The sequence below is a fragment of the Sminthopsis crassicaudata genome, chromosome 6 (genome assembly GCF_048593235.1).
Source record: "Sminthopsis crassicaudata isolate SCR6 chromosome 6, ASM4859323v1, whole genome shotgun sequence".
Lineage (NCBI taxonomy): Eukaryota > Metazoa > Chordata > Mammalia > Dasyuromorphia > Dasyuridae > Sminthopsis > Sminthopsis crassicaudata.
In genome coordinates, this window is record NC_133622.1 from 239,424,655 (window position 1) to 239,496,743 (window position 72,089).

Consider the following 72,089-nt stretch of genomic DNA (forward strand, 5'->3'; position numbering starts at 1 on the left):
TCAAGAATCAAATAATGGATTAGTTGATTTCAAAGTGAGAAAACAGGCTTGCAAACCAAAGTCCCTCTGAAAAGAAGGGCTTGTAGCCTATAGAAGTGGAGGATTTTTATACATGAAAATCACAAAAGTATGAGATCCAGCATTATCATTCCTAAGTCTTAGGTTGATTTTTTGAGAGACGATGCAGATATTCTTGGGTTTTATGGGAATAATTGCTAAGTTATTGGATTCATTGAGTCTTTGAATTTTCTCAAGTCATTAGGGTCCTTGAGTTTAGTAAGACAGCATTATATCATCATCTCATTAGCACTTAGTAAGAACCTAACACTTGAGTCTTTTTCAGTAGGATACAGAAACAGATTTAGCACAGCAGAAATCAGAGTGTAGCCACTACTTCTGTTCACTTAGCAGTTACAAAGGAATTGTTCAGAGTGTCAGAAAAGATGATTTATAACTTTCTGTTGCAGCATTCTGACTGCTTCTGTCTCTAAGATCCCTGGGAGAAAGAGGAGTCCCAACAAATCTAAATGATTTTTTATCATTTAATCAAAATGATAATAATTGATAGTAATCAATAGTAATACTAATTACTATCACAGTACCAGACAACACCTGGTACTGGTCAAAAAATACATTTTGCTCAAGGATAAGCACAGAAGATTGCTTTTGTGCCAATCTCAGGGCATAGCCTATTTGCTGCATCTTGGCTATGGGGTAAAGAAAGCATCTCCAAATATCTTATCAGAAGTAAAACTTAGAAAACAGAGCACACACTAGGTATAAGAGTGAAAGGTGGACTTGATTAATTTAAATTCATTTATCTGGCTACATGATGTTCTTTCTGGAAAAAAAAAAAAAAAAAAAAAAAAAAAAAACAACTAACACAAATTGACTTGTTATTAATTTGACCTTCCTCTTTGAAAGTAAGGAAATTAAATAAAATATTTTGCATGCAATTTGGTAAATAAAATGTGAAATTAATAAAATAAAATAAAACTAAAAATGGTAGGGGAAACCACAAAATGAATGACTATTTTGTTTTTACATTTGCTTTCCCCCCCCCTTTTTTTTCCCCAATTATTTATTTTTATTTTTATAATTATTATGGTTGTTTGGAGGTGAATATGAGAATATGACAATTTTATGTTTACTCCACCATTTTGACCCCCAAGAGCCCCCAAATCAGTTTTTCTAAAATATAGTATATATCTACTCTCACCAGCCTCAGAACACACCATATATGGCCACTAGGACTCCCACTCTGTACCAGGTAAGCTGCCAACTCCCTATATCCTCTGGCAGCACTAGTCAGCACCTTGCCCTAATGATCCTCCTCATTTCAGGAATAGATATCAGGTTCTAAACAGGCCTTCGAACATTAACATCATGTAAATAGCCAGAGTCTGAAGACTCTGCCATAAGAAGTCCCAAACAGTGTTCCTTCCACTCCAGGAGCAGAATTGATATTTTTATCAAAGGAAATGGGCCAAAAAAAAATTAGTCAAAAAAAAAATCAAAACAACCAAATAAACAAACAAACAAAAAAATCTGACCATGGAAAGTTATTATGGTGACATGGAAGATCGAGATACAAATTCAGGAGACACCAATGTCAAAACAATCATATGAGACAGAGACAAATATATAGAAAGATATAGACTCAGAGAGACAAACAGAGAGAGATGAAAATGGAAGATAGAGAATAAAGAAAAGGAACATTTTTTTATTTCTAATATATGTTATTTCAAGAGGACACACTATTTCAAAGTGAGGAAGAAAATTGCCAAAAAGAAACCACAAGCAGGATAACACAAAACTTAGCAGCTTTTACATAAAAAGGATTGGAGAGCTTGGGACATGTATTGCAGAGGACAAAAGAGCTGAAATAACAGAGAATCACCTATCCAGCAAAGCTGACTATAATTCTTCCTGGGAAAAATAAACATTCAGTGAAATAGAAAAATGAATATTATTCCTGAAGAGAAGACCAGAGAAAATTTGACTTTCAAAAGAAAATGCAAAAAAAAAAAAAAAAAAAAAAGCAAAGGTGAACAGAAATAAGAAAAAAGGTATTTGATACAGTTATGCTTTATATTTCTACATCAGAAAATGAATTTGATAACTCCTAAAAACTTCCTCATTACTAGGGAAGTTAGAAGAAATATACAAATAAAAAAAAAAAAAAACAAAGATGAGTGTTGAATATGATAGTATATTATTTTTTTAAAAATAAAATAAAATCAAGGATGAGAAAGTAGAATTAACTGAGAAGATGAAAGGGAAAAGTAGAGCTACACTAACATAAAAGAAGCCTGAAAGATTTTATACTTGAGTGGGAAATGGAGAAAGTGGTGAGAGGAGAGAATTGGCTTAAAGATTGAATGATATATATACTCTCTCACAGGAAAGTAGGACAGTAGGAGAATAAGGTAAGGGAGGGAAGATGTCTTTGGGGCAGGTAAAATTCACAAACAATCCTTTTGATGATGGACAGGCTAAAAGAGAAAGATTTAAAAAATGGGAGAAATCGGATGGAGGAAAATACATAGTTCATTCCTGAAAAAAAAAAAAATACAATGAGTTTCTCTCATAAAGACTTTATTTCTCAAACATATAGAAAATGAAAAAATAAATATCACTAAGGACCATTCCTCATTTGATAAATGATCAAAGGCTATGATCAGTTTCACACAAAACAATCAAAACTAATTATAATCATATACAAATTCTCTAAATCACTATTAAAGAAATGCAAATTAAAACAGGTAGAACTATTACTTCACACTTGTCAGATTGACTAGTAACACAAAAGGAAAATGACAAATGTTGGAGGTCATATGGGAAAATTAAAACACTAATGTTGTTGGTGATATTATATATTATTCATCCATTCTGAAGAACACTTTAGAACTATGCCCAAAGGACTACAAAATCAGGCATAATCTTTGACCAAGGAATATGACTATTAGGTCTATATCCTACATAGATTTTTTTTTAATGTAAAGGAAAAAGACCTATGTGTACAAAAGTCTTTATTAATAGCTCTTTTAATGGTGTGAAGAATTAGAAATTAAAGGGGGGTGGGATGTTCATCAATTGAGGAATGGCTAAACGAGTATGTGATTATGATGGAATACTACGTGTGTTAAGAAATGATGAGCAGGATACTCTTCAAATTCTAAACTATCTTAAAAGGCAAAGTGAAATGAGAAGAACCAATAGAATATTTTGCTCAGCAGCAGTAATAGTGTGTTATAATCTACTATGTATAATGTAACTATGTTAACAATGCAAATGATCCAAGACAATGTCGGACTTAGGTGCTGTCCATTTTCAGAGAAAAAAAAAACAAAACAAAACGTCAGTAACTGAATATAGGTTAAAGATACTTTTTCATTACTTTATTTTTCATCGAGGTTTATTTTTTATTTATATTTTGTTTGTTATTTTTTATATAGAAATGTGTTTTTAATAGCTATGCAAGTATAATCTATATTAAACTATTAACCTAATCAATGAGAGTAGAAGGGAAGAAGGAGAGTATTTCAAACATAAAATTTGAAGGGAAAAATGTTAAAAATGATTTTACATGTAATTGGGAAAATAAAGAAAAATTGAAAAATAACTGACTTTAAAGATGGTATCCCATTAATTTAAGAGTCAATATAAATGGTATCTTTGACATTGAAAATCTTTTAAAGCTTACATTTTCAGGTTTAGTACACATTCTTTTTCACTTACTTTTTCTATGCTTTTTAAAAACAAATTGAAACTGCCCAGAACTGTCTCTCTTCTTAGTTTTAATTCTTAGAACCTTATCTTCTCTCAGAGCTCAGAATAATTATCATTTCTGTTACAGACTTCCTTTTGTAATGCCAGAGAAAGTGAGGCAAGATAGAGATTAGAGAGGTTTTAATATTTTATTTGAGTTTCTGAAAAGGAAAAATAGTCTGGGATCAAAGGATCCATTGTGGTCCCAGGGCTGATGTCTTAAAGCATTCAGCAGCAGACTCCAATGTGAGATTCCAATGATTTTTATATGGTTCTAAGTGATCAGGGAGAACAAAGGAGAAGGGTAGAGTCCAAACACTGTTAAGCATAGGAATGTCCAAGAAGGTACCATCCATTTTGTTTTGACAGGCTGGGGGTAGGACCATAAATTCTCGATAACTTGGGAGCAAAGGAGGTAGACAGCTAGAGACAGGAAGTCTGGAGAGATAGAGGTAGAAGATGCCAATTAGGTATCTGAGATAGGACATCTGGAATTTTATGATTCCTTTGCAATTCCAGAGTGGCCAGATCTCCACAGCCCTAATTATCTCAGTCCTAATGAACAGGAAAGGGGAGTTGAAACCAGGGGGATTGAGGCAGAACAATCAAGGAAATTTAGGCAGAACAATTCAGGGAAATTAAGGCATGACACTTTATTCTCCCCAGTTGCTAATAACTTTCTCTGATTAAAAAAAAAAAGTGCTGAGATGAAAAAGATAATGTTATTTGTAATAAAATTTGTTAAGATTTAAATGTGCTCATATAAATAGAATATAAGTATTTAAAGCTCTTTGGGTATATTTTCTACATGTTCTATTTTATTTTTAATATTTTAATATCTCAACTCCTTATCACAATACCTGGCATATAGGAGTTGCTTAACAAATACTTGTTGATTGATTGATTGTTTATACTAAGTTTTGCCTGCAAAGCTCTGATCACAAAGTAGCTATACTTTTATCTTATGAAATATTCGTTCTTTTTTTCTCCATAAACATTTATATGTGATCCATTTAGTGTGACTGAGTTGGGAGAAAGAGGCTTCTCTTTGCATTGCATCTAAAATTCACATTGCATATGTGTATTACATTTAAAAAAAATAAATACATGCACTGTTCACTTCTTCTCTCTTGTTCTAGCTCTTTTCTCTAACTAACTATCCATTACACAAACAATTGCATTCTTCTGTTTTCAAATGGTTAATTCTGGAGATGCATTTCAACTATTTTTAACCTATATGTTTTATAACAATGCTCATGGACTCTCTTTTCCCTAAGAGTGACTTGTGCTGCTGATCCACAATTCAATATTAAAATGTCACCGAAATAGTAATTACTACCCAACCTTGCATTTAATAATTTGATACTTAAGTGCCTGGATATGGTACTCTGAAGTTTTTGAACATTAGAGTGAAAAACTAAATGTATTACATAATGAGCAGCATTAGCTCCTGGCAAAACATACTCAAAAAGTATTTTAACTTTGGGAAGTGACAATCAAAAAGAAGATGGTCTGAGAGCCACTATGAGAATCTGATAAAAGCCAAAAAATCAAACAGAAGCAGTCTCTTTTCTCCCAGAGGAAACAAGGTGGATTGAAATTCAGGTCTGGTGTAAGAAAGACACAAGTTCAAATATGACACAAATGCTTACTAGAAGGGTGACAATGTGTGACCCTTTCTTCTTCAGTTGTTAAATGGAGATTATAATAGCACAATAGAAAGAGGCTGCAGGAGATCCTGGGGCAGGAGACCAGGGGAGGATGCCAGGGAGGAGGGATAGGATATGTGCAAGCACAGCAAAGGGAGCCAGAGGTCCGGCGCCACAGAAGGCTCGGAGAGCCTTTACATAGAGATTCTTTGCATAGAGATTCATATAATTTCATTAAGAATTTCCAGCACATTTAAGGAAGTAGCTATACAAATTAGGCAGCTGAATTTTTTACTTATATATCAACGATAAATTAAACAAATTAAAGGTTAACAGAAATGTGTGGAGTAAGATATGGTGAAGAACTTATAGATTAAGCACATATAGATCAGAGACTACTAGCGAAAGTAAACCAGACCTATAGGCCCCAGTCACTTGAAGGCCTAGGCTGCATTCCATTGCCCAAAGAAGAAGAGGCGGTAAATCACTTTGTTTGTTCCATTCCACTGACCAAATATGACTAATCACAACCTATGGAGGGAAGGATTTTGGAGATTCTTTGTCTGAAGTGTATAAAAGCTGTGAACATTTTCAAGACGGAGTGGCTCTTCATTCCTGCTGTGAATCTAGCTCACAGACCAGGATGGGGTCTGCTTCTCGAGATTCTAATAAATAATTCTGCTTTTCTATGAGTGATCTCTGAGTGGTCATTTTTGGATAGGATTTCCTATCACTCACAGGAAACATGAAGTAATAGTGAAAAAGCTGGCTGTCTTATCAGTCAGGAAAATGCCTTCCTTAATGACTGCAAGTCATTCAACAGGTTTTAACCTGGAAATGGACATAAGGGACAGACTTTATTCAAAGCCCATTTGTGTTGATGTGTCTATAGAAATTCTTGACCCTTCAAAAGTCAAGGAGTAAAGTGTATATTCTGCATTCATTCTGGAATGTTCTGCAGGCTGCCTTCTTCAATCATAAAGATTTCTGATAAAAGGCACTAAGACCTTAATTTCTTCCTAGTTGGTTTTCAGCATCCTTGTGAAAAAAAGTCCACATCACTATTTCAACCTGCTGTGGCCACAAAAAGTGGGAATAAATCAGCAGATTCTCACTCAAATTTTACATAGAGAGGAGGAAAGAAAATTGAAAGAAAAATAAAACCTTATGCATAGGCTTTCTTATGGATTTAAATATCTGCCTAAGGGTCTACTTTGTATTGTTTTTAAAGCTATGCTAAACATTTCAAGTTTTGAAAAATTACTGAAGGAAATATTGGACTGGAATTTATGGGTAAGGTCTCTGCCTATCAAATTAGTAAAAAAAAAGTAAACAAACAAACTTCAGTAGTTATGGACATTTTAATATAATTGTTTTTTTTATTCAAAGTTGAAAATTCTTCTATGACTTTAGAGTCATAATGATGAGAAATATTTGACTATATAGAAGACTTACGAAATCCCTGCTTAGTTGAAGAGGAAAGGAAATCTATGAGAACAGTCAGGAATAGAATCTAGAGTCTTTATTGTCTCTATCACATCTCCTTTACAATCTGTGTCTGTCACAGTCTCCTTTACATTGTCTGTCAATCCGATCCAGCCTCAGTCTTCATCTCTCCAAGTCACAGCTGCAGTCTGTGACAGTCTGCTCATCTGACCCAGTCTTGATCTTAGTGGAGGAATGCAGGAAGAGGGAGAGCCAGCAGGAGAATAGTCAAGGATTTAATGTTTCATTTCCAGTCCTTCTCAACCCTTCTGAGCCTGACTCTGTCTGAGATGGACCTTGGTCTCAGTGGAGAAATGAAGGAGGACAGGCCTTCCTAGAAGCAAAAATTCTCCAGTTTGTCCGTGGCCACTCACAACAATCATTAAACCTCTTACTGTCATCCCTTTGCAAAAACAGGCCACTACTCTTTTTTTTTTTTTTTTTTTTTAAGAACTTTTTATTTACAAGTGGTATTTTTCAATATACCTTCAAGGTAATTTTTCAGCATTGACCTTAAAAATCCTTTTATTCCAATTTTTCCCCTACTTCCCCCCACCCCCTCCCCTAGATGGAAGATAGAACAATATATGTTAAATAAGTTAAAGTAAGTAGTGAGAGTAGTCCTGTGTCATCCTGACTGGGGTTCCTTTATCCTTAAACTGTTTTTGGCTGTTTACAATACTTTTTTTTTCTTTGAATTCTCTGAATTTTGTTTGAGTCTTTCTGATTTGGGGTTTCTTTCAGAAGGTGAAAGTGATTGAGTGGGGGTTTCTACTTTTACATTGTCTTATAGTTCTAACAGATCTGGGAAGTTTTTTTTTTTTGTTTGTTTGTTTTTGTTTTTGTTTTTGTTTTTTGTTTGTTTGTTTGTTTTATGCTATGCAGATTTTAATATGCTATCCAGATTTTTAGGTAAAAGTTTATTCCCATAATTATAGAAGTGCACTCTGCTCAGGTTCAGTGAGACTCAGGGTTCACTAAGGGCCAAATGCTCTCCTTGGGGGTGGGTTTCTGCTTGTGTCCTTCATCTATCCAGATGTTCTAACAAAGACAGATGCAGGAAGTTCCAAGGCTAGACATTGCTGTCACTGTCAGAGTCACTGAGTTGTAAATCTTGTTGCAACATGCTCATCAGCAGGTTATTCTCAGGGAGCTGGGTACTGCTGTTTCGCACAGGGATTCTGTGAGGAAGAGGAGGACTCTGGGAGGCTGAGGCTCTGGAGGCGGGCTTCTCCTCTTCACTGCTGGAGCTCTCAGAGTCAGAGTCAGAGGAGCTGCTGTTGCTGAGGGAGTCACTCAGTTGTAAATCTTCTTGCAATATGCTCATCAGCCGGTTATTCTCGGGGAGTTGGCTGGTGCTGCTGTTCCCCAGAGGGATTCTGTGAGGGAACAGCAGAGGAGGATGCTGGGAGGACGAGCCTCCTGGGGCGGGCTCCTCTTCTTCACTGCTGGAGCTGTCAGAGTCTGAGGAGCTGCTATCTCTGAACATCTCCATCTGCTCCATCCAGGCTCTCAGCTCTCTCTTAATGTCCTCCAACTGCAGTTCCCCCAGAGGATCTTCTTTCACAGGACAAGGTTTTGGTCCAACAGGTGTCTTCCCTGCGGCTCTGAATGCTATGGGAGTGGGCAGTGCCTGTGCAGGGGGCGGTTCCACTCTTGCCTGGGTTTTGCTCCCTCCCTCAGTTCTCATCTTCTTGACCTGAAGGCTGCTGCTGAGTTTTTCCAACACACATACACTGGTATCATGATTAATGAGGAGAATACAGTCTGTCTCATAGGGTCTTTTTTTTTCCTTTGAAGATGGTCTTTGGGGCTGCAGCTCCAGGGAAACGAGGCAGGGAGACCCTGACCTCATCTCCCTTGCCCACCTGGAGCTCCCCTTCCCCTGATGGGTCTACAGAGGCCAGCTTCAAATCATAGCGGATCATGTGGAAGGAGGACTTGGGCCTCTTCTCGAAGCTGTCCCTGAGAGTCAGGCAGTGCTCCTTGCCGTCCAACAGCGGGTTCCTGGAGCTCTTCATGGCTCTCTCCCTGTCTTGAAGCTGACTGTAGTCACTGCCTGGTGTGGCTCCTGGGGCGGCCTCCTCAGTGCCTCTCAGTATACTTGTGCTCTGTAAAGTTGGGATTGGTCTCTCAGTTGGAATCCTTCTGTGGGAGCAGGTTTCTTTTCTGTAGGATCTTTTCCTCTGGGAGCAGGTTTCCTGGTTTTCTTCTCCAGCAGCCTCTTCTTCTTCCTGAATCCTGGCTCTGAATCTTCTCCAGCTCTAGTCCTTCCCAAATCCAGACTGCTTCCCAGGTCCCATATTGTCTTTTTTTATCCTCCCAGAGAATGGGCATGTGAGATCTCAGGGGCTTGTGGGAAATACTTCAACCAATGAACTTGCTCCTTTTAAAGGTGAAAACTCCTTTAAATGTGTAAACTCCTTTTGAGAAGACTAAAGGTGTCAACTCTTAAAGGTGTCAACTCTGAGCTAGAGAATCATTTAGACAACCTGAGTTATCTCCTTGCAATCATCTACCCTTTTCTTTTGATTTAGAACATAGGGTGGTCTTGGCCTTGAAACATAAATCCATCCATATGGGAGGTATTACACATAATTATATAAACACATAGTAACATAGTAACATAATACATGCTAGAAGTATGTAACAAATAACATAATCAAATAATTATAAATTGAGAATTCATAAACGTCCATAAGTTCATTGTGCATTAGTCTCATCTTGTGTTAGGAAATCCAATGATTCCTGCTGGTTTTAAAGTTTTTTAATAGCCTTATCTTGTGTTAGGGAATCTTTAACAGTCTCCTTATCAGCCATGCTCTTTCAGTGTCAGGTGTTTCTTAGATCTTCTCCTTTGTTTTTCTCTTTTTCTGTCTCTCCCTGATGAACAAGGAGAATAAGACTCATTGGCACCCATCTGATTCCTTCTCCATTAGAAGAAATACAAGCAAACCCTCTCCCCCAAGCAGTTAACCTCTGTGGTCCTTCCATTCACCATTTTCTGGGTCTCTCCACATCACCTGGAGATTATCTAAGGACAGTGGAGCTTCTCACACTGGATACTGCCCTTTTGCTGGGTTATAAAACCTGTCTGCCAGAACCAATGCATCTTTGTCAAAAATTAGAAAATTAATGATATGGAGAACTAAATTTAGAAGTTCTTTAAGGTTACCTGTGGCTCCCCCTTTCTTTTCTTTTTTTAGGATTGTCTTAGTATCTCTGTTTCTTCACTCTACCATTACCTGACCTTGAGGATTTTTTTTTATTAATTTTCCAAATTATCCCCTCCCTCTCTCCACTCCCTTCCCCCGATGACAAGTAATCCCATACATTTTACATGTGTTACAATATAACCTAGATACAATATATGTGTGTAAATACCATTTTCTTGCTGCACATTAATTATTAGCTTCCGAAGGTATAAGTAACCCGGGTAGATAGACAGTAGTGATAACAATTTACATTCACTTCCCAGTGTTCCTTCTCTGGGTGTAGTTCTTTCTGTCCATCATTGATCAACTGGAAGTGAGTTGGATCTTCTTTATGTTGAAGATATCCACTTCCATCAGAATACCTCTTAATACAGCATTGAAGTGTAAAAGTGTATAGTGATCTTCTGGTTCTGCTCATTTCACTTAGCAACAGTTGATTTAAGTCTCTCCTAGCCTCTTTGTATTCCTCCTGCTGTTCATTTCTTACAGAGCAATAATATTCCATAACCTTCATATACCACAATTTACCCAACCATTCTCCAATTGATGGACACCCATTCAACTTCCAGTTTCTAGCTACAACAAAAAGAGCTGCCACAAACATTTGGCACATACAGGTCCCTTTCCACTCTTTAGTATTTCTTTGGGATATAATCCCAATAACAGCAATGAGGGGTCAAAGGGTTTGCACAATTTAATGACTTTTTGGGCATAGTTCCAAATTGCTCTCCAGAATGGCTGGATTCTTTCACAACTCAACCAACAATGTATCAGTGTCCGAGTTTTCCCACATCCCCTCCAACATTCATCATTATTTGTTCCTGTCATCTTAGCCAATCTGACAGGTGTGTAGTGGAATCTCAGAGTTGTCTTAATTTGCATTTCTCTGATCAGTAGTGATTTGGAACACTCTTTCATATGAGTGGAAATAGTTTCAATTTCATCATCTGAGAATTGTCTGTTCATATCCCTTGACCATTTATCAATTGGAGAATGGTTTGGTTTCCTATAAATCAGGGTCTGTTCTCTATATATTTTGGATATGAGATCTTTGTCTTTTAAAAATATTTTCCCAATTTGTTACTTCCCTTCTAATCTTGTTTGCATTAGTATTGTTTGTACAGAAACTTTTTATTTTGATGTAATCAAAATCTTCTATTTTGTGATCAATAATGATCTCTAGTTCTCCTCTGGTCATAAATTCCTTCCTCCTCCACATGTCTGAGAGGTAGACTATTCTCTGTTCCTCTAATCTATTTATGATCTCATTCTTTATGCCTAAATCATGGACCCATTTTGATCTTATTTTGGTATATGTTGTTAAGTGTGGATCCATATCTAATTTCTGCCATACTAATCTCCAGTTTTCCAACAGTTTTTTTCAGAATAATGAATTTTTGTCCCTAATGTTGATATTTTTGGGTTTGTCAAAGATTAGATTGCTATAGATGTACCCTTTTTTGTCCTTTGTATCTAATCTGTTCCACTGATCTACCGGTCTATTTCTTAGCCAGTACCAAATGGTTTTGGTGACTGCTGCTATATAATATAGCTTTAGATCAGGTACACTTAGACCACCTTCCTCTGACTTTTTTTTCATTAGTTTCCTTGCAATTCTCGACCTTTTATTCTTCCATATGATTTTTGTTGTTATTTTTTCTAGGTCACTAAAATAGTTTCTTGAGAGTCTATTTGGTATAGCACTCAATAAATAGATTAGTTTGGGGAGTATTGTCATCTTTATTATATTCGCTTGGCCTATCCAAGAGCACTGAATGTCTTTTTGTGGCAAGTGTTTTGTAATTTTTCTCATATAATTCCTGACTATTTTTTGGTAGATGGATTCCCAAATACTTTATACTCTCAACATTTGTTTGGAATGGAATTTCTCTTTGTATCTCTTGCTGTTGCATTTTGTTGGTGATATATAAGAATGCTGAGGATTTATATTGTATCCTGCCACTTTGCTAAAATTCTGAATTATTTCTAATAACTTTTTAGCAGAGTCTTTGGGGTTCTCTAAATATATCATCATGTCATCTGCAAAGAGTGACAGTTTGATTTCCTCATTTTCTACTCTAATTCCTTGAATCTCTTTCTCGGCTCTTATTGCCAAGGCTAGCGTTTCTAGTACTATATTGAGTAGTAATGGTGATAGTGGGCAACCTTGTTTCACTCCTGATTTTACTGGGAAAGGTTGCAGTTTATTTCTATTGCATATTATGCTTACTGAAGGTCTTAAATATATGCTCCTGATTATTCTAAGGAATAATCCATTTATTCCTATACTCTCAAGAGTTTTTAGTAGGAATGGATGTTGGATTTTATCAAATGCTTTTTCTGCATCTATTGAGATGATCATATGGTTTTTATTAATTTGATTATTAATATGGTCAATTATACTAATAGTTTTCCTAATATTAAACCAGCCCTGCATTCCTGGTATGAATCCTCCTTCATCATAGTGTATTATCCTGGGGATGATTTTCTGAAGTCTATTTGCTAATATCTTAGTTAAGATTATAGCATCAATATTCATTAAGGAAATTGGTCTATAATTTTCTTTCTCAGTTTTCGATCGACCTGGTTTAGGTATCAGTATCATGTCTGTGTCATAAAAGAGTTTGGTAGGACTCCTTCATCCCCTATTTTTTCAAATAGTTTATATAGCATTGGGCCTAATTGTTCTTTAAATGTTTGGTAGAATTCACATGTAAATCCATCTGGTCCTGGGGAATATTTCCTGGAGAGTTGATTAGTAGCTTGTTCTATTTCTTTTTCTGAAATGGGACTCTTTAAGCAATTTATTTTCTCCTCTGTTAATCTAGGAAGCCTATATTTTTGGAGGAAGTCATCCATTTCACTTAAGTTATCAAATTTATTGGCATAAAGTTGGGCAAAGTAACTCCTTATTATTTCTCTAATTTCCTCTTCATTGGTGGAAAGATCCCCCTTTTAATTTGTAAGACTAATAATTTGATTTTCCTCTTTCTTTTTTCTGATCAGATTTATCAATGGTTTATCTATTTTATTGGCTTTTTCATAAAACCAACACTTGGTTTTATTTATTAATTCAATAGTTTTTTTTTTACTCTCAATGTTATTGATTTCTCCTTTTAATTTTTGTATTTCAAGTTTAATTTTTGGTTGGGGCTTTATAATTTCATCTTTTACTAGCCTTTTAAGTTGTAAGCCCAATTCGTTAAACTTCTCTTTCTCTATTTTCTTCAAATAAGCCTCTAAAGATATAAAATTTTCCCTTTAGCTGCATTCAACAGATTTTGGTATGATGTCTCATCATTGTCATTATGTTGGGTGAAATTATTAATTGTTTCTATAATTTGCTGTTTCACCCAGTCATTCTTTAAGATGAGATTATTCAGTTTCCAATTACTTTTTGGTGTATTTATGTCCTAATATATGTCCTAATATATGGTCAATTTTTGTATAGGATACATGAACTGCTGAGAAGAAAGTATATTCCTTTCTATTGCCATTCAGTTTTCTCCAAAGGTCTATCATACCTAGGTTTTCTAATATTCTATTTACTTTTTTAATTTCTTTCTCATTTGTTTTGTGGTTTGATTTGTCTAAATCTGAGAGTGCAAGGTTGAGATCTCCCACTATTATAGTTTTACTGTCTATTGCTTCTTGCAACTCTCTTAACTTTTCCTTCAGAAAGTTAGATGCTATACCACTTGGTGTATATATGTTTAGTATCGATATGGCTTCATTATTTATGCTACCTTTATGCAGGATTTGTTTCCTTCCTTATCTCTTTTAATTAGATCATCTTCTGCTTTTGCTTGATCTGAGATAAGGATAGCTACCCCTGCTTTTTTGGCTTTACCTGAAGCATAATAGATTCTGCTCCAACCTTTTACCTTTACTCTACATGTATCTCCCTGCTTTAAGTGTGTTTCCTATAAACAACATATTGTAGGGTTCTGATTTTTGATCCAGTCTGCTATCCGTCTCCATTTGATGGGAGCGTTCATCCCATTCACATTTAAAGTTAAAATTACTAATTCTGTATTTTCTGCCATCATATTATCCCCAGATTATGCTTTTTCCCTTGACACCCCTGAACCCCTTCCCCAATATTTAATTTATAGACCCCCGTTGTGATGCGCAGCCCTCCTTTTTTTTTTTTCATCTCCCTCCCGCCTCCCTCCCCGTCCCTTCCCTTATTCTCCTTTTCCTTTTCCCTTTTCCTCTCCCCCCTTTTAATGACGTGATAGAGAATTCTCTGAAAAACAAATATGACAATTATTTCCTCTTTGAGCCTCTTCTGATGAGAGTAAGATTTACACAATGATTCTCCCCCTCTCTAAATTCCCTCAGATATGATGTATTTTCTATGCCTCTTCCTGGGATGTAGTTTCCCTCTTTTTATCACTCCCTCCCCCTTTTCTGATACTACCCCCCTTTCCTTTACTACACCCCCTCCTTTTTTTTTCTTTTATATCAGTAAAATCAAATTATCCATGCGTACTTTCTATATACCCACAAGAGAGATGTAGTTCTCAAGGGTTCTGTGTACCTTTTTCTGTTTCTATTCATTCTTGTGGGTGTAGATCAAATTTTTTGTTTAATTCTGGCTTTTTCTTAGAAACATATGGAATTCCTATATTTCATTGAATGACCATCTTCTTCCATGGAAAAAGATGCTAAACTTAGATGGGTACTTTATTTTTGGTTGCAATTCTTGATCTTTTGCCTTTCGGAATATCAAGTTCCAGGCCCTTCTATCTTTTAATGTGGAGGCAGCCAGATCTTGTGTGACCCTTATTGTGGCACCTTGGTATTTAAACTGTTTTTTTCTAGCTGCTTGCAGGATTTTCTCCTTTGTGTGGTAATTCTGCAGCTTAGCCACAAAATTCCATGGTGTTCTTTTTTTAGGGTCTATTTCAGAAGGAGTTGGATGAATTCTTTCAACATCTACTTTCCCCTCTTTTTCTATTATCTCTGGACAGTTCTCTTTGATAATTTCCTGTAAAATAGAATCTAGGCTCTTTTTTTGGTCATAGTTTTCGGGAAGTCAAATGATCCGCAGATTATCTCTCCTAGATCTATTTTCCAGGTCTATAGATTTTCCCAGTAAGTATTTGACGTTATTCTCCAGCTTTTCATTTTTTTTTTTTTGTTTTGTTTTGTTTTGTTTGACTGATTCTTGGGTTCTCAATGAATCATTCATTTCTATTTGTTCCATCCTGAATTTTAAGGTGTTATTTTCTTCATTCACAGTTTTTAGTTCTTTTTGTAAATGCCCAATTTCATTTTTAAATGAGTTATTTTGCTCTATTGAATTTTTTTCCATTTCCCTAATTTTTTTTGAGAATTATTTTCTTTTTCAAATTCAGAAATCCTATTTTCTTGAGCCTTTTTTATCTTCTCCAATTCAGAAATCCTATTTTCTTGAGACTTTTTTATCTTCTCCAATTCAGAAATCCTACTTTCCTGTGATTTTTTTTACCTTTTCTAATTCACTAATATTGTTTCCCTGCATCTCCTGTGAATTTTTTATTTTTTCCAACTCCAATTTCATAGCTTCTCTTTCCTTTCCCCATTTTTCTTCAAACTCTCTTAAGTTTTTAATAGTCTCTTCAAGGAGAGAGTTATGTGATGGGGGGCAGGAATCATTCCCCTTTAGGTTGTTATCTGCTGAGTCTCTGCTGTTAACTTCCTCAGGGTTGGTTACCCGCTCTTTCTCTGTGTAGAATGAGTCATTTTTTTTTTTTTTGCTTTTTGTTTATACTTAAAAAATCTTTTGGGGTCTGTCCCTGGGGTAGGAAATTATTCATTTATTTCTTTACCAGCTTCCTCCCAGACTGGGTGGATGCAGCGGCCCCTGCGCCTGAGCTAACAGAGAGCTCTGGGAGAGAGTTCCTCACCCCCTCCCTGGAAGTGCCTCAGAGGTGATCAGCACTGCTGTGCCTTGAGGGCGATGTGTTTTAGCGGCTTCCCTGAGGTTGAGACTGAACAGTAAAGGCAGATCAAAGCCTAGCCTATGCATCCTGGTGGGGCGTGGATGTCTGCAGCAGGTGATGTGAAAAGCCCCTGTGCTCAAACTGGAAGTGTCTGGCAGAAACCGTGGTCCCTAGTTCAAAGGTTCTGCTTCTCTGGGACTTCCGTTCCACAACCTCCAGCCAGCTGAGCCAGGCTCTATGAGTTACTGCCCTGCCCACTTTTCAATCTCTTAACTACTCCGAGGTGAAAGCCTGGATTGCCTATGTTGGCCACACCCACAGTGCCAAGATCTGCTGAGTCACCCCCATGATCACAGAAGATCCAATCTGGTTTTAAATTAAGTTGGCTTGATTTCTCTTCTGAACTGCTACATTATAAGCAGAGAAGAGCTAACAGCCTGTGCCAGATTCTTCTATCTCAGTAGCTTCTCTGATCCCAGAGCCCTCCCAAGCACAATCGGCGCAGTGTGCCACTACCCCACTGTCTGAGCCGGCCTCTCTTCTTCCTCCCCTGGGAGCTGACCTTTCCTGTTGAATCTCCAGATTCTCTTCAGCTGGTAAGTCCTGCTTCCAGTCCTTGTGGATTCTATCACTCCAACCCTATTTCTGAGGCAGATTATATCTAGTTGGTTGTGAGGGAAGAAAGTAGCTTACACAGTGGCGTGTATCTTCCCCCTCCATCTTGGCTCCGCCCCCGTCTGTTGTCTTTCTAATAAGGTATTTGGCATTTTTTCAATTATTTCATTTCTCTGGTTTTGCTTGACTGCCTCTTGGTTTCTCCTTGAGTCATTCATTTCTACTTGTTCGAGTCTAATTTTCAATGATGTATTTTCTTCAGTTACTTTTTTTATATCTTTTTGTAATAGTCCAATTGTGTTTTTAAGTGAGTTTTTTTCTTCTATGGAATTTTTTTCCATTTTGTTTTTTAGAGAGCTGATTTCTTTATCCAGCTCATTAATCCTGTTTTCCTTGGAGTTGTTTACCTTTTCCAGCTCATAAATCCTGTTTTCCTTGGAGTTGTTTATCTTTTCCAATTCACTAATCCTGTTTCCCTTGGAGTTGTTTGCCTTTTCTAATTCACTAATTTTATTTCTCAATGATTTATTCTCTTTATCCACTTCGGATAACTTCTCCAGGCTCTCTTTCCAAGCTTCCCTTTCCTTTTCCAATTTCTCTTCTAGCTCTCTTGTGAGAGGCTTTTTGATTTCCTCTATGAAGTTCTTTTGTATTGAGGAGCAGCTCATATCCCCCTTAGGGGATTCCTCTGGGGACAGTCTGTTTTTAGTCTCCTCAGTATTTGGAGTCTGCTCTCTCTCCATACAGAAGCTGTCAATGGTTAGAGCCCTTTTGAATTTTGTGTTCATCTTGTCAAGAGCAGAATCGAAGAAAACAAATTGACAAGAGAAAAAATTAGTCTGTTTTGGGGGGGATGGGACTGGATGGTAAATTCGCACTTCCTCTACAGACTGGTGGTAGGGCAGCAGAGAGCCACTAACAGGAAAGTGATTGCTGCACTGTGTCTGGGCACTGAGGCTCTGAGAATGCTCCAAGACAGTCCAGGTGGGGGTTGGGGGTGGCTGGTTCCAAGAGACTCTAGCTTTCAGGGGTTTTAATCTTCACCTCCGGTGTTTACACCCTCTCTGCTGCTCCTGGCTTGCTGCCAAATATCCACCCTGGGGTAAAAGCCTTTTCACAGAAATGGCAGAGATCTACCCCTCCCCTCAGGTCTGAGCTGTGTGAGCTGCCTGTCTTGCTCTGGCTTGCCTGCCCTCAGTCTGTGCCCAGTCTGTTAGACCCTCCCCTGAGCAAACACAGACCCTTCTCTGGGAATTTCAAGGATGTCTTCTCTTGGTGATTATTTGTGGGTTTCTTTTCTGGTCAAGCATTAACTCTGAGGCTTATCATGAAGTAAGTCCTGAGAGAAAGCATGGAGCTCAAGCAGCTGTTTGCCTCTATGCCGCCAGGATGTCCAATGGTAGATTTTCAAGTAATGACTAATAAAATAGACATTTTGATAGAAAACATATCCTTGTGTTTAAAAAATGCTATTGAATGAAATTAATTTTTTAAATTAGTATAAATACTGATTTGTATGGAACATTGATGGGAAGAGTATTTAAAAGAAAGATATATATACATATATATACATATATACATATATATACACATACATATATACATATATATACATATATACATATATATACATATATACATATATACACATATATATATATGTATATATATATATATATATATATATACATATATATATATATATTTATATATATTTATATAGATGTAGATGTAAAGGGCTAGAACTGAGCAATGCACTTGGATAATGAAGCATGTGAGACTAATTGCCAATTGGAAGGTTCCCTATTAACTTCTTTGAAGGTTGACCCTCCCCAGCTGTTCTGTGCTGACTTGATTGGTGGGACAAAGAGGGGGAAGTGACTTGTGTGGGAGGAGTAAGAAAAACTTGGGTGGTGGAACTCATGCTCACTTGAACTTGTGACCTGGCTTTGGAGGCCACTGTAAAGATCTAGAATAAAGACATTGAGTGATCCTGACTCCTGCTGATTTCTGGGAAGATAGAGTTCCAGCATATATATATCACAAAATATTTTCCCCCCCACAAAAGTGGATAACTTTTAGTCAGACGTGGTTGATGACAATGATTGTATTTTCTTGTCTTTCTCTTCAATAAGTAGTTAAGAATATGTGATCTATAAACTCAAAAGCTGTAATTCTGTTGGAATGAATCTTAAGGAGTGTTTTAGTTCAGAAGATTAAGGTTCATTTAATATCATTCAGTCTGAGCTTAACTCTTTCCCTAAAGGGCTTTTCCTATTTGAATACCCATGATAATTTGATATCAGAAAGAAAAATTGTGTCATGTGATAATATTTTTTTTCTTTTCATAGTTGGTCTTGATTTTAAACTGGAACAAAAGTCCTAGCTCCACAATTCAATATAAATATTGAAAAATCATGTATTTATACATTGAGATCAAATGAATGACAGAATATAAATCTCCTAAAATCAGAATTGGCAGTCATTTTTGATTTGTCATTGGAATTTGACATTTTTGTGTAGAATTGAAAAACAAGCATTTAAAAAAAAACATTTATTAAACTCTGAATAAAGAACTTTAAATTGCATAGTGACAAGTAAAAATAAAAATAATTTATTCTGAATCTTATATTTTACAGGAAAGAAAATGAATACCAAAGAGGAGACCATCCTTAGTTCATAATTTCCACAATACTCAGACAAAATTGCAGGAGAAAATTTCACTGTTGTGGTAGAATTCATTCTTCTTGGATTTTCTGATTAGCCTAAAATCCAAGGGTTTCTGTGTGGACTATTTTTGGTGATCTACTTGAGTATTCTGATGGGAAATGGTCTTATCATTGTAATGACCAAAGTGGATCCAAATCTCCAAACTCCCCTGAATTTTTTTTTGGAAACTTTTCTTTCTTGGAAGTATGTTACACATCAGTCACCTTACCCAGAATGCTGATAAATATTTGGACTGAGAATAGAACTGTATCTTTTTTGGCTTTTGCTATATAACTTGGATTTCTCCTTATTCTGGGAGCACCTGAATGCTTACTTCTTGGTGTGATGGCATATGACCGCTATGTGGACATTTGTAAACCTCTATATTATCCTTTAATCATGAACCATCAAGTATGTGTCAAGCTAGCACTTGGCTCCTGGACCATTTGGATCCCAAACCAGATAGTACAGTCATACCAGGTTTTCTCTTTACCATTCTATGGTTCTAACAAACTCAATCCTATTTTTTCTGATCTTCGTCCATTACTGAGGGAATCCTGTGGGGTACATTCCCCAATGAGCTCTCTATCCATGCTGCTGCTATGGTGTTTGGTATGCTTCCATTTCTGATGATACTCTGGTCGCACATAAAAATCATTTCCACCATCCTAAAGCTCCCATCAACTGAAGGAAGGTACAAAGCCTTCTCTACTTGCTCTTCTCATGTTATGATCATTGGCTTATTCTTTGGGTCTATAATTATTACATATTTACAACCTAACTCTAGGCATTCAGCAAACAAGATTAAAATCTTCTCTCTCTTTTATACTATTTTGACTCCTATCTTTAACTCTATCATATACACTCTTAGGAACAACGATGTCATTGTTGCACTGAAAAAATTATTACCTCAATGTAGAAGAACAAAGAGGAGTTAAGGTTATAGTCTCTTATTGACTTTTAGTGTTTCAACATTCCTAGTAAAAGGTAGCTAGGTGACAATGTGAATAGAGTGCCAGGCACGGAATCATGAAGACCTGAGTGTAAGCCTGGCCCCAGACCCTTACTAGAATGTAGCTACAATTGAAGAACTTGAATCTGTAAACAAAGAGAGATTTAAATTGTTATTGTGTGCCATTTAAAAATATGCCTTTAATTTGAGATAGTAGCATCAGTTGATTATGAAGGAGAAATTAATTGGTGGAGAATCATAAACTTCTCCAAGTGCATCATTTTTGGTTCCACTTTTCTCAGTTTTTTTTTTCCCTAATCATATGAATGCTTAACCCATCTCTAAGAACTAGAATATAGACCACAAGTCTCCACCCTACTCCCACTCCCCTTCCCTACTTCCCACACCACTATTTCAACCTGCTTTGGCCACAAAAAGTAGAAATAAATCACCAGATCCTCACTCAAATTTTACATAGAGAGGAGGAAATAAAATCCAAATAAATATGAAACCCTATTCATAGTCTTTCTTATGGATTTAAATATCAGCCTAAGGGTCTACTTTGTATTATTTTTAAAGCTATGCTCAAAATTTCAAGTTTTGAAAAATTACTGAAGAAAATATTGGACTGGAATTTATGGGTAAGGTCTCTGCCTATCAAATTAGTAAAAAAAAGTAAAGAAACAGACTTCTTCCAGTAGTTATGGACTTTTTAATATAATTGTTTTTTTTTTTTATTCAAAGTTGACAACTCCTTGTATGACTTTAAAGTCATCATGATGAGAAATACTTGAATATATTGAAGACTTACTAAATCCCTGCTTAGTTGAAGAGGAAAGGAGCCCATTGAAAATAGTCTGGACTAGAATCTAGAATCACATCTCCTTTACAATCTGTGTCTGTCACAGTCTCCTTTACATTGTCTGTAAGTCTGATCCTGTCTCAGTCTGCATCTCTCCCAATCTCCTCCTGCTCTCTGTGACAGTCTGCTCATCTGACCCAGTCTTGATCTTAGTGGAGGAGAGCAGGAGGAGGGAGAGCCAGCAGGAGAGAACAGTCAAAGATGGAACATCTCATTTCCAGTCCTTCTCAACCCTTCTGAGTCTGTCTCTGGCTCAGATGGACCTTGGTCTCCTTAGAGAAATGAAGGAGGACAGGCCTTCCTAGAAGCAAAAAATTCTCCAGTTAGTCCTTGGCCTCTCACAACCATCAACAAACCTGTAACTTTCATCCCTTTGCAAAAGCAGGCCACTACTCTTTTTTTTTTTTTTTTTTTTTTTTTTTTTTTTTTTTTTTTACATAACCTTATTTACAAGATGTATTTTTCAATCTATCTTCAAGGTAATTTTTCAGCATTGACCTTGAAAATCCTTTTATTCCAATTTCTCCCCTCCTTCCCCCCACCCCCTCCCCTAGATGGAACAACATATGTTAAATAAGTTAAAGTCAGTTTTCAGAGTAGTCCTGTGTCATCCTGACTGTGGTTCCTTTATTCTTAAATTGTTTTTGGCTGTTCACAACACTTTTTTTTTTCTTTGAATCCTCTGAATTTTGATTGAGTATTTCTGATTTGGGGTTTCTTTCTGAAGGTGAAAGTGATTGAGTGGGGGTTTCTATTTTTACTTTGTCTTATACTTCTAATAGATCTGGGAAGTTGTTTTTTTTTTGTTTGTTTGTTTTTGTTTTTGTTTTTTGTTTGTTTGTTTGTTTTATACTACCCAGATTTTAACATGCTACCCAGATTCTGAGGTAAAAATGTAAGCCTATAATATATAAAAGTGTACGCTGCTCAGGTTCAGTGAGACTCAGGGCTCACTAAGGGCCAAAGGCTCTCCTTGGGGGTGGGTTTCTGCTTGTGTCCTTCATCTATCCAGATGTTCTAACAAATTCAGATGCAGGAAGTTCCAAGGCTAGTCATTGCTGTCACTGTCAGAGTCACTGAGTTTTAAATCTTGTAGCAATATGCTCATCAGCTGGTCATTCCCGGGGAGCTGGCTGCTTCTGGTCTCCATAGGGCTTCTGTGAGGTAACTGCAGAGGAGGACGCTGGGAGGAAGAGGCTCTGGTTGTGACAGGCTCCTGGTCTTCAGTGCTGGAACTCTCAGAGTCACTGAGTTGTACATCTTTTCTCAATATGCTCATCAGCTGGTGATTCCCTGGGGAGCTGTCTGCTGCTGTTTGCCTCAGGGATTCTGTGAGGGAGAGGGGGATGCTGGGAGGCCAAGTCTCTGGAGGCAGGCTCCTCCTCTTCACTGCTGGAGTCACTCACTTGTAAATCTTCTTGCAATATGCTCATTGTCCTGCTATTCCCGAGGAGCTGGCTGCTGCTGTTCCCCACAGAGATTCTGTGAGGGAGAGGAGGATGCAGGGAGGACGCGGCTCTGGCTGTGGCGGGCTCCTCCTCTTCACTACTGGAGCTCTCAGAGTCAGAGTCAGAGGAGCTGCTGTTGCTGCTGGAGTCACTCCGTTGTAAATCTTCTTGCAATATGCTCATCAGCCGGTTATTGTCGGGGAGTTGGCTGGTGCTGCTGTTTCCCAGAGGGATTCTGTGAGGGAACTGCAGAGGAGGATGCTGGGAGGAAGAGCCTCCGGGGGCGGGCTCCTCTTCTTCACTGCTGGAGCTGTCAGAGTCTGAGGAGCTGCTGTCTCTGAACATCTCCATCTGCTCCATCCAGGCTCTCAGCTGTCTCTTAATGTCCAACAACTGGAGTTCCCCGAGAAGATCTTCTTCCACAGGACAGGCTTTTGGTCCAACAGGTGTCTTCCCTGCGGCTCGGAATGCTATGGGAGTGGGCGGTGCCGGTGCAGGGGGCGGTTCCACTCTTGCCTGGGTTTTGCTCCCTCCCTCAGTTCTCATCTTCTTGACCTGAGGGCTGCTGCTGACTTTTTCCAACACACATTCTCCAGTATCCTGATTAATGAGGAGAATACAGTCTCTCTCATAGGGTCTTTTGTTTCCTTTGAAGACAGTCTTTGGGGCTGCAGCTCCAGGGAAGTGAGGCAGGGATCCCGATGCTATGGGAGTGGGCGGTGCCGGTGCAGGGGGCGCTTCCACTCTTACCTGGGTTTTGCTCCCTCCCTCAGTTCTCATCTTCTTGACCTGAGGGCTGCTGCTGACTTTCTCCAACACACGTTCGCCGGTATCCTGATTAATGAGGAGAATACAGTCTGCCTCATAGGGTCTTTTGTTTCCTTTGAAGACAGTCTTTGGGGCTGCAGCTCCAGGGAAGTGAGGCAGGGAGACCCTGACCTCGTCTCCCCTGCTCACCTGGAGCTCACCTTCCCCCGATGGGCCTACAGAGACCGGCTTCAAATCATAGCCGATCCTGTGGAAGTAGGACTTGGGCCTCTTCTGGAAACTGTCCCCGAACGTCAAGCAGTTCTCCTTGCCGTCCCCCAGCAGGTTCCTGGTGCTCTTCATGGCTCTCTCCCTGTCCGGAATCTGGCTGTAGTCACTGCCCGGTGTGGCTCCTAGGGCGGCCTCCTCAGTGCCTCTCAGTATAGGCGTGCTGTGTAAAGTTAGGATGCTCCCTCAGTTGGAATCCTTCTCTGGGAGCAGGTTTCCTGGTTTTCTTCTCCAGCAGCCTCTTCTTCTTCTTCCTGAATGCTGGCTCTGAATCTCCTCCAGCTCTAGTCCTTCCCAAATCCAGACTGCTTCCCAGGCCCCATGTTGTCTCTTTTATCCTCCCAGAGAATGGGCAGGTGAGAATTCAGGGGCTTGTGGGAAATCCTTCAACCAATCAACTTGCTCCTTTTAAAAGTGAGAACTCCTTTAAATGTGTAAACTCCTTTTGAGAAAACTAAAGGTGTCAACTGCTAAAGGTGTCAACTCTGAGCTAGAGAATTGTTTAGACAACCTGAGTTATCACCTTGTAATCCCAACATCTTTCCCTTTCTTTTGATTTAGAACATAGGGTGGTCATGGCCTTGAAACATAACTCCATCAATATGGGAGGTATTACACATATTTATATAAACATATATATATATTGTAACATAGTAACATTATACATGCTAGAAGTATGTAACAAATAACATAATCAAATAATTATAAATTGAGAATTTATAAACATCCATAAGTCCATTGTGCATTAGTCTCATCTTGTGCTAGGAAATCCAATGATTCCTGCTGGTTTTAAAGTTCTTTAACAGCCTTATCTTGTGTTAGGGAATCTTTAACAGTCTCCTTATCAGCCATGCTCTTTCAGTGTCAGATGTTTCTTAGATCTTCTCCTTTGTTTTTCTCTTTTTCTGTCTCTCCCTGATGAACAAGGAGAATAAGACTCATTGGCACCCATCTGTTTCCTTCTCCATCTGAAGAAGTACAAGCAAAGCCTCTCCACCAAGCAGCTAACCTCTCTGGTCCCTTCCATTCACCACTTTCTGGGTCTCTCCACATCACCTGGTGATTATCTAAGGACAGTGGAGCTTCTCACACTGGATACTGCCACAGGTTAGAAAACCTGTCTGCAGGAACCAATGCATCTTTGTCAAAAATTAGAAAATTAATGATATGGAGAACTAAATTTAGAAGTTCTCTAAGGTTACCTGTGGCTCCTGCTTTCCTTTTTTTTTGAGGATTGCCTTAGTGTCTCTGTTTCTTCTCTCTACCATTGCCTGACCTTGAGGATTAAAAGGAATGCCAATGGTGTATAAAATCGTACACTGTGCACAAAAGTGCACAAAATATTTAGAAGTATATGCAGGCCCATTGTCTGTTTTTATTTCTTGTGGCACACCCATAATTCAAAATGCTTGGACATGAATTCAGTGACCACTCAGGTTGTCTCTTTTGCTGTTGGCACTGCCAAAGTGAATCCTGAAAAGGTATCTACCACCACAAGGATAAAAGACAGATGACCAACAGATTGATAATGGGCCACATCCATGTGCCAGATTTCATTGGGTCTGAAACCACCAGGATTCTTCCCTGGAGGGAGTGTAGGATTGTGGAAAGGAAGGCAAGCTATACAGCTTTTTACAATGCTCCTAGCTTGCTCTCTTGTTATTCCAATTTGTAAATGTAAAGCTTGAGCAGCTTGATGATATTTAGAATGAGATTCTTGTGCTTTCTAAAATAAAGGAGTACTGGATAACATAGTGAAAAGGCTATCTGCCTTTGAATTTCCATCAAAAATAGTACCTGGAAGTCCACTATGTGAGTAGACATGCAACATATAACTTTTGCTTGGATGCTTTCTCACTTGCTCTTGAACTTCCTTAAAGAGCTGTTAAATATTAGAGGCTGAAAATTTTATTTGGGCTGTGGCAATTCTTTTTACCATACCTACTGAATAGGATGAATCAGTAATTATACTTATGTCTCCTGGGTAATAAGTGAGAGCAAATGACAGGACAGCAAATAATTTGTTGTGCTCAGTGGACTGAAAAGGAGTTTTCTGACTATTCTCTTTATGGTTAACTCATGAAGTGTATAGCAAAAATATTTTCTTTGGTGTCATCTGCAAAGATGATTGGTCATGTAAGAGGAACCTTAGAAACCTTTTCTTCAAAAATGCATTGCCTTTTATGTAGTAGCCGGGTTATCTTTAATGCAGACCCATGTGCAAAATTTGGAGCTGTGGTCAATCAAATTTGCCATTATGAAATGCTCTCACGGCATATATTAATTTGTGCATTAGTATAGAATGTGTTTCTTTTTGGAGGACTCATCCCAGATAATTGTACTCCTCTTTTAATAGCCTGTAATAAAATTCTAGCCACAAGCACTGGGTAAGGAGTAAGGCTTTGTTCTGGTTGCACTGGGTGGCTTATCCACTCAATCATACTGTCTCTTTGATGAAGGACTACTATGGGTGCCTCTTTTGTAGCAAAAAGTGATATTTCCAAGGGTTTTTGAGTGACTCTTTCAACCACATTGGATAAAGCTAGTTCAACTTCTCTCAAAGCCTCTTGCACTTCTTTTGTAAGCTGGTGTGGTGAATTCAAAGCACTGTCTCCCCTTAAAATTTCATATAGAGGTTGCAGTTGATTGGTAGTTAAGCCTAACCCTGGTCACATCTATTGGATATCTCCTATTAATTTTTGGAACGCATTTAAGGTGTCCAACTTCTCTGTTCTTAAAGAAAGCTTCTGTATTGTGAGTGTCTTAGGATATACTTCATATACTAAATATTGAAAAGGATCATGTCTTTGAATTTTTTTTTTCTGTAGCTATATGCATTTTGTAGTACTTCAGTGTTTCTATGGACTTTTGTAGACATGCTTTTAACATTTGTTCCTCAGGTACACATCCCAAAATATCATCCATACAATGTAACAACATTACTTTAGGAAATGCTTTTCTTACTGGAGCAAGAGCAGCAGCAACATATATTTGGCACATAGTAGGGCTGTTTTTTCATTCCTTGTGGCAAAAATGTTCATTCATATCTTTTATAAGGCTTAGCCAAATTAACACTAGGCACTGAAAAAGCAAATCTTTTGATATCTTCCTTTCTTAGAGAGATGGAATAGAAACCATCCTTAATGTCTATAACCCAAAGAGGCCAATCTCTTGGCAACTGAGTAGGAGATGGAAGTCCAGGCTGAAGAATTCCCATACTTTCCATCTGGTCCTTTCCTCTTCTTAGATCACTGAACATCCTCCATTTTCCAGATTTCTTTTTCACCACAAATACTGGGGAATTTCAAGGACTTAGAGAAGGCCAAAAGTGTCCTTGGTCAACTTGTTCTTGTACTATGTCTAATAAGACCTGAATTTTATCACTTCTTAAGGGCCACTGTTCTACCCAAGCTGGTGATTCAGTCTTCTACTGAATTGAAACCGGTAAGAGTCCAGTTAGGCCTTCAACAGCAGCCTGGCCTACAAAGCCAAAGTGCTTACTTGTAATCCTATATGTTACAAAATGTCTCTTCCCCACAGATTGATGGGGAATTTTTCAACCACAAAAGCAGTAAAAACTCCTGTTTCATTTTCAAATGTCTATCTCAAAGAGATAGCACTAACTTCTGCTGCTATTGATCCTCCTATACCACACATGTAGGTGTGTGCCTTAACCTTTTTTTTTTTTTTTTTTTTTTTTCCTGAGCCTGGGTTTAAGTGACTTGCCCAGGGTCACATATCTAGGAAGTGTTAAGTGTCTCAGACCATATTTGAACTCGGGTCCTCCTGAATTCAGGGCTGGTGCTCTATCTACTGTGCCCCCTCTGCCTTAACCTTTGGCCAGTGACTGGGCCAATTGGCACCTCTAATAACTGTAGCATCTGCACCCCTGTCTACCAATCCTTCAAATGGTATTCCATTTATATAAATAGTAAGCATAGGTCAGTCAGCTGTCACAGCTGCTGTCCAATATATTCCTGGATTTTGTTCATTGGCGTCAGAATCTGGGCAATTGTCATCAGATTGCTTATTAGGGGTATATAACAATAAGCCTGATACTTGTACTTCTCCTGCTTGATAAATCACACTTTGTCTACCTGTGTTAGTGACTAGGACATTAGCTACACATTCTCCAGTTTCCCACATCAGTGTATGGATGAACACTGTTTTGTAAGCACTCTCAGAAAGTGAAATGGTCAAGGCTACTGTGCCTGGAGGCAAAGGATCCATAGGCTGAACAGGAATAGGTTTCATTTCTCCAGGGAATATCTCAGTATACTCTACTGCATACAACTCTATTTTTCCTAAACTCAATCCCTTACTTCCATCTGATTGCCTTTTGGCTTGTTTAGGGACATGCTCTGCTTATACACTATTTATCCCCAACCTGGGGTGGAGCAATCTGATTTCATTCTGATCTGATCAGCTGTAGCTGGACACACTGTAATTTGATCCTAACATAGTGATGTCCTTTAGGAGAAGAGAAAATAACCAATCAAGTATTAAAAGCAGCAGCAGCTGTATAATTTCTATTCTTAAAGCCTATTAACCAGTGTAAAGACATTCACATATTTGATTCTTATTCTAATCTAATGAGGTACATGCTGCTATCATTATAGGTTTCTTTTGTTTCTTTTTTTTTATTTTTACAGCTGAAGGAACTCAATTTGATATAAGCAAAATGCCTAAACTTAAATATTTAGACAGTAAATGTATGAGAAATGAATCAAACTCAGGTCTTCCTTAATTTTACTTTTTTGGCCACCTTTCTTAGCAATGAATGGAACTGATTGGATGAAGTATTTCTCAGTATTGAATCATATGATCCCTTTTCCCAGAACTTTGGACCTTGGGGGAGGTCATTTACTCCATGGAGGAATGAACTTTGAACTTGAGATACAAGAAGTTGTAGGGAGTGATGTCACCTGTGGGAGGCAGCCAGCATTGGTGATTATTGGTCAAGGATAATGATGTCCTTTTAGTCTATCCAATGAGAAGGGTCAAGTCTTTTGTTTTTAGTGCCTGGACAAACCTGGAAGCAGGTTGGGTTGCAGGAGCAGATGGAAGGGTTTGGGATGGCTCCCAGGTGTGTGTCTGGGCTTCTCCCTTGCAGGCATTACATAAATGTTTTCTCTTTGTACCTGTTGATGTCTCTGATTAGTTAATTGGATTGGGAAGAGGGTCTTTCCTGTCAAGATTCTTTGCTACATTTAATTTTGGCATAATTCTTTCAATAGTTAAGCTCTCTTTTCTAAAATTTCAGGGGAGAAACATGATGAATATTTTCTTCCACAAAGATGATACTCTCTCATGAAGCCCCCCCAAAAAGAATATAAATATTTGACTCATTATTTCAAACAATTAACAGTCGTTTGTTATCAGTTTTATATAATTAATAAGAACTCATCTATATGAAGCATTTGACCCATTTCAAATTATTTTTCCCATGAACACCTTGAGGTTGGAAGTACAAGTTTCATTAGAATGATTTTGCACAGAGGGATGATGACTTTCAGAGCTAAGAAATGAATTGTCAAGTGTTACACAATTAACAATTGGACTGACCAAGACAGGCCCTGAATCCCTAGACACTCCTCTGAGAGTTCTTTTTATGACATCAGAAGTACTACCTCATTCACTGGTACAGAACTTAATGAACTGGGAGTCCAAAAAATTTGACTCTCATTAAAAAGGGTAAAATAAACTAGAAGAAAGGATGTTCCCACAGAGCAGGGCAGGAAACCCATCTATTTAAGGAACTCTTCCAAGTGCTTTGAAAACAAGAATCAAAAGAAGGTGATTGAGAAATTGAATATTTTCATTTGGAGGGAAGATAATTAAAAGCACATTTCCATTTTTCTATCTGCCTTGACCATCTCTGTAGTTCATTCTATAATTTCAAAGTTATTCTTCATAGAAAGAAGACTTTTTCCATCCATTCGAAAAAAAGGTAATTATTTTCTCATCACAGCTTCTATTTCCCTAACTATCAACATTTTGAATTAAATATTGTCTCAACCCCCAGCAAAATCAAAATTCTTAAGTCTTTCCATAGAGATTCATAGAATTTCATTAAGAATTGCCAACTTATACTCCCTAAACTAATCTATTTATTTAGTGCTATACCAATCATACTTCCCAGAAACTATTTTAATAACCTAGAAAAAATAACAACAGAATTCATATGGAACAACAAAAGGTCGAGAATTTCAAGGGAAGTAATGAAAAAAAATTAAGTGAAGGTGGTCTATCGGTACCTGATCTAGAACTGTATTATACAGCAACAGTCACCAAAAACCTTTTGGTTTTTGCAAAGAAATAGACTAGTTGATCAGTGGCATAGGTTAGGTTCACAGGGCAAGATACTGAATAAAAATAGCAATCTAGTGTTTGACAAACCCAAAGATCCCAAATTTTGGGATAAGAATTCATTATTTGACAAAAACTGCTGGGAAAACTGGAAATTAGTATGGCAGAAACTTGGCATGGACTCACATTTAACACCACATACTAAGATTAGATCAAAATGGGTCCAAGATTTAGGCATAAAGAACGAAATCATAAATAAATTGGAGGAACATGGGATGGTTTACTGTAACGTGCTCTCCTGGCAGTTACAATTACTAGTCTGTCCTAGACCCACCAGAGTACCTTTGACCACTGTCCTTTGCAGTGTGAGCTCTACCCGGCTCGCCTCCTCTGAGGCCTTCTAAGGTCTCTGGCCACAATCTCTTGAATCTATAGCTTAATAACCGGTAGCGCACTCAAGAACAACCACGTGTAATCTTAAAAGCCTTTATTATACCTACTCACATAATGCCCTAACTGATGCCCTGACTTGTTGGTTCCCAAGTGAACACCTGGTCAGAAGACCCATGTGTTCTCTACCAAAACCCTTACCTCTTTTGGCTACCCATCTTGGCTTGGCCACCCAGGCTAGGGAGCCAGGGTGAAGAACGCCAGATTAAAGAGGGCGGTTGCTGCCTGCAGTGGGCTTACATAGGGCCTGTGAGGTCACACACACAGCCAATCAGCGAGAGAGTCACCCATTCCAAAACTATCTCAATATGGCCAGGATCCCGCCCAAGGGCAGTCCTAATATCCACAGAAATTACTTCTGGGCCTCAATCTCCCGATGCACTGTGTCCGCCCATTTAAAGGGCCCTTACAATTCCCTTTCTCTTGTTTTGCGGGAACCGCACATCTCACCAAGCTAAACTTTTAGCACCAGCTATAGTTCACTTGATCCATGAGATGACAGTGTTATGCCCAAGGAGGTACAAAGCAGCAGATCAGTAAACAGAAGTATGACAATGAGAACCAGGCTTAACAGTGGCCCAAGTGTTCAACCCATTCATCAAAGTCATACTCGAGATAATAAGCCAAAGAGGTTGGATGCCAATGAGGTAGGATGTCAACACTGAGGTGGGAAGTCAACAAGGTAAAACATCACAATTCTAGTTAACAAATATCAGTAGGTAGGTTGTCACAATTCTAGTTACATTTATCACAGTTCTAGACCAATTCTAGTTTCTTACAATTTTCTGTTGCACTTTTCACACTCCTAGAACAATTCTAGTTTATCACAATTCTCAATTGCACTTTTCACAATTCTAGAACAATTCTAGTTTCTCACAATTCTCTATTACACTTTTCACAATTCTAGAGCAATTCTAGCTTATCACAATTCTCTATTGCACTTTTCACAATTCTAGAACAATTCTAGTTTCACAGGTGCACATAAGCAGTCATGTCCAGTAACATTGTCTCAATAACAATGGCAGGTGGGTGTGTTGGTTTTTCACCCACTAATTTAAAAGCATAGTCCTTCAATAGAAAGCATAGGGCAAAGCCTCTTCCCAGGCCACCATATGGCAAGTGGCCACGGGAGAAGCAAGCAGGCCCATTGTCCATTTACAGTCTTTATATTGCGTATCACCCAAAACAGTCCATTTCAGCTGCTACACTGGAGCTGTGTCTGGTGTCTCTGGTGTCACGGTCAGGAGGGGCATTGCTGCCATCAGCGTCTGGAGGGCTGCGGACATCTGGCTGGTCCCTCTGGGCTGTTGTCTGGTCCTTCTCTTGGATGCCCAGGTTACAAAAGTCTCTGGTGGGGATGAACTCTGCTGCTGGATCTACACCTAGTAAAGAATGTCCCCGGGGCCCAACTTGGGCCTTTCCAAATGCCATCCAGGCCTTTCCACATCACAGTGGAAACAAAGTTGTTGTCAAAAAGATTAACAAGTCAGACAAAAGTCAGTCTGTCACTTAGCTGCACTTTCTGTGTATGCCCGAAGTGCATTGCTAAGGTAAAATGCAAAGAATTTAAAAATGTAAAACCAAAATAATTTAAAAGTGTAAAACCGAAATAGATTAAAAATATAAAACCAAAATAACTTTAAAATGTAAAATCAATTTCTTTGAAGATGTAAAATCAAAAGTGTTTAAAAATGTAAAATCAAAATTTAAAATTGTAAGCAATCACATATCCCAAAATTCCCTTCTCTTGTTTAGAAGAGATCTTGGGGATAGTCTGTGCAGTAATGACTTTACTAGAACACTCTGGCTATATCCCTGAATTCTTTTGCCTAAAAATCAAAGTTTGAGTTTCTGATACCGAATTGTACTCCAGGAGTGTGAATCAATAAATCTGATATTTTCCTCCTGGGTCAAAGATCACACACTATCTATTTATTCTAGTGATTAAAACAGCAATTTTCCAACCCATTCTAGACATAGACACTGTTTTATAAGTACCCATAGGGGGTTGGGAAATCAAGCTCACCTGTGGAAGTGGAAAATCCACGAGGTAAGAAAAAAGGAGTTCCAACTCTCCAAAGACGATCCTAGCAGTTTTACAAGTATAAATCTCCACTCTCTCTAACTGCAAGGTCTTATCCCTGTAAGGTTTCTTAGAAATTAACTGAACTGTATTTTTAAAACTTTTCTGATTATAGTCAATACCCCACAATTCCTTTTTGCCTTGGGGCATAAAGCCCTCTCCAGTCCTTTGAAATGAAGACACAGGAGTTTTGAATGGATTAATGGGCAGTGCTGATAGTATTATCGCCCTTCCTTTTCCTCCTCCCCCTTCTCCCTTGGCCCAAGAAGGTGAGGCAGAGGGAAGAAGAATTGGAAAATTCCCCAAAGGCTGATTTAAAATCAAACCTGAGCTTTGCACATAAAAAGAACTAAACTTCTTCTCAATGAAAGAGTAATCAATAAATTCCTTAAAACAACAATGCACAAGGTAAACCAACAAAACGCTAAGAAGAATTTCTACAACTGAAGTCCATGTGATTCGTTTATTTCCTTCCTTAGTTTCAGCCACTGGTTTGAACTCTTCCTGTTCTATCTGTAGTAACCTAGCTTTTTCTTCTTTCTCTATCTCCATCTGTAGTTTAACCTGCAATTCCAGCAACTCTTGCTGTGGCATTTTATACTCTCTACTGTCATACAATCGCATTAGCTCTAGGTTGCTCCCTCTCCTAGCTCTATTTAATAGGTGTGGGGATAGCCTTTGTGGAGCTTGATTACAAGCTTCCTGCTGTTCTTCAGTGGTGATCTTTGTTAAAAGATCTTCCATCTGGCTCTTTAACCTCTTGATATAAGCATTATGTTCAGCTGTGTCCTTGAGTCTGATCCCAGATTTAACTGGGTCCATATTGCTTCTCTGTCTTCCCTCTTAAGTGGTGTTTCTACCGGATCTTTCAGAATCTTAATTCTGAATATTAAATATTTTCAAAACCTGATAATTCCTGATGCGTCCACCACGTTGGGCGCCATTTGTAACGGGTGGTTCCGTTGCTGACTGTGCCCACCACTGAAAGAACCTGGCAGTTATGGCGTTTGACCCATGGACATCAAAAACTGTTGGACTTGAAAATCCTCAGAAATCATTGGATTCTCTGAGACATCATAAGACTATTGTAGGACTGAAAGTCCTCAGGAATCATTGGATTCTCTGAGGCATCATAAGACTATTGTAGGACTGAAATCCTCAGGAATCATTGGATTCTCTGAGACATCATAAGACTATTGTAGGACTGAAAGTCCTCAGGAATCATTGGATTCTCTGAGGCATCATAAGACTATTGTAGGACTGAAATCCTCAGGAATCATTGGATTCTCTGAGACATCATAAGACATATTGTAGGACTGAAAGTCCTCAGGAATCATTGGATTCTCTGAGGCATCATAAGACTGTTGTAGGACTGAAATCCTCAGGAATCATTGGATTCTCTGAGACATCATAAGACATATTGTAGGACTGAAAGTCCTCAGGAATCATTGGATTCTCTGAGGCATCATAAGACTGTTGTAGGACTGAAAGTCCTCAGGAATCATTGGATTCTCTGAGGCATCATAAGGCTATTGCTGGACTTCAAAATCTTGTGGGGATCATTGGATTCCCTAACATATAAAAAGACTGATGTGGGATTTCAAAAACTTGTGGGGATCATTGGATTCCCTAACAGTGAAGCAATGGACAATAGATTGGTTTTGGACTATTTCTTGGTTGCTGAAGAAGGGGTATGTGTGTCTGGTGTCTACATACCCTCCTTCTAGGACTTCTGGAAATCTCTTACAATACCATGTTGATTTATATTGTTTGTTATGTCACTATTTGCATGTACAATTCCTGTTTATTACACAACATCGAGTCTGCACTGATTGTGGGAAGAGTCACCACTAATAGCCTCTGCGTTATTGCTATGTGCTTGTGTAATAACTCCCATGCTGATGGGTTTGTGCATACTTGTCTCTAATAAGGCCCTTCAATCCAGAAACCCGCTAGCAAATCCCCACTTCTCTTTGGTGCTTCTCATCTCCCTTCCTGAGATGTCAGGGAGGGCGTGATTATATCCTTTTTAGTGCTTTCATCTCCCCTCCTGAGAAGTCAGGGGGGGCGTGATCACCACCTTTTTGGGGTTCTCATCTCCCTGAAAGGTCAGGGATGGTGCGACCTCCTGTGGTCTAAAACAAAAGAAAGCAGGAGATGTAAAGGGCTAGAACTGAGCAATGCACTTGGATGATGAAGCACGTGAGACTAATTGCCAATTGGAAGGTTCCCTATTAACTTGTTTAAGGTTGACCCTCCCCAGCTGTTCTGTGCTGACTTGATTGGTGAGACAAAGAGAGGGAAGTGACTTGTGTGGGAGGAGCAAGAGAAACTTGGGTGGTGGAACTCACGCTCACTTGCACTCCTGACCTGGCATTGGAGGCGACGGTAAAGATCTGGAATAAAGACGTTTAGTGATCCTGACTCTTGCTGATTTCTCGAAAGATAGAGTTCCAGCAGTTTACCTCTCAGACTTGTGGAGGAGGAAGGAGTTTGTTTCCAAGGGAGAACTAGAGACCATTATTGATCACTAAATACAAAATTTTGATTACACCTGATTAAAAAGTTTCTGCACAAACAAAACTAATGCAAACAAGATTAGAAAGGAAGTAACAAATTGGGAAAACCTTTTTACAATGAAAGATTCTGATAAAGGCCTCATCTCCAAAATATACAGAGAATTGACTTTAATTGATAAGAAATCAAACCATTCTCCAATTGATAAATGGTCAAAGGTTATGGACAGACAATTTTCAGATGATGAAATTAAAACTATTTCCACTCATATGAAAGAGTGTTCCAAATCACTATTGATCAGAGAAATGCAAATTAAGACAACTCTGAGATATCATTACACACCTATCAGATTGGCTAAGATGACAGGAACAAATAATGATGAATGTTGGAGGGGATGTGGGAAAATTGGGACACTGATGCATTGTTGGTGGAGTTGTGAAAGAATCCAACCATTCTGGAGAGTAATCTGGAATTACGCCCAAAAAGTTATCAAAATGTGCATACCCTTTGACCCAGCCATACTACTACTGGGATTGTACCCCAAGGAACTACTATAGAAGGGAAAGGGACCCGTATGTGCCAAAATGTTTGTGGCAGCCCTCTTCATAGTGGCTAGAAGCTGGAAGATGAATGGATGCCCATCAATTGGAGAACGGTTGTGTAAATTATGGTATATGAATATTATGGAATATTATTGTTCTGTAAGAAATGACCAACAGGAGAAATACAGAGAGGCTTGGAGAGACTTACACCAACTGATGCTAAGTGAAACGAGCTTAACCAGAAGATCATTATACACTTCAACAATGATACTGTACGAGGATATATGCTGATGGAAGTGGATATCTTCAACATAGAGAAGAGCTAATCCAATTCCAATTGATTAATGATGGGCAGAATCAGCTACATCCAGAAAAGGAACACTGGGAAAAGAGAGTAAACTGTTAGTTTGACCTTCTGAATCCAATTCTTCCTGTGCAACAAAAAATTCGGTTCTACACACGTATATTGTTTCTAGAATATACTGTAATATATTTAACATGTATAAGACTGCCTGCCATCTGGGGGAGGGGGTTGGGGGAGGAAAGGAAATAATCTGAATAGAAGTAAGTGCAAAGGATAATGCTGTAAAAAATTACCCATGCATATGTTCTGTCAAAAAAAAGTTATAATTATACAATAAAATAAAAATTAAATTATTTTTTTCTATTCATTCTAAAACCTGTTAATTTAAGTGTCTATTTCAGTTTAACAAAGATGCATTATACCTATTAACATACAACATGTACCTTTCATATTTTTATCATTGCTGGTTTGTATTCTAAAACATATTGTGCTTAAAGACTTCTATTGTTCTTGAACACTCATGTTGAAATTTGAGTCATAAATCTTCTCCCATTTACAATTCAACAGTATATCTAATCAATGTCTTATCAATCCATTCAGATTGCAAAATTGTTGCCAATGTGGATTTTTAAACATCAGATCTGATCATCTCCTTAATGTCAATTTATTGAAGTCAAGTGGAGGAGTTTCCTGTTGTTTCTAATGCTAAACAGAAAATCTTCTGGGTGGCATTTAAATTTCTTAATAACTTGGGTTTCATCTAATTTTCTATTCTTCTTTCCAATACTCTCCTTCACATAGTTCATCACCCAGCTAAATTAGCTAGCATGCTAATGTTTCAAATATATGTCACTGTCACTGTATCTGTAAATTCATGCCATGTGCTGGCATCCATCATTGTTTTTTTTTTTTTGTTTTTGTTTATTTATTTTGCTTGCTTTTGTTTTTGTTTGTTTGTTTTTATTTTTATTTATTCAATTTTTTTGCTGAGGCAACTGGGCTTAAGTGATTTGCTCACACAGCTAGGAAGATGTGCTGTCACTGATCTTTAGGATATTCTCCCTTTTTGTCTTCCCCACTTGGTAAGCCCTACTTAGTTTATTTGAAGTCTAAGTTCAAGCTCAAGAATGGTCATGAATCATCTTGTTGTCCTTAATCCTGAATTATCACTATTTTCCTTTCTCTTTGAGGTTGTCTTATATACATCTATATTTGTATTTTGTTAATGATTAGTCATTTGCATGCTATCTTTACTGTTAAACTAAAATCCCTAGAGGGAAAGGCTCACATTTTTGTTTTGTACCACTAGTACTTAAAGCCACACTTGTTATATAGTGAGTGCTTTAAAAGCTTGTTTTCTTGACAAATAGCATTAATGTGATATTGAAGGTTTCAGAAATAAAAAAAAAAGAAATTTGAATAAATACACATGCACCCATCACAAATATATAAAGTTCAATGACATTGGTCTTAGAGGTAGTAAAGTAAATCTTATTTCAACATTCAGTCATCTTTCTAGGGCAGGATTCAACTTCAATTTCAATAGGATGTTGACAGGAGGCAATATCTATCTTTCTATTTGTCTATAGTAAGCAGATGGGTAAAAAAAGAATATGCAATGATTTTTAACAATGATGGCTAAAATTCGAAAGCATGATCATTTTTGATTTTCTATTTGTGAATGTTTCATTTCCTTTGTTTCCCTTTTTTAGGATGTTGTTAAACTTCTTCATTCATTAGAATAGCTTTCAAAATGATGGGTCATCTCATCTCATTTATCTTTTATTATGAGTCTACAACTAAAATTGAGTTCCTTGAAGAAAAGAACATTGTAAAAAATTTCGTTTCAGTGGTAGTAATACTAGTATAGCAGGCTATATTCAATCAATAATCGAGAGACACAGAAGAATTTCTAAATTAAAATATCTCAATTGAACAAAGTTTATCATTCTGGAATTACTGTTCATTAAGATTAATAAATCATTCAATTGTAATAACATTTACAAATGGAAATAAATTAAAATGCTTTCAAAAGCTTTTTAAAAATTAATTATTTCCTGTTTTCCCACTGTGAGAGCTGGCTGCAAATGGCTCACTGAAATAATAGACATATGAGAGAGTAAAACCAGTTGACAGGGAACAAAGTCAGCAGAGAAAATCTGAGTTTAGTCACTGTAAAAGAAAGACAGCTCTAGTAGTTAGTTCTCTTGAAAGTCCTAGGAAGACAAGAAGGTAGTAAGATGCAAAATAAATAAATAAATAAATACACACACACACACACACACACACACACACACACACACACACACACTGACACACACAATGTTGATTTAAAATCTAAGGATTAGTGTTTTGATTTCATTTCTACTACTTACTACCTGTCTCAAGTTGGACAAGTATCTAACTTGCCTGTTCCTCAGTTTCTCCATCTATCAGTGGATCAATTTAATCTAAATTTCTTTTCAGTTTTAAAACTATAATGCCATATACTATAAAGAACAGAAAGACAGTAAATCATCAACAGCTAGGAATTATGTCATTTCTTCTCTAGCTTCAATGTCTCCATTGATTCATTTGATTTCCTATGATATAGACTTGCAGTCTATCATCATTCTACCTGTTCTAGCAGAATGTGATCTTCAATCAATCCCAATCATAACAAATTAATCTCTCACCAAATTTCAACATGCATTCCAGCAATTATATACTAAAATGATCCCCCATCTTGTCGGAAATATGAGTTTCAGCTTACCTATCTTTCAAATGAAAACATGCTACATGATTCCTTAAGCTCCTTAAAAAATAATAGTTTATAATGTCATTTAAATATCATTTAACTAAACTGAAGATATACAGAACTCTTGTTATGTAGGCTGCGTTCTTCAATCCTAAAGATTTCTGATAAAAGGCACTAAGGCCGTAATTTCTTCCTAGTTGTTTTTCAACAACCCTGCCAAAAAAAAGTCCACACCACTATTTCAACCTGCTTTGGCCACAAAAAGTAGAAATAAATCACCATATCCTCACTCAAATTTTACATAGAGAGGAGGAAATAAAATACAAATAAATATGAACCCCTATTCATAGTCTTTCTTATGGATTTAAATATCAGCCTAAGCGTCTACTTTGTATTATTTTTAAAGCTATGCTCAACATTTCAAGTTTTGAAAAATTACTGAAGAAAATATTGGACTGGAATTTATGGGTAAGGTCTCTGCCTATCAAATTAGTAAAAAAAAGTAAAGAAACAGACTTCTTCCAGTAGCTATGGACATTTTAATATAATTGATTTTTTTTTTTATTCAAAGTTGACAACTCCTTGTATGACTTTAAAGTCATCATGATGAGAAATACTTGAATATATTGAAGAATTACTAAATCCCTGCTTAGTTGAAGAGGAAAGGAGCCCATTGAGAACAGTCTGGACTAGAATCTAGAATCACATCTCCTTTACAATCTGTGTCTGTCACAGTCTCCTTTACATTGTCTGTCAGTCTGATCCTGTCTCAGTCTGCAAATCTCCCAATCTCCTCCTGCTCTCTGTGACAGTCTGCTCATCTGACCCAGTCTTGATCTTAGTGGAGGAGTGCAGGAGGAGGGAGAGCCAGCAGGAGAGAACAGTCAAAGATGGAACATCTCATTTCCAGTCCTTCTCAACCCTTCTGAGTCTGTCTCTGGCTCAGATGGACTTTGGTCTCCTTAGAGAAATGAAGGAGGACAGGCCTTCCTAGAAGCAAAAAATTCTACAGTTAGTCCTTGGCCTCTCACAACCATCAACAAACCTGTAACTTTCATCCCTTTGCAAAAGCAGGGCACTACTCTTTTTTTTTTTTTTTTTTTTTTTTTTACATAACTTTATTTACAAGATGTATTTTTCAATCTATCTTCAAGGTAATTTTTCAGCCTTGACCTTGAAAATCCTTTTATTCCAATTTCTCCCCTCCTTCCCCCCACCCCCTCCCCTAGATGGAACAACATATGTTAAATAAGTTAAAGTCAGTTGTCAGAGTAGTCCTGTGTCATCCTGACTGTGGTTCCTTTATTCTTAAATTGTTTTTGGCTGTTCACAACACTTTTTTTTTTCTTTGAATCCTCTGAATTTTGATTGAGTATTTCTGATTTGGGGTTTCTTTCTGAAGGTGAAAGTGATTGAGTGGGGGTTTCTATTTTTACTTTGTCTTATACTTCTAATAGATCTGGGAAGTTGTTTTTTTTGTTTGTTTGTTTTTGTTTTTGTTTTTTGTTTGTTTGTTTGTTTGTTTTATACTACCCAGATTTTAACATGCTACCCAGATTCTGAGGTAAAAATGTAAGCCTATAATATATAAAAGTGCACGCTGCTCAGGTTCAGTGAGACTCAGGGCTCACTAAGGGCCAAATGCTCTGCTTGGGGGTGGGTTTCTGCTTGTGTCCTTCATCTATCCAGATGTTCTAACAAATTCAGATGCAGGAAGTTCCAAGGCTAGTCATTGCTGTCACTGTCAGAGTCACTGAGTTTTAAATCTTGTAGCAATATGCTCATCAGCTGGTCATTCCCTGGGAGCTGGCTGCTTCTGGTCTCCATAGGGCTTCTGTGAGGTAACTGCAGAGGAGGACGCTGGGAGGAAGAGGCTCTGGTTGTGACAGGCTCCTGGTCTTCAGTGCTGGAGCTCTCAGAGTCACTGAGTTGTAAATCTTTTCTCAATATGCTCATCAGCTGGTGATTCCCGGGGAGCTGTCTGCTGCTGTTTGCCACAGGGATTCTGTGAGGGAGAGGGGGATGCTGGGAGGCCAAGTCTCTGGAGGCGGGCTCCTCCTCTTCACTGCTGGAGTCACTCACTTGTAAATCTTCTTGCAATATGCTCATTGTCCTGCTATTCCCGAGGAGCTGGCTGCTGCTGTTCCCCACAGAGATTCTGTGAGGGAGAGGAGGATGCAGGGAGGACGCGGCTCTGGCTGTGGCAGGCTTCTCATCTTCACTACTGGAGCTCTCAGAGTCAGAGTCAGAGGAGCTGCTGTTGCTGCTGGAGTCACTCAGTTGTAAATCTTCTTGCAATATGCTCATCAGCCGTTTATTGTCGGGGAGTTGGCTGGTGCTGCTGTTCCCCAGAGGGATTCTGTGAGGGAACTGCAGAGGAGGATGCTGGGAGGACGAGCCTCCGGGGGCGGGCTCCTCTTCTTCACTGCTGGAGCTGTCAGAGTCTGAGGAGCTGCTGTCTGTGAACATCTCCATCTGCTCCATCCAGGCTCTCAGCTCTCTCTTAATGTCCAACAACTGGAGTTCCCCGAGAAGATCTTCTTCCACAGGACAGGCTTTTGGTCCAACAGGTGTCTTCCCTGCGGCTCGGAATGCTATGGGAGTGGGCGGTGCCGGTGCAGGGGGCGGTTCCACTCTTGCCTGGGTTTTGCTCCCTCCCTCAGTTCTCATCTTCTTGACCTGAGGGCTGCTGCTGACTTTTTCCAACACACATTCTCCAGTATCCTGATTAATGAGGAGAATACAGTCTCTCTCATAGGGTCTTTTGTTTCCTTTGAAGACAGTCTTTGGGGCTGCAGCTCCAGGGAAGTGAGGCAGGGATCCCGATGCTATGGGAGTGGGCGGTGCCGGTGCAGGGGGCGCTCCCACTCTTACCTGGGTTTTGCTCCCTCCCTCAGTTCTCATCTTCTTGACCTGAGGGCTACTGCTGACTTTTTCCAACACACGTTCGCCGGTATCCTGATTAATGAGGAGAATACAGTCTGCCTCATAGGGTCTTTTGTTTCCTTTGAAGACAGTCTTTGGGGCTGCAGCTCCAGGGAAGTGAGGCAGGGAGACCCTGACCTCGTCTCCCTTGCTCACCTGGAGCTCACCTTCCCCCGATGGGCCTACACAGGCCGGCTTCAAATCATAGCCGATCCTGTGGAAGTAGGACTTGGGCCTCTTCTCGAAACTGTCCCCGAACGTCAGGCAGTTCTCCTTGCCGTCCACCAGCAGGTTCCTGGTGCTCTTCATGGCTCTCTCCCTGTCCGGAATCTGGCTGTAGTCACTGCCCGGTGTGGCTCCTAGGGCGGCCTCCTCAGTGCCTCTCAGTATAGGCGTGCTGTGTAAAGTTAGGATGCTCCCTCAGTTGGAATCCTTCTCTGGGAGCAGGTTTCCTGGTTTTCTTCTCCAGCAGCCTCTTCTTCTTCTTCCTGAATGCTGGCTCTGAATCTCCTCCAGCTCTAGTCCTTCCCAAATCCAGACTGCTTCCCAGGCCCCAGGTTGTCTCTTTTATCCTCCCAGAGAATGGGCAGATGAGAATTCAGGGGCTTGTGGGAAATCCTTCAACCAATCAACTTGCTCCTTTTAAAAGTGAAAACTCCTTTAAATGTGTAAACTCCTTTTGAGAAAACTAAAGGTGTCAACTGCTAAAGGTGTCAACTCTGAGCTAGAGAATTGTTTAGACAACCTGAGTTATCACCTTGTAATCCCAACATCTTTCCCTTTCTTTTGATTTAGAACATAGGGTGGTCATGGCCTTGAAACATAACTCCATCAATATGGGAGGTATTACACATATTTATATAAACATATATATATATTGTGACATAGTAACATTATACATGCTAGAAGTATGTAACAAATAACATAATCAAATAATTATAAATTGAGAATTTATTAAAGTCCATAAGTCCATTGGGCATTAGTCTCATCTTGTGTTAGGAAATCCAATGATTCCTGCTGGTTTTAAAGTTCTTTAACTGCCTTATCTTGTGTTAGGGAATCTTTAACAGTCTCCTTATCACCCATGCTCTTTCAGTGTCAGATGTTTCTTAGATCTTCTCCTTTGTTTTTCTCTTTTTCTGTCTCTCCCTGATGAACAAGGAGAATAAGACTCATTGGCACCCATCTGTTTCCTTCTCCATCTAAAGAAGTACAAGCAAAGCCTCTCCACCAAGCAGCTAACCTCTCTGGTCCCTTCCATTCACCACTTTCTGGGTCTCTCCACATCACCTGGTGATTATCTAAGGACAGTGGAGCTTCTCACACTGGATACTGCCACAGGTTAAAAAACCTGTCTGCAGGAACCAATGCATCTTTGTCAAAAATTAGAAAATTAATGATATGGAGAACTAAATTTAGAAGTTCTCTAAGGTTACCTGTGGCTCCTGCTTTCCTTTCTTTTTTGAGGATTGCCTTAGTGTCTCTGTTTCTTCTCTCTACCATTGCCTGACCTTGAGGATTAAAAGGAATGCCAATGGTGTATAAAATCGTACACTGTGCACAAAAGTCCACAAAATATTTAGAAGTATATGCAGGCCCATTGTCTGTTTTTATTTCTTGTGGCACACCCATAATTCAAAATGCTTGGACATGAATTCAGTGACCACTCAGGTTGTCTCTTTTGCTGTTGGCACTGCCAAAGTGAATCCTGGAAAGATATCTACCACCACAAGGATAAAAGACAGATGACCAACAGATTTATAATGGGCCACATCCATGTGCCAGATTTCATTGGGTCTGAAACCAACAGGATTCTTCCCTGGAAGGAGTATAGGATTGTGGAAAGGAAGGCAAGCTATACAGCTTTTTACAATGCTCCTAGCTTGCTCTCTTGTTATTCCAATTTGTAAATGTAAAGCTTGAGCAGCTTGATGATATTTAGAATGAGATTCTTGTGCTTTCTGAAATAAAGGAGTACTGGATAACATAGTGAAAAGGCTATCTGCCTTTGAATTTCCATCAAAAATAGTACCTGGAAGTCCACTATGTGAGTAGACATGCAACATATAACTTTTGCTTGGATGCTTTCTCACTTGCTCTTGAACTTCCTTAAAGAGCTGTTAAATATTAGAGGCTGTAAATTTTATTTGGGCTGTGGCAATTCTTTTTACCACACCTACTGAATAGGATGAATCAGTAATTATAGTTATGTCTCCTGGGTAATAAGTGAGAGCAAATGACAGGACAGCAAATAATTTGTTGTGCTCAGTGGACTGAAAAAGGAGTTTTCTGACTATTCTCTTTATGGATAAATCATGAAGTGGTTAGCAAAAATATTTTCTTTGGTGTCATCTGCAAAGATGATTGGTCATGTAAGAGGAACCTTAGAAACCTTTTCTTCAAAAATGCATTGCCTATTATGTAGTAGCCGGGTTATCTTTAATGGAGACCCATGTGCAAAATTTGGAGCTGTGGTCAATCAAATTTGCCATTATGAAATGCTCTCAGGGCATATATTAATTTGTGCATTAGTATAGAATGTGTTTCTTTTTGGAGGACTCATCCCAGATAATTGTACTCCTCTTTTAATGGCCTGTAATAAAATTCTAGCCACAAGCACTGGGTAAGGAGTAAGGCTTTGTTCTGGTTGCACTGGGTGGCTTATCCACTCAATCATACTGTCTCTTTGATGAAGGACTACTATGGGTGCCTCTTTTGTAGCAAAAAGTGATATTTCCAAGGGTTTTTGAGTGACTCTTTCAACCACATTGGATAAAGCCAGTTCAACTTCTCTCAAAGCCTCTTGCACTTCTTTTGTAAGCTGGTGTGGTGAATTCAAAGCACTGTCTCCCCTTAAAATTTCATATAGAGGTTGCAGTTGATTGGTAGTTAAGCCTAACCCTGGTCACAACTATTGGATATCTCCTATTAATTTTTGGAACGCATTTAAGGTGTCCAACTTCTCTGTTCTTAAAGAAAGCTTCTGTATTGTGAGTGTCTTAGGATATACTTCATATACTAAATATTGAAAAGGATCATGTCTTTGAATTTTTTTTTTCTGTAGCTATATGCATTTTGTAGTACTTCAGTGTTTCTATGGACTTTTGTAGACATGCTTTTAACATTTGTTCCTCAGGTACACATCCCAAAATATCATCCATACAATGTAACAACATTACTTTAGGAAATGCTTTTCTTACTGGAGCAAGAGCAGCAGCAACATATATTTGGCACATAGTAGGGCTGTTTTTTCATTCCTTGTGGCAAAAATGTTCATTCATATCTTTTATAAGGCTTAGCCAAATTAACACTAGGCACTGAAAAAGCAAATCTTTTGATATCTTCCTTTCTTAGAGAGATGGAATAGAAACCATCCTTAATGTCTATAACCCAAAGAGGCCAATCTCTTGGCAACTGAGTAGGAGATGGAAGTCCAGGCTGAAGAATTCCCATACTTTCCATCTGGTCCTTTCCTCTTCTTAGATCACTGAACATCCTCCATTTTCCAGATTTCTTTTTCACCACAAATACTGGGGAATTTCAAGGACTTAGAGAAGGCCAAAAGTGTCCTTGGTCAACTTGTTCTTGTACTATGTCTAATAAGACCTGAATTTTATCACTTCTTAAGGGCCACTGTTCTACCCAAGCTGGTGATTCAGTCTTCTACTGAATTGAAACCGGTAAGAGTCCAGTTAGGCCTTCAACAGCAGCCTGGCCTACAAAGCCAAAGTGCTTACTTGTAATCCTTTATGTTACAAAATGTCTCTTCCCCACAGATTGATGGGGAATTTTTCAACCACAAAAGCAGTAAAAACTCCTGTTTCATTTTCAAATGTCTATCTCAAAGAGATAGCACTAACTTCTGCTGCTATTGATCCTCCTATACCACACATGTAGGTGTGTGCCTTAACCTTTTTTTTTTTTTTTTTTTTTTTCCTGAGCCTGGGTTTAAGTGACTTGCCCAGGGTCACATATCTAGGAAGTGTTAAGTGTCTCAGACCATATTTGAACTTGGGTCCTCCTGAATTCAGGGCTGGTGCTCTATCTACTGTGCCCCCTCTGCCTTAACCTTTGGCCAGTGACTGGGCCAATTGGCACCTCTAATAACTGTAGCATCTGCACCCCTGTCTACCAATCCTTCAAATGGTATTCCATTTATATAAATAGTAAGCATAGGTCAGTCAGCTGTCACAGCTGCTGTCCAATATATTCCTGGATTTTGTTCATTGGCGTCAGAATCTGGGCGATTGTCATCAGATTGCTTATTAGGGGTATATAACAATAAGCCTGATACTTGTACTTCTCCTGCTTGATAAATCACACTTTGTCTACCTGTGTTAGTGACTAGGACATTAGCTACACATTCTCCAGTTTCCCACATCAGTGTATGGATGAACACTGTTTTGTAAGCACTCTCAGAAAGTGAAATGGTCAAGGCTACTGTGCCTGGAGGCAAAGGATCCATAGGCTGAACAGGAATAGGTTTCATTTCTCCAGGGAATATCTCAGTATACTCTACTGCATACAACTCTATTTTTCCTAAACTCAATCCCTTACTTCCATCTGATTGCCTTTTGGCTTGTTTAGGGACATGCTCTGCTTATACACTATTTATCCCCAACCTGGGGTGGAGCAATCTGATTTCATTCTGATCTGATCAGCTGTAGCTGGACTCACTGTAATTTGATCCCAACATAGTGATGTAATGTTTGTCCTTTAGGAGAAGAGAAAATAACCAATCAAGTATTAAAAGCAGCAGCAGCTGTATAATTTCTATTCTTAAAGCCTATTAACCAGTGTAAAGACATTCACATATTTGATTCTTATTCTAATCTAATGAGGTACATGCTGCTATCATCATAGGTTTCTTTTGTTTCTTTTTTTTTTTTTTTATTTTTACAGCTGAAGAAACTCAATTTGATATAAGCAAAATGCCTAAACTTAAATATTTAGACAGTAAATGTATGAGAAATGAATCAAACTCAGGTCTTCCTTAATTTTACTTTTTTGGCCACCTTTCTTAGCAATGAATGGAACTGATTGGATGAAGTATTTCTCAGTATTGAATCATATGATCCCTTTTCCCAGGACTTTGGACCTTGGGGGAGGTCATTTACTCCATGGAGGAATGAACTTTGAACCTGAGATACAAGAAGTTGCAGGGAGTGATGTCACCTGTGGGAGGCAGCCAGCATTGGTGATTATTGGTCAAGGATAATGATGTCCTTTTAGTCTATCCAATGAGAAGGGTCAAGTCTTTTGTTTTTAGTGCCTGGACAAACCTGGAAGCAGGTTGGGTTGCAGGAGCAGATGGAAGGGTTTGGGATGGCTCCCAGGTGTGTGTCTGGGCTTCTCCCTTGCAGGCATTACATAAAAGTTTTCTCTTTGTACCTGTTGATGTCTCTGATTAGTTAATTGGATTGGGAAGAGGGTCTTTCCTGTCAAGATTCTTTGCTACATTTAATTTTGGCATAATTCTTTCAATAGTTAAGCTCTCTTTTCTAAAATTTCAGGGGAGAAACATGATGAATATTTTCTTCCACAAAGATGATACTCTCTCATGAAGCCCCCCCCCAAAAGGATATAAATATTTGACTCATTATTTCAAACAATTAACAGTCATTTGTTATCAGTTTTATATAATTAATAAGAACTCATCTATATGAAGCATTTGACCCATTTCAAATTATTTTTCCCATGAACACCTTGAGGTTGGAAATACAAGTTTCATTAGAATGATTTTGCACAGAGGGATGATGACTTTCAGAGCTAAGAAATGAATTGTCAAGTGTTACACAATTAACAATTGGACTAACCAAGACAGGCCCTGAATCCCTAGACACTCCTCTGAGAGTTCTTTTTATGACATCAGAAGTACTACCTCATTCACTGGTGCAGAACTTACAGAACTGGGAGGCCAAAAAATTTGACTCTCATTAAAAAGTGTAAAACAAACTAGAAGAAAGGATGTTCCCACAGAGCAGGGCAGGAAACCCATCTATTTAAGGAACTCTTCCAAGTGCTTTGAAAACAAGAATCAACAGAAGGTGATTGACAAATTGAATATTTTCATTTGGAGGGAAGATAATTAAAAGCACATTTCCATTTTTTTATCTACCTTGGCCATCTCTGTAGTTCATTCTATATTTTCAAAGTTATTCTTCATAGAAAGAAGACATTTTCCATCCATTCGAAAAAAAGGTAATTATTTTCTCATCACAGCTTCTATTTCCCTAACTATCAACATTTTGAATTAAATATTGTCTCAACCCCCAGCAAAATCAAAATTCTTAAGTCTTTCCATAGAGATTCACAGAATTTCATTAAGAATTGCCAGCTTATACTCCCTAAACTAATCTATTTATTTAGTGCTATACCAATCAGACTTCCAAGAAACTATTTTAATAACCTAGAAAAAATAAGAACAGAATTCATATGGAACAACAAAAGGTCGAGAATTTCAAGGGAAGTAATGAAAAAAAATTAAGTGAAGGTGGTCTATCGGTACCTGATCTCGAACAATATTATACAGCAACAGTCACCAAAAAACTTTTGGTTTTTGCAAAGAAATAGACTAGTTGATCAGTGGCATAGGTTAGGTTCACAGGGCAAGATAGTGAATAAAAATAGCAATCTAGTGTTTGAGAAACCCAAAGATCCCAAATTTGGGGATAAGAATTCATTATTTGACAAAAACTGCTGGGAAAACTGGAAATTAGTATGGCAGAAACTTGGCATGGACTCACATTTAACACCACATACAAAGATTAGATCAAAATGGGTCCAAGATTTAGGCATAAAGAACAAAATCATAAATAAATTGGAGGAACATGGGATGGTTTACCTCTCAGACTTGTGGAGGAGGAAGGAGTTTGTGTCCAAGGGAGAACTAGAGACCATTATTGATCACTAAATAGAAAATTTTGATTACACCTGATTAAAAAGTTTCTGCACAAACAAAACTAATGCAAACAAGATTAGAAAGGAAGTAACAAATTGGGAAAACCTTTTTACAATGAAAGATTCTGATAAAGGCCTCATCTCCAAAATATACAGAGAATTGACTTTAATTGATAAGAAATCAAACCATTCTCCAATTGATAAATGGTCAAATGATATGGACAGACAATTTTCAGATGATGAAATTAAAACTATTTCCACTCATATGGAAGAGTGTTCCAAATCACTATTGATCAGAGAAATGCAAATTAAGACAACTCTGAGATATCATTACACACCTATCAGATTGGCTAAGATGACAGGAAAAAATAATGATGAATGTTGGAGGGGATGTGGGAAAATTGGGACACTGATGCATTGTTGGTGGAGTTGTGAAAGAATCCAACCATTCTGGAGAGTAATCTGGAATTACGCCCAAAAAGTTATCAAAATGTGCATACCCTTTGACCCAGCCATACTACTACTGGGCCTATATCCCAAGGAAATACTATAGAAGGGAAAGGGACCTGTATGTGCCAAAATGTTTGTGGCAGCCCTCTTCATAGTGGCTAGAAGCTGGAAGATGAATGGATGCCCATCAATTGGAGAACAGTTGTGTAAATTATGGTATATGAATGTTATGGAATATTATTGTTCTGTAAGAAATGACCAACAGGAGAAATACAGAGAGGCTTGGAGAGACTTACACCAACTGATGCTAAGTGAAACGAGCAGAACCAGAAGATCATTATACACTTCAACAATGATACTGTACGAGGATATATGCTGATGGAAGTGGATATCTTCAACATAGAGAAGAGCTAATCCAATTCCAATTGATTAATGATGGGCAGAATCAGCTACATCCAGAAAAGGAACACTGGGAAAGGAGAGTAAACTGTTATTTTTACCTTCTGAATCCAATTCTTCCTGTGCAACAAAAAATTCGATTCTACAGACATATATTGTTTCTAGAATATACTGTAATATATTTAACATGTATAAGACTGCCTGCCATCTGGGGGAGGGGGTTGGGGGAGGAAAGGAAATAATCTGAATAGAAGTAAGTGCAAGGGATAATGTTGTAAAAAATTACCCATGCATATGTTCTGTCAAAAAAAAAAAGTTATAATTATAAAATAAAATAAAAATTAAATTATTTTTTTCTATTCATTCTAAAACCTGTTAATTTAAGTGTCTATTTCAGTTTAACAAAGATGCATTGTACCTATTAACATACAATATGTGCTTTTCATATTTTTATCATTGCTGGTTTGTATTCTAAAACATATTGTGCTTAAAGACTTCTATTGTTCTTGAACACTCATGTTGAAATTTGAGTCATAAATCTTCTCCCATTTACAATTCAACAGTATATCTAATAAATGTCTTAGCAATCCATTCAGATTGCAAAATTGTTGCCAATGTGGATTTTTAAACATCAGATTTGATCATCTCCTTAATGTCAATTTATTGAAGTCAAGTGGAGGAGTTTCCTGTTGTTTCTAATGCTAAACAGAAAATCTTCTGGGTGGCATTTAAATTTCTTAATAACTTGGGTTTCATCTAATTTTCTATTCTTCTTTCCAATACTCTCCTTCACATAGTTCATCACCCAGCTAAATTAGCTAGCATGCTAATGTTTCAAATATATGTCACTGTCACTGTATTTGTAAATTCATGCCATGTGCTGGCATCCATCATTGGTTTTGTTTTTTGTTTATTTGTTTTGCTTGCTTTTGTTTTTGTTTGTTTGTTTTTATTTTTATTTATTCATTTTTTTTTTGCTGAGGCAACTGAGCTTAAGTGATTTGCTCACACAGCTAGGAAGATGTGCTGTCACTGATCTTTAGGATATTCTCCCTTTTTGTCTTCCCCACTTGGAAAGCCCTACTTAGTTTATTTGAAGTCTAAGTTCAAGCTCAAGAATGGTCATGAAGCATCTTGTTGTCCTTAATCCTGAATTATCACTATTTTCCTTTCTCTTTGAGGTTGTCTTATAGTTTTGTATACATCTATATTTGTATTTTGTTAATGATTATTCATTTGCATGCTATCTTTACTGTTAAACTAAAATCCCTAGAGGGAAAGGCTCACATTTTTGTTTTGTACCACTAGTACTTAAAGCCGCACTTGTAATATAGTGAGTGCTTTAAAAGCTTGTTTTCTTGACAAATAGCATTAATATGATATTGAAGGTTTCAGAAATAAAAAAAAAAGAAATTTGAATAAATACACATTCACCCATCAAAAATATATAAAGTTCAATGACATTGGTCTTAGAGGTAGTAAAGTAAATCTTATTTCAACATTCAGTCATCTTTCTAGGGCAGGATTCAACTTCAATTTCAATAGGATGTTGACAGGAGGCAATATCTATCTTTCTATTTGTCTATAGTCAGCAGATGGGTAAAAAAAGAATATGCAATGATTTTTAACAATGATGGCTAAAATTCGAAAGCATGATCATTTTTGATTTTCTATTTGTGAATGTTTCATTTCCTTTGTTTCCCTTTTTTAGGATGTTGTTAAACTTCTTCATTCATTAGAATAGCTTTCAAAATGATGTGTCATCTCATCTCATTTATCTTTTATTATGAGTCTACAACTAAAATTGAGTTCCTTGAAGAAAAGAACGTTGTAAAAAATTTCGTTTCAGTGGTAGTAATACTAGTATAGCAGGCTATCTTCAATCAATAATCTAGAGACACAGAAGAATTCTAAATTAAAATATCTCAATTGAACAAAGTTTATCATTCTGGAATTACTGTTCATTAAGATTAATAAATCACTCCATTGTAATAACATTTACAAATGGAAATAAATTAAAATGCTTTCAAAAGCTTTTTTAAAATTAATTATTTCCTGTTTTCCCACTGTGAGAGCTGGCTGCAAATGGCTCACTGAAATAATAGACATATGAGAGAGTAAAACCAGTTGACAGGGAATAAAGTCAGCAGAGAAAATCTGAGTTTAGTCACTGTAAAAGAAAGACAGCTCTAGTAGTTAGTTCTCTTGAAAGTCCTAGGAAGACAAGAAGGTAGTAAGATGCAAAATAAATAAATAAATAAATAAATAAATACACACACACACACACACACACACACACACACACACACACTCACACACACAATGTTGATGTAAAATCTAAGGATTAGTGTTTTGATTTCATTTCTACTACTTACTACCTGTCTCAAGTTGGACAAGTATCTAACTTACCTGTTCCTCAGTTTCTCCATCTATCAGTGGATCAATTTAATCTAAATTTCTTTTCAGTTTTAAAACTATGATGCCATATACTATAAAGAACAGAAAGACAGTAAATCATCAACAGCTAGGAATTATGTCATTTCTTCTCTAGCTTCAATGTCTCCATTGATTCATTTGATTTCCTATGATATAGACTTGCAGTCTATCATCATTCTACCTGTTCTAGCAGAATGTGATCTTCAATCATTCCCAATCATAACAAATTGATCTCTCACCAAATCTCAACATGCATTCCAGCAATTATACACTAAAATGATCCCCCATCTTGTCGGAAATATGAGTTTCAGCTTACCTATCTTTCAAATGAAAACATGCTACATGAATCCTTAAGCTCCTTAAAAAATAATAGTTTATAATGTCATTTAAATATCATTTAACTAAACTGAAGATATACAGAACTCATGTTATGTAGGCTGCCTTCTTCAATCCTAAAGATTTCTGATAAAAGGCACTAAGGCCGTAATTTCTTCCTAGTTGTTTTTTAACATCCCTGCCAAAAAAAGTCCACACCACTATTTCAACCTGCTTTGGCCACAAAAAGTAGAAATAAATCACCAGATCCTCACTCAAATTTTACATAGAGAGGAGGAAATAAAATCCAAATAAATATGAAACCGTATTCATAGTCTTTCTTTTGGATTTAAATATCAACCTAAGGGTCTACTTTGTATTATTTTTAAAGCTATGCTCAACATTTCAAGTTTTGAAAAATTACTGAAGAAAATATTGGACTTTAATTTATGGGTAAGGTCTCTGCCTATCAAATTAGTAAAAAAAAGTAAAGAAACAGACTTCTTCCGGTAGTTATGGACATTTTAATATAATTGTTTTTTTTTTTTTTAATTCAAAGTTGACAACTCCTTGTATGACTTTAAAGTCATCATGATGAGAAATACTTGAATATATTGCAGACTTACTAAATCCCTGCTTAGTTGAAGAGGAAAGGAGCCCATTGAGAACAGTCTGGACTAGAATCTAGAATCACATCTCCTTTACAATCTGTGTCTGTCACAGTCTCCTTTACATTGTCTGTCAGTCTGATCCTGTCTCAGTCTGCATCTCTCCCAATCTCCTCCTGCTCTCTGTGACAGTCTGCTCATCTGACCCAGTCCTAATCTTAGTGGAGGAGTGCAGGAGGAGGGAGAGCCAACAGGAGAGAACAGTCAAAGATGGAACATCTCATTTCCAGTCCTTCTCAACCCTTCTGAGTCTGTCTCTGGCTCAGATGGACCTTGGTCTCCTTAGAGAAATGAAGGAGGACAGGCCTTCCTAGAAGCAAAAAATTCTCCAGTTAGTCCTTGGCCTCTCACAACCATCAACAAACCTGTAACTTTCATCCCTTTGCAAAAGCAGGCCACTACTCTTTTTTTTTTTTTTTTTTTTTTTTTTTTTTTTTTTTTTTTACATAACCTTATTTACAAGATGTATTTTTCAATCTATCTTCAAGGTAATTTTTCAGCATTGACCTTGAAAATCCTTTTATTCCAATTTCTCCCCTCCTTCCCCCCACCCCCTCCCCTAGATGGAACAACATATGTTAAATAAGTTAAAGTCAGTTGTCAGAGTAGTCCTGTGTCATCCTGACTGTGGTTCCTTTATTCTTAAATTGTTTTTGGCTGTTCACAACACTTTTTTTTTTTCTTTGAATCCTCTGAATTTTGATTGAGTATTTCTGATTTGGGGTTTCTTTCTGAAGGTGAAAGTGATTGAGTGGGGGTTTCTATTTTTACTTTGTCTTATACTTCTAATAGATCTGGGAAGTTGTTTTTTTTGTTTGTTTGTTTGTTTTTGTTTTTGTTTTTTGTTTGTTTGTTTGTTTTATACTACCCAGATTTTAACATGCTACCCAGATTCTGAGGTAAAAATGTAAGCCTATAATATATAAAAGTGTATGCTGCTCAGGTTCAGTGAGACTCAGGGCTCACTAAGGGCCAAATGCTCTCCTTGGTGTGGGTTTCTGCTTGTGTCCTTCATCTATCCAGATGTTCTAACAAATTCAGATGCAGGAAGTTCCAAGGCTAGTCATTGCTGTCACTGTCAGAGTCACTGAGTTTTAAATCTTGTAGCAATATGCTCATCAGCTGGTCATTCCCGGGAGCTGGCTGCTTCTGGTCTCCATAGGGCTTCTGTGAGGTAACTGCAGAAGAGGACGCTGGGAGGAAGAGGCTCTGGTTGTGACAGGCTCCTGGTCTTCAGTGCTGGAGCTCTCAGAGTCACTGAGTTGTAAATCTTTTCTCAATATGCTCATCAGCTGGTGATTCCCGGGGAGCTGTCTGCTGCTGTTTGCCACAGGGATTCTGTGAGGGAGAGGGGGATGCTGGGAGGCCAAGTCTCTGGAGGCGGGCTCCTCCTCTTCACTGCTGGAGTCACTCACTTGTAAATCTTCTTGCAATATGCTCATTGTCCTGCTATTCCCGAGGAGCTGGCTGCTGCTGTTCCCCACAGAGATTCTGTGAGGGAGAGGAGGATGCAGGGAGGACGCGGCTCTGGCTGTGGCGGGCTCCTCCTCTTCACTACTGGAGCTCTCAGAGTCAGAGTCAGAGGAGCTGCTGTTGCTGCTGGAGTCACTCAGTTGTAAATCTTCTTGCAATATGCTCATCAGCCGGTTATTGTCGGGGAGTTGGCTGGTGCTGCTGTTCCCCAGAGGGATTCTGTGAGGGAACTGCAGAGGAGGATGCTGGGAGGACGAGCCTCCGGGGGCGGTCTCCTCTTCTTCACTGCTGGAGCTGTCAGAGTCTGAGGAGCTGCTGTCTGTGAACATGTCCATCTGCTCCATCCAGGCTCTCAGCTGTCTCTTAATGTCCAACAACTGGAGTTCCCCGAGAAGATCTTCTTCCACAGGACAGGCTTTTGGTCCAACAGGTGTCTTCCCTGCGGCTCTGAATGCTATGGGAGTGGGCGGTGCCGGTGCAGGGGGCGGTTCCACTCTTGCCTGGGTTTTGCTCCCTCCCTCAGTTCTCATCTTCTTGACCTGAGGGCTGCTGATGACTTTTTCCAACACACATTCTCCAGTATCCTGATTAATGAGGAGAATACAGTCTCTCTCATAGGGTCTTTTGTTTCCTTTGAAGACAGTCTTTGGGGCTGCAGCTCCAGGGAAGTGAGGCAGGGATCCCGATGCTATGGGAGTGGGCGGTGCCGGTGCAGGGGGCGCTCCCACTCTTACCTGGGTTTTGCTCCCTCCCTCAGTTCTCATCTTCTTGACCTGAGGGCTGCTGCTGACTTTTTCCAAAACACATTCGCCGGTATCCTGATTAATGAGGAGAATACAGTCTGCCTCATAGGGTCTTTTGTTTCCTTTGAAGACAGTCTTTGGGGCTGCAGCTCCAGGGAAGTGAGGCAGGGAGACCCTGACCTCGTCTCCCTTGCTCACCTGGAGCTCACCTTCCCCGGATGGGCCTACAGAGGCCGGCTTCAAATCATAGCCGATCCTGTGGAAGTAGGACTTGGGCCTCTTCTCGAAACTGTCCCCGAACGTCAGGCAGTTCTCCTTGCCGTCCACCAGCAGGTTCCTGGTGCTCTTCATGGCTCTCTCCCTGTCCGGAATCTGGCTGTAGTCACTGCCCGGTGTGGCTCCTAGGGCGGCCTCCTCAGTGCCTCTCAGTATAGGCGTGCTGTGTAAAGTTAGGATGCTCCCTCAGTTGGAATCCTTCTCTGGGAGCAGGTTTCCTGGTTTTCTTCTCCAGCAGCCTCTTCTTCTTCTTCCTGAATGCTGGCTCTGAATCTCCTCCAGCTCTAGTCCTTCCCAAATCCAGACTGCTTCCCAGGCCCCATGTTGTCTCTTTTATCCTCCCAGAGAATGGGCAGATGAGAATCCAGGGGCTTGTGGGAAATCCTTCAACCAATCAACTTGCTCCTTTTAAAAGTGAAAACTCCTTTAAATGTGTAAACTCCTTTTGAGAAAACTAAAGGTGTCAACTGCTAAAGGTGTCAACTCTGAGCTAGAGAATTGTTTAGACAACCTGAGTTATCACCTTGTAATCCCAACATCTTTCCCTTTCTTTTGATTTAGAACATAGGGTGGTCATGGCCTTGAAACATAACTCCATCAATATGGGAGGTATTACACATATTTATATAAACATATATATATTGTAACATAGTAACATTATACATGCTAGAAGTATGTAACAAATAACATAATCAAATAATTATAAATTGAGAATTTATTAAAGTCCATAAGTCCATTGTGCATTAGTCTCATCTTGTGTTAGGAAATCCAATGATTCCTGCTGGTTTTAAAGTTCTTTAACAGCCTTATCTTGTGTTAGGGAATCTTTAACAGTCTCCTTATCAGCCATGCTCTTTCAGTGTCAGATGTTTCTTAGTTCTTCTCCTTTGTTTTTCTCTTTTTCTGTCTCTCCCTGATGAACAAGGAGAATAAGACTCATTGGCACCCATCTGTTTCCTTCTCCATCTGAAGAAGTACAAGCAAAGCCTCTCCACCAAGCAGCTAACCTCTCTGGTCCCTTCCATTCACCACTTTCTGGGTCTCTCCACATCACCTGGTGATTATCTAAGGACAGTGGAGCTTCTCACACTGGATACTGCCACAGGTTAGAAAACCTGTCTGCAGGAACCAATGCATCTTTGTCAAAAATTAGAAAATTAATGATATGGAGAACTAAATTTAGAAGTTCTCTAAGGTTACCTGTGGCTCCTGCTTTCCTTTCTTTTTTGAGGATTGCCTTAGTGTCTCTGTTTCTTCTCTCTACCATTGCCTGACCTTGAGGATTAAAAGGAATGCCAATGGTGTATAAAATTGTACACTGTGCACAAAAGTGCACAAAATGTTTAGAAGTATATGCAGGCCCATTGTCTGTTTTTATTTCTTGTGGCACACCCATAATTCAAAATGCTTGGACATGAATTCAGTGACCACTCAGCTTGTCTCTTTTGCTGTTGGCACTGCCAAAGTGAATCCTGAGAAGGTATCTACCACCACAAGGATAAAAGACAGATGACCAACAGATTGATAATGGGCCACATCCATGTGCCAGATTTCATTGGGTCTGAAACCACCAGGATTCTTCCCTGGAGGGAGTGTAGGATTGTGGAAAGGAAGGCAAGCTATACAGCTTTTTACAATGCTCTTAGCTTGCTCTCTTGTTATTCCAATTTGTAAATGTAAAGCTTGAGCAGCTTGATGATATTTAGAATGAGATTCTTGTGCTTTCTGAAATAAAGGAGTACTGGATAACATAGTGGAAAGGCTATCTGCCTTTGAATTTCCATCAAAAATAGTACCTGGAAGTCCACTATGTGAGTAGACATGCAACATATAACTTTTGCTTGGATGCTTTCTCACTTGCTCTTGAACTTCCTTAAAGAGCTGTTAAATATTAGAGGCTGAAAATTTTATTTGGGCTGTGGCAATTCTTTTTACCACACCTACTGAATAGGATGAATCAGTAATTATAGTTATGTCTCCTGGGTAATAAGTGAGAGCAAATGACAGGACAGCAAATAATTTGTTGTGCTCAGTGGACTGAAAAGGAGTTTTCTGACTATTCTCTTTATGGATAACTCATGAAGTGTATAGCAAAAATATTTTCTTTGGTGTCATCTGCAAAGATTATTGGTCATGTAAGAGGAACCTTAGAAACCTTTTCTTCAAAAATGCATTGCCTTTTATGTAGTAGCCGGTTTATCTTTAATGGAGACCCATGTGCAAAATTTGGAGCTGTGGTCAATCAAATTTGCCATTATGAAATGCTCTCAGGGCATATATTAATTTGTGCATTAGTATAGAATGTGTTTCTTTTTGGGTGACTCATCCCAGATAATTGTACTACTCTTTTAATGGCCTGTAATAAAATTCTAGCCACAAGCACTGGGTAAGGAGTAAGGCTTTGTTCTGGTTGCACTGGGTGGCTTATCCACTCAATCATACTGTCTCTTTGATGAAGGACTACTATGGGTGCCTCTTTTGTAGCAAAAAGTGATATTTCCAAGGGTTTTTGAGTGACTCTTTCAACCACATTGGATAAAGCCAGTTCAACTTCTCTCAAAGCCTCTTGCACTTCTTTTGTAAGCTGGTGTGGTGAATTCAAAGCACTGTCTCCCCTTAAAATGTCATATAGAGGTTGCAGTTGATTGGTAGTTAAGCCTAACCCTGGTCACAACTATTGGATATCTCCTATTAATTTTTGGAACGCATTTAAGGTGTCCAAATTCTCTGTTCTTAAAGAAAGCTTCTGTATTGTGAGTGTCTTAGGATATACTTCATATACTAAATATTGAAAAGGATCATGTCTTTGAATTTTTTTTTTTCTGTAGCTATATGCATTTTGTAGTACTTCAATGTTTCTATGGATTTTTGTAGACATGCTTTTAACATTTGTTCCTCAGGTACACATCCCAAAATATCATCCAACAACATTACTTTAGGAGATGTTTTTCTTACTGGAGCAAGAGCAGCAGCAACATATATTTGGCACATAGTAGGGCTGTTTTTTCATTCCTTGTGGCAAAAATGTTCATTCATATCTTTTATAAGGCTTAGCCAAATTAACACTAGGCACTGAAAAAGCAAATCTTTTGATATCTTCCTTTCTTAGAGAGATAGAATAGAAACCATCCTTAATGTCTATAACCCAAAGAGGCCATTCTCTTGGCAACTGAGTAGGAGATGGAAGTCCAGGCTGAAGAATTCCCATACTTTCCATCTGGTCCTTTCCTCTTCTTAGATCACTGAACATCCTCCATTTCCCAGATTTCTTTTTCACCACAAATACTGGGGAATTTCAAGGACTTAGAGAAGGCCCAAAGTGTCCTTGGTCAACTTGTTCTTGTACTATGTCTAATAAGACCTGAATTTTATCACTTCTTAAGGGCCACTGTTCTACCCAAGCTGGTGATTCAGTCTTCTACTGAATTGAAACCGGTAAGAGTCCAGTTAGGCCTTCAACAGCAGCCTGGCCTACAAAGCCAAAGTGCTTACTTGTAATCCTATATGTTATAAAATATCTCTTCCCCACAGATTGATGGGGAATTTTTCAACCACAAAAGCAGTAAAAACTCCTGTTTCATTTTCAAATGTCTATCTCAAAGACATAGTACTAACTTCTGCTGCTATTGATCCTCCTACACCACACAGGTAGGTGTGTGCCTTAAACTTTTTTTTTTTTTTTTTTTTTTTTTTCCTGAGCCTGGGTTTAAGTGACTTGCCCAGGGTCACATATCTAGGAAGTGTTAAGTGTCTCAGACCATATTTGAACTCGGGTCCTCCTGAATTCAGGGCTGGTGCTCTATCTACTGTGCCCCCTCTGCCTTAACCTTTGGCCAGTGACTGGGCCAATTGGCACCTCTAATAACTGTAGCATCTGCACCCCTGTCTACCAATCCTTCAAATGGTATTCCATTTATATAAATAGTAAGCATAGGTCAGTCAGCTGTCACAGCTGCTGTCCAATATATTCCTGGATTTTGTTCATTGGCGTCAGAATCTGGGCAATTGTCATCAGATTGCTTATTAGGGGTATATAACAATAAGCCTGATACTTGTACTTCTCCTGCTTGATAAATCACACTTTGTCTACCTGTGTTAGTGACTAGGACATTAGCTACACATTCTCCAGTTTCCCACATCAGTGTATGGATGAACACTGTTTTGTAAGCACTCTCAGAAAGTGAAATGGTCAAGGCTACTGTGCCTGGAGGCAAAGGATCCATAGGCTGAACAGGAATAGGTTTCATTTCTCCAGGGAATATCTCAGTATACTCTACTGCATACAACTCTATTTTTCCTAAACTCTAATCCCTTACTTCCATCTGATTGCCTTTTGGCTTGTTTAGGGACATGCTCTGCTTATACACTATTTATCCCCAACCTGGGGTGGAGCAATCTGATTTCATTCTGATCTGATCAGCTGTAGCTGGACACACTGTAATTTGATCCTAACATAGTGATGTCCTTTAGGAGAAGAGAAAATAACCAATCAAGTATTAAAAGCAGCAGCAGCTGTATAATTTCTATTCTTAAAGCCTATTAACCAGTGTAAAGACATTCACATATTTGATTCTTATTCTAATCTAATGAGGTACATGCTGCTATCATTATAGGTTTCTTTTGTTTCTTTTTTTTTATTTTTACAGCTGAAGGAACTCAATTTGATATAAGCAAAATGCCTAAACTTAAATATTTAGACAGTAAATGTATGAGAAATGAATCAAACTCAGGTCTTCCTTAATTTTACTTTTTTGGCCACCTTTCTTAGCAATGAATGGAACTGATTGGATGAAGTATTTCTCAGTATTGAATCATATGATCCCTTTTCCCAGAACTTTGGACCTTGGGGGAGGTCATTTACTCCATGGAGGAATGAACTTTGAACTTGAGATACAAGAAGTTGTAGGGAGTGATGTCACCTGTGGGAGGCAGCCAGCATTGGTGATTATTGGTCAAGGATAATGATGTCCTTTTAGTCTATCCAATGAGAAGGGTCAAGTCTTTTGTTTTTAGTGCCTGGACAAACCTGGAAGCAGGTTGGGTTGCAGGAGCAGATGGAAGGGTTTGGGATGGCTCCCAGGTGTGTGTCTGGGCTTCTCCCTTGCAGGCATTACATAAATGTTTTCTCTTTGTACCTGTTGATGTCTCTGATTAGTTAATTGGATTGGGAAGAGGGTCTTTCCTGTCAAGATTCTTTGCTACATTTAATTTTGGCATAATTCTTTCAATAGTTAAGCTCTCTTTTCTAAAATTTCAGGGGAGAAACATGATGAATATTTTCTTCCACAAAGATGATACTCTCTCATGAAGCCCCCCCAAAAAGAATATAAATATTTGACTCATTATTTCAAACAATTAACAGTCGTTTGTTATCAGTTTTATATAATTAATAAGAACTCATCTATATGAAGCATTTGACCCATTTCAAATTATTTTTCCCATGAACACCTTGAGGTTGGAAGTACAAGTTTCATTAGAATGATTTTGCACAGAGGGATGATGACTTTCAGAGCTAAGAAATGAATTGTCAAGTGTTACACAATTAACAATTGGACTGACCAAGACAGGCCCTGAATCCCTAGACACTCCTCTGAGAGTTCTTTTTATGACATCAGAAGTACTACCTCATTCACTGGTACAGAACTTAATGAACTGGGAGTCCAAAAAATTTGACTCTCATTAAAAAGGGTAAAATAAACTAGAAGAAAGGATGTTCCCACAGAGCAGGGCAGGAAACCCATCTATTTAAGGAACTCTTCCAAGTGCTTTGAAAACAAGAATCAAAAGAAGGTGATTGAGAAATTGAATATTTTCATTTGGAGGGAAGATAATTAAAAGCACATTTCCATTTTTCTATCTGCCTTGACCATCTCTGTAGTTCATTCTATAATTTCAAAGTTATTCTTCATAGAAAGAAGACTTTTTCCATCCATTCGAAAAAAAGGTAATTATTTTCTCATCACAGCTTCTATTTCCCTAACTATCAACATTTTGAATTAAATATTGTCTCAACCCCCAGCAAAATCAAAATTCTTAAGTCTTTCCATAGAGATTCATAGAATTTCATTAAGAATTGCCAACTTATACTCCCTAAACTAATCTATTTATTTAGTGCTATACCAATCATACTTCCCAGAAACTATTTTAATAACCTAGAAAAAATAACAACAGAATTCATATGGAACAACAAAAGGTCGAGAATTTCAAGGGAAGTAATGAAAAAAAATTAAGTGAAGGTGGTCTATCGGTACCTGATCTAGAACTGTATTATACAGCAACAGTCACCAAAAACCTTTTGGTTTTTGCAAAGAAATAGACTAGTTGATCAGTGGCATAGGTTAGGTTCACAGGGCAAGATACTGAATAAAAATAGCAATCTAGTGTTTGACAAACCCAAAGATCCCAAATTTTGGGATAAGAATTCATTATTTGACAAAAACTGCTGGGAAAACTGGAAATTAGTATGGCAGAAACTTGGCATGGACTCACATTTAACACCACATACTAAGATTAGATCAAAATGGGTCCAAGATTTAGGCATAAAGAACGAAATCATAAATAAATTGGAGGAACATGGGATGGTTTACTGTAACGTGCTCTCCTGGCAGTTACAATTACTAGTCTGTCCTAGACCCACCAGAGTACCTTTGACCACTGTCCTTTGCAGTGTGAGCTCTACCCGGCTCGCCTCCTCTGAGGCCTTCTAAGGTCTCTGGCCACAATCTCTTGAATCTATAGCTTAATAACCGGTAGCGCACTCAAGAACAACCACGTGTAATCTTAAAAGCCTTTATTATACCTACTCACATAATGCCCTAACTGATGCCCTGACTTGTTGGTTCCCAAGTGAACACCTGGTCAGAAGACCCATGTGTTCTCTACCAAAACCCTTACCTCTTTTGGCTACCCATCTTGGCTTGGCCACCCAGGCTAGGGAGCCAGGGTGAAGAACGCCAGATTAAAGAGGGCGGTTGCTGCCTGCAGTGGGCTTACATAGGGCCTGTGAGGTCACACACACAGCCAATCAGCGAGAGAGTCACCCATTCCAAAACTATCTCAATATGGCCAGGATCCCGCCCAAGGGCAGTCCTAATATCCACAGAAATTACTTCTGGGCCTCAATCTCCCGATGCACTGTGTCCGCCCATTTAAAGGGCCCTTACAATTCCCTTTCTCTTGTTTTGCGGGAACCGCACATCTCACCAAGCTAAACTTTTAGCACCAGCTATAGTTCACTTGATCCATGAGATGACAGTGTTATGCCCAAGGAGGTACAAAGCAGCAGATCAGTAAACAGAAGTATGACAATGAGAACCAGGCTTAACAGTGGCCCAAGTGTTCAACCCATTCATCAAAGTCATACTCGAGATAATAAGCCAAAGAGGTTGGATGCCAATGAGGTAGGATGTCAACACTGAGGTGGGAAGTCAACAAGGTAAAACATCACAATTCTAGTTAACAAATATCAGTAGGTAGGTTGTCACAATTCTAGTTACATTTATCACAGTTCTAGACCAATTCTAGTTTCTTACAATTTTCTGTTGCACTTTTCACACTCCTAGAACAATTCTAGTTTATCACAATTCTCAATTGCACTTTTCACAATTCTAGAACAATTCTAGTTTCTCACAATTCTCTATTACACTTTTCACAATTCTAGAGCAATTCTAGCTTATCACAATTCTCTATTGCACTTTTCACAATTCTAGAACAATTCTAGTTTCACAGGTGCACATAAGCAGTCATGTCCAGTAACATTGTCTCAATAACAATGGCAGGTGGGTGTGTTGGTTTTTCACCCACTAATTTAAAAGCATAGTCCTTCAATAGAAAGCATAGGGCAAAGCCTCTTCCCAGGCCACCATATGGCAAGTGGCCACGGGAGAAGCAAGCAGGCCCATTGTCCATTTACAGTCTTTATATTGCGTATCACCCAAAACAGTCCATTTCAGCTGCTACACTGGAGCTGTGTCTGGTGTCTCTGGTGTCACGGTCAGGAGGGGCATTGCTGCCATCAGCGTCTGGAGGGCTGCGGACATCTGGCTGGTCCCTCTGGGCTGTTGTCTGGTCCTTCTCTTGGATGCCCAGGTTACAAAAGTCTCTGGTGGGGATGAACTCTGCTGCTGGATCTACACCTAGTAAAGAATGTCCCCGGGGCCCAACTTGGGCCTTTCCAAATGCCATCCAGGCCTTTCCACATCACAGTGGAAACAAAGTTGTTGTCAAAAAGATTAACAAGTCAGACAAAAGTCAGTCTGTCACTTAGCTGCACTTTCTGTGTATGCCCGAAGTGCATTGCTAAGGTAAAATGCAAAGAATTTAAAAATGTAAAACCAAAATAATTTAAAAGTGTAAAACCGAAATAGATTAAAAATATAAAACCAAAATAACTTTAAAATGTAAAATCAATTTCTTTGAAGATGTAAAATCAAAAGTGTTTAAAAATGTAAAATCAAAATTTAAAATTGTAAGCAATCACATATCCCAAAATTCCCTTCTCTTGTTTAGAAGAGATCTTGGGGATAGTCTGTGCAGTAATGACTTTACTAGAACACTCTGGCTATATCCCTGAATTCTTTTGCCTAAAAATCAAAGTTTGAGTTTCTGATACCGAATTGTACTCCAGGAGTGTGAATCAATAAATCTGATATTTTCCTCCTGGGTCAAAGATCACACACTATCTATTTATTCTAGTGATTAAAACAGCAATTTTCCAACCCATTCTAGACATAGACACTGTTTTATAAGTACCCATAGGGGGTTGGGAAATCAAGCTCACCTGTGGAAGTGGAAAATCCACGAGGTAAGAAAAAAGGAGTTCCAACTCTCCAAAGACGATCCTAGCAGTTTTACAAGTATAAATCTCCACTCTCTCTAACTGCAAGGTCTTATCCCTGTAAGGTTTCTTAGAAATTAACTGAACTGTATTTTTAAAACTTTTCTGATTATAGTCAATACCCCACAATTCCTTTTTGCCTTGGGGCATAAAGCCCTCTCCAGTCCTTTGAAATGAAGACACAGGAGTTTTGAATGGATTAATGGGCAGTGCTGATAGTATTATCGCCCTTCCTTTTCCTCCTCCCCCTTCTCCCTTGGCCCAAGAAGGTGAGGCAGAGGGAAGAAGAATTGGAAAATTCCCCAAAGGCTGATTTAAAATCAAACCTGAGCTTTGCACATAAAAAGAACTAAACTTCTTCTCAATGAAAGAGTAATCAATAAATTCCTTAAAACAACAATGCACAAGGTAAACCAACAAAACGCTAAGAAGAATTTCTACAACTGAAGTCCATGTGATTCGTTTATTTCCTTCCTTAGTTTCAGCCACTGGTTTGAACTCTTCCTGTTCTATCTGTAGTAACCTAGCTTTTTCTTCTTTCTCTATCTCCATCTGTAGTTTAACCTGCAATTCCAGCAACTCTTGCTGTGGCATTTTATACTCTCTACTGTCATACAATCGCATTAGCTCTAGGTTGCTCCCTCTCCTAGCTCTATTTAATAGGTGTGGGGATAGCCTTTGTGGAGCTTGATTACAAGCTTCCTGCTGTTCTTCAGTGGTGATCTTTGTTAAAAGATCTTCCATCTGGCTCTTTAACCTCTTGATATAAGCATTATGTTCAGCTGTGTCCTTGAGTCTGATCCCAGATTTAACTGGGTCCATATTGCTTCTCTGTCTTCCCTCTTAAGTGGTGTTTCTACCGGATCTTTCAGAATCTTAATTCTGAATATTAAATATTTTCAAAACCTGATAATTCCTGATGCGTCCACCACGTTGGGCGCCATTTGTAACGGGTGGTTCCGTTGCTGACTGTGCCCACCACTGAAAGAACCTGGCAGTTATGGCGTTTGACCCATGGACATCAAAAACTGTTGGACTTGAAAATCCTCAGAAATCATTGGATTCTCTGAGACATCATAAGACTATTGTAGGACTGAAAGTCCTCAGGAATCATTGGATTCTCTGAGGCATCATAAGACTATTGTAGGACTGAAATCCTCAGGAATCATTGGATTCTCTGAGACATCATAAGACTATTGTAGGACTGAAAGTCCTCAGGAATCATTGGATTCTCTGAGGCATCATAAGACTATTGTAGGACTGAAATCCTCAGGAATCATTGGATTCTCTGAGACATCATAAGACATATTGTAGGACTGAAAGTCCTCAGGAATCATTGGATTCTCTGAGGCATCATAAGACTGTTGTAGGACTGAAATCCTCAGGAATCATTGGATTCTCTGAGACATCATAAGACATATTGTAGGACTGAAAGTCCTCAGGAATCATTGGATTCTCTGAGGCATCATAAGACTGTTGTAGGACTGAAAGTCCTCAGGAATCATTGGATTCTCTGAGGCATCATAAGGCTATTGCTGGACTTCAAAATCTTGTGGGGATCATTGGATTCCCTAACATATAAAAAGACTGATGTGGGATTTCAAAAACTTGTGGGGATCATTGGATTCCCTAACAGTGAAGCAATGGACAATAGATTGGTTTTGGACTATTTCTTGGTTGCTGAAGAAGGGGTATGTGTGTCTGGTGTCTACATACCCTCCTTCTAGGACTTCTGGAAATCTCTTACAATACCATGTTGATTTATATTGTTTGTTATGTCACTATTTGCATGTACAATTCCTGTTTATTACACAACATCGAGTCTGCACTGATTGTGGGAAGAGTCACCACTAATAGCCTCTGCGTTATTGCTATGTGCTTGTGTAATAACTCCCATGCTGATGGGTTTGTGCATACTTGTCTCTAATAAGGCCCTTCAATCCAGAAACCCGCTAGCAAATCCCCACTTCTCTTTGGTGCTTCTCATCTCCCTTCCTGAGATGTCAGGGAGGGCGTGATTATATCCTTTTTAGTGCTTTCATCTCCCCTCCTGAGAAGTCAGGGGGGGCGTGATCACCACCTTTTTGGGGTTCTCATCTCCCTGAAAGGTCAGGGATGGTGCGACCTCCTGTGGTCTAAAACAAAAGAAAGCAGGAGATGTAAAGGGCTAGAACTGAGCAATGCACTTGGATGATGAAGCACGTGAGACTAATTGCCAATTGGAAGGTTCCCTATTAACTTGTTTAAGGTTGACCCTCCCCAGCTGTTCTGTGCTGACTTGATTGGTGAGACAAAGAGAGGGAAGTGACTTGTGTGGGAGGAGCAAGAGAAACTTGGGTGGTGGAACTCACGCTCACTTGCACTCCTGACCTGGCATTGGAGGCGACGGTAAAGATCTGGAATAAAGACGTTTAGTGATCCTGACTCTTGCTGATTTCTCGAAAGATAGAGTTCCAGCAGTTTACCTCTCAGACTTGTGGAGGAGGAAGGAGTTTGTTTCCAAGGGAGAACTAGAGACCATTATTGATCACTAAATACAAAATTTTGATTACACCTGATTAAAAAGTTTCTGCACAAACAAAACTAATGCAAACAAGATTAGAAAGGAAGTAACAAATTGGGAAAACCTTTTTACAATGAAAGATTCTGATAAAGGCCTCATCTCCAAAATATACAGAGAATTGACTTTAATTGATAAGAAATCAAACCATTCTCCAATTGATAAATGGTCAAAGGTTATGGACAGACAATTTTCAGATGATGAAATTAAAACTATTTCCACTCATATGAAAGAGTGTTCCAAATCACTATTGATCAGAGAAATGCAAATTAAGACAACTCTGAGATATCATTACACACCTATCAGATTGGCTAAGATGACAGGAACAAATAATGATGAATGTTGGAGGGGATGTGGGAAAATTGGGACACTGATGCATTGTTGGTGGAGTTGTGAAAGAATCCAACCATTCTGGAGAGTAATCTGGAATTACGCCCAAAAAGTTATCAAAATGTGCATACCCTTTGACCCAGCCATACTACTACTGGGATTGTACCCCAAGGAACTACTATAGAAGGGAAAGGGACCCGTATGTGCCAAAATGTTTGTGGCAGCCCTCTTCATAGTGGCTAGAAGCTGGAAGATGAATGGATGCCCATCAATTGGAGAACGGTTGTGTAAATTATGGTATATGAATATTATGGAATATTATTGTTCTGTAAGAAATGACCAACAGGAGAAATACAGAGAGGCTTGGAGAGACTTACACCAACTGATGCTAAGTGAAACGAGCTTAACCAGAAGATCATTATACACTTCAACAATGATACTGTACGAGGATATATGCTGATGGAAGTGGATATCTTCAACATAGAGAAGAGCTAATCCAATTCCAATTGATTAATGATGGGCAGAATCAGCTACATCCAGAAAAGGAACACTGGGAAAAGAGAGTAAACTGTTAGTTTGACCTTCTGAATCCAATTCTTCCTGTGCAACAAAAAATTCGGTTCTACACACGTATATTGTTTCTAGAATATACTGTAATATATTTAACATGTATAAGACTGCCTGCCATCTGGGGGAGGGGGTTGGGGGAGGAAAGGAAATAATCTGAATAGAAGTAAGTGCAAAGGATAATGCTGTAAAAAATTACCCATGCATATGTTCTGTCAAAAAAAAGTTATAATTATACAATAAAATAAAAATTAAATTATTTTTTTCTATTCATTCTAAAACCTGTTAATTTAAGTGTCTATTTCAGTTTAACAAAGATGCATTATACCTATTAACATACAACATGTACCTTTCATATTTTTATCATTGCTGGTTTGTATTCTAAAACATATTGTGCTTAAAGACTTCTATTGTTCTTGAACACTCATGTTGAAATTTGAGTCATAAATCTTCTCCCATTTACAATTCAACAGTATATCTAATCAATGTCTTATCAATCCATTCAGATTGCAAAATTGTTGCCAATGTGGATTTTTAAACATCAGATCTGATCATCTCCTTAATGTCAATTTATTGAAGTCAAGTGGAGGAGTTTCCTGTTGTTTCTAATGCTAAACAGAAAATCTTCTGGGTGGCATTTAAATTTCTTAATAACTTGGGTTTCATCTAATTTTCTATTCTTCTTTCCAATACTCTCCTTCACATAGTTCATCACCCAGCTAAATTAGCTAGCATGCTAATGTTTCAAATATATGTCACTGTCACTGTATCTGTAAATTCATGCCATGTGCTGGCATCCATCATTGTTTTTTTTTTTTTTGTTTTTGTTTATTTATTTTGCTTGCTTTTGTTTTTGTTTGTTTGTTTTTATTTTTATTTATTCAATTTTTTTGCTGAGGCAACTGGGCTTAAGTGATTTGCTCACACAGCTAGGAAGATGTGCTGTCACTGATCTTTAGGATATTCTCCCTTTTTGTCTTCCCCACTTGGTAAGCCCTACTTAGTTTATTTGAAGTCTAAGTTCAAGCTCAAGAATGGTCATGAATCATCTTGTTGTCCTTAATCCTGAATTATCACTATTTTCCTTTCTCTTTGAGGTTGTCTTATATACATCTATATTTGTATTTTGTTAATGATTAGTCATTTGCATGCTATCTTTACTGTTAAACTAAAATCCCTAGAGGGAAAGGCTCACATTTTTGTTTTGTACCACTAGTACTTAAAGCCACACTTGTTATATAGTGAGTGCTTTAAAAGCTTGTTTTCTTGACAAATAGCATTAATGTGATATTGAAGGTTTCAGAAATAAAAAAAAAAGAAATTTGAATAAATACACATGCACCCATCACAAATATATAAAGTTCAATGACATTGGTCTTAGAGGTAGTAAAGTAAATCTTATTTCAACATTCAGTCATCTTTCTAGGGCAGGATTCAACTTCAATTTCAATAGGATGTTGACAGGAGGCAATATCTATCTTTCTATTTGTCTATAGTAAGCAGATGGGTAAAAAAAGAATATGCAATGATTTTTAACAATGATGGCTAAAATTCGAAAGCATGATCATTTTTGATTTTCTATTTGTGAATGTTTCATTTCCTTTGTTTCCCTTTTTTAGGATGTTGTTAAACTTCTTCATTCATTAGAATAGCTTTCAAAATGATGTGTCATCTCATCTTATTTATCTTTTATTATGAGTCTACAACTAAAATTGAGTGCCTTGAAGAAAAGAACATTGTAAAAAATTTCGTTTCAGTGGTAGTAATACTAGTATAGCAGGCTATATTCAATCAATAATCGAGAGACACAGAAGAATTTCTAAATTAAAATATCTCAATTGAACAAAGTTTATCATTCTGGAATTACTGTTCATTAAGATTAATAAATCATTCAATTGTAATAACATTTACAAATGGAAATAAATTAAAATGCTTTCAAAAGCTTTTTAAAAATTAATTATTTCCTGTTTTCCCACTGTGAGAGCTGGCTGCAAATGGCTCACTGAAATAATAGACATATGAGAGAGTAAAACCAGTTGACAGGGAACAAAGTCAGCAGAGAAAATCTGAGTTTAGTCACTGTAAAAGAAAGACAGCTCTAGTAGTTAGTTCTCTTGAAAGTCCTAGGAAGACAAGAAGGTAGTAAGATGCAAAATAAATAAATAAATAAATACACACACACACACACACACACACACACACACACACTGACACACACAATGTTGATTTAAAATCTAAGGATTAGTGTTTTGATTTCATTTCTACTACTTACTACCTGTCTCAAGTTGGACAAGTATCTAACTTGCCTGTTCCTCAGTTTCTCCATCTATCAGTGGATCAATTTAATCTAAATTTCTTTTCAGTTTTAAAACTATAATGCCATATACTATAAAGAACAGAAAGACAGTAAATCATCAACAGCTAGGAATTATGTCATTTCTTCTCTAGCTTCAATGTCTCCATTGATTCATTTGATTTCCTATGATATAGACTTGCAGTCTATCATCATTCTACCTGTTCTAGCAGAATGTGATCTTCAATCAATCCCAATCATAACAAATTAATCTCTCACCAAATTTCAACATGCATTCCAGCAATTATATACTAAAATGATAACCCATCTTGTCAGAAATATGAGTTTCAGCTTACCTATCTTTCAAATGAAAACATGCTACATGATTCCTTAAGCTCCTTAAAAAATAATAGTTTATAATGTCATTTAAATATCATTTAACTAAACTGAAGATATACAGAACTCTTGTTATGTAGGCTGCGTTCTTCAATCCTAAAGATTTCTGATAAAAGGCACTAAGGCCGTAATTTCTTCCTAGTTGTTTTTCAACAACCCTGCCAAAAAAAAGTCCACACCACTATTTCAACCTGCTTTGGCCACAAAAAGTAGAAATAAATCACCATATCCTCACTCAAATTTTACATAGAGAGGAGGAAATAAAATACAAATAAATATGAACCCCTATTCATAGTCTTTCTTATGGATTTAAATATCAGCCTAAGCGTCTACTTTGTATTATTTTTAAAGCTATGCTCAACATTTCAAGTTTTGAAAAATTACTGAAGAAAATATTGGACTGGAATTTATGGGTAAGGTCTCTGCCTATCAAATTAGTAAAAAAAAGTAAAGAAACAGACTTCTTCCAGTAGCTATGGACATTTTAATATAATTGATTTTTTTTTTATTCAAAGTTGACAACTCCTTGTATGACTTTAAAGTCATCATGATGAGAAATACTTGAATATATTGAAGAATTACTAAATCCCTGCTTAGTTGAAGAGGAAAGGAGCCCATTGAGAACAGTCTGGACTAGAATCTAGAATCACATCTCCTTTACAATCTGTGTCTGTCACAGTCTCCTTTACATTGTCTGTCAGTCTGATCCTGTCTCAGTCTGCAAATCTCCCAATCTCCTCCTGCTCTCTGTGACAGTCTGCTCATCTGACCCAGTCTTGATCTTAGTGGAGGAGTGCAGGAGGAGGGAGAGCCAGCAGGAGAGAACAGTCAAAGATGGAACATCTCATTTCCAGTCCTTCTCAACCCTTCTGAGTCTGTCTCTGGCTCAGATGGACTTTGGTCTCCTTAGAGAAATGAAGGAGGACAGGCCTTCCTAGAAGCAAAAAATTCTACAGTTAGTCCTTGGCCTCTCACAACCATCAACAAACCTGTAACTTTCATCCCTTTGCAAAAGCAGGGCACTACTCTTTTTTTTTTTTTTTTTTTTTTTTTTTACATAACTTTATTTACAAGATGTATTTTTCAATCTATCTTCAAGGTAATTTTTCAGCCTTGACCTTGAAAATCCTTTTATTCCAATTTCTCCCCTCCTTCCCCCCACCCCCTCCCCTAGATGGAACAACATATGTTAAATAAGTTAAAGTCAGTTGTCAGAGTAGTCCTGTGTCATCCTGACTGTGGTTCCTTTATTCTTAAATTGTTTTTGGCTGTTCACAACACTTTTTTTTTTCTTTGAATCCTCTGAATTTTGATTGAGTATTTCTGATTTGGGGTTTCTTTCTGAAGGTGAAAGTGATTGAGTGGGGGTTTCTATTTTTACTTTGTCTTATACTTCTAATAGATCTGGGAAGTTGTTTTTTTTGTTTGTTTGTTTTTGTTTTTGTTTTTTGTTTGTTTGTTTGTTTGTTTTATACTACCCAGATTTTAACATGCTACCCAGATTCTGAGGTAAAAATGTAAGCCTATAATATATAAAAGTGCACGCTGCTCAGGTTCAGTGAGACTCAGGGCTCACTAAGGGCCAAATGCTCTGCTTGGGGGTGGGTTTCTGCTTGTGTCCTTCATCTATCCAGATGTTCTAACAAATTCAGATGCAGGAAGTTCCAAGGCTAGTCATTGCTGTCACTGTCAGAGTCACTGAGTTTTAAATCTTGTAGCAATATGCTCATCAGCTGGTCATTCCCTGGGAGCTGGCTGCTTCTGGTCTCCATAGGGCTTCTGTGAGGTAACTGCAGAGGAGGACGCTGGGAGGAAGAGGCTCTGGTTGTGACAGGCTCCTGGTCTTCAGTGCTGGAACTCTCAGAGTCACTGAGTTGTACATCTTTTCTCAATATGCTCATCAGCTGGT

At 38.2% G+C, this 72,089-nt stretch overlaps 1 protein-coding gene and 2 pseudogenes across 1 annotated transcript in view; 1 reads left to right on the forward strand and 2 right to left on the reverse strand.

The window, feature by feature from the left end:
* Positions 1-18,054: 18,054 nt before the first annotated feature.
* Positions 18,055-20,312, forward strand: LOC141547434 (olfactory receptor 10AG1-like; annotated as a pseudogene).
* Positions 20,313-22,236: 1,924 nt separating this feature from the next.
* On the reverse strand, positions 22,237-23,746 carry LOC141547435 (ELL-associated factor 1 pseudogene; annotated as a pseudogene).
* A 48,104-nt stretch (positions 23,747-71,850) lies between these two features.
* The window catches only part of LOC141545401 (ELL-associated factor 1-like), a 1,510-nt gene continuing 1,271 nt past the window's right edge, over positions 71,851-72,089 (reverse strand). Inside the window, exon 3 of the mRNA XM_074272395.1 lies at positions 71,851-72,049. Within this exon, the coding sequence (XP_074128496.1) occupies positions 71,851-72,049 (199 nt within the window). The remainder of the gene's footprint in view (positions 72,050-72,089) is intronic.